Source organism: Leuciscus leuciscus (genome assembly GCF_965113295.1).
Source record: "Leuciscus leuciscus genome assembly, chromosome: 4".
Taxonomy (NCBI): Eukaryota; Metazoa; Chordata; class Actinopteri; order Cypriniformes; family Leuciscidae; genus Leuciscus; species Leuciscus leuciscus.
This window is the reverse complement of record NC_138728.1, coordinates 30,128,472-30,200,560: the sequence shown is the minus strand read 5'-3', so window position 1 is coordinate 30,200,560 and position 72,089 is coordinate 30,128,472. Positions and strand designations below refer to the sequence as shown.

Sequence of the window (72,089 nt, the reverse complement as noted above, 5' to 3'; positions counted from 1 at the left end):
TGCAAATAATCTTCACAAACTAAATAGCTGCAGATTTTGATGACGCAATCACCGGCACTACGGAGCCACTGGATGACCAATAGAGACACCCGTGATAACACAGGAAAGCTGAGAATCTCATCTTTACGGTGCATTTTAAAGCATACAGATTGGATTAGCGACTCAAAAGTTATCAAACATTTTAGAACGATAGTTATTTTATGCCGCGGGCGGCCGTATCGGTCTTTAAGGGTTAAGTGCAATAAAACTGCAATAATTTTCACAAGCTGCTGTTAAAGTCGAAACGTGTCTAAATACAATAAAATTAAAAAGGTAGAAATTAAAAATGGGCAGCGAATCGAAGATAGGCTTACCTCGAGTCAAATAGAACACTGAATAACGGGAGAACTGGGTATTTCAGAGGAAACTACTAGAAAACTGTTTGAAATTGTACCTAGTCTTGTGAAAAAGAAGTGTACTTAATTGTATTGAAAGCGTACTTTTTGTGTGCTTCAAATAATAAAAGTACACTTTTTAAAAAGTGCACTTGCAGATAATATAATATAATTAAAATTAAAGACCACTTAAGTGTACTTAAATGGAATAAACTTTAATGACAATATTTCTTAACACACTTAAGTGCACTTTTTAAGAATGCACTTTGTAATATCTAATTAAGCTTAACTTAAAGTAAGTACACTTTCATGACAATATTTCTAAACACACTTAGGGCGCTTTCACACTGGCAGTTTAGTGCGGACCGGGGCACGGTTCGCATGAAAAATCGCTAATGTGAACGCTGTCATCGGACCCGGGTGCGCACTAGAGTACCGAACCCGAGACTACCTGGAGGAGGTGGTCTGAGCTCGGTTGCTCCCGAACCGTGGCGCGGTTCGCGTTAATGTGCAAGCAACACGGACTCGGGTGCGCGCTTGTTCAGGAAGTATAGTATCCCGCGCATGCGTATCACTGTCGATATCATTGTTTCCTCACACACGACAACCATGAGTGGCAGGGGAACGTTGTGGGACACTGAAGAGGTGATGTCTCTCACTATGTTGTGCATAATAGCACCACAAAAACAGACAAATTACAGCTATGCTCAGTCGAGTTGTATTATCCATGCATTTTCCGTGTGCGTTTGCGATGACGTAAGATCACTGCAAACGCACCTGGGTTCGATACAACTAATTGAGTGTGAAACCAGACCAACGCTGCGGGGGGCGCCGGGAACTAGCGCACTCGGGTTCGGACCGCAGCAAACGAACCCAGTGGAAAAACGCCCTTAAAGGTGCATTGCGCAAGTCTCTGAGTTTTTGCAGAACTATGCCCCCTCTGGCGGCAAGGCGAAACTGCAGCCAGAAGTGTGCACGCTCACGGACAAAAGTTTTCTTTTTTTTTATCTTACGTGGAGTTTGCATTGGTGTTTGAAATGAACCACAAGCCGGTCTCTTAGAATCCATCTTCTACGGAGAATGGCGGCGAATACACAAACCTGCCAGACAGCCAGGTGAGCGTGCCGTGAACGCGCATGACGTCACGCCCAGTCTAAAAATCCGGGCCGAATCCCTCTTATTTATTTTACTTTACAGGATTATAGAGACAATCTCAGTGATCAGAGAAGGGCTCATTCAGCCCATCAGGCAATTGTTTAAGCATGTATGGGTTAGAAAACGGGTATTTTTAACATGAAAAGTTGCTTAATGCACCTTTAAGTGTACTTTTTAAAAATGCACTTTGTAATAATGTCTAATTAAGTTTCACTTGAAGACAGGGACGTGCACAGACATTTTGAGGGGCAGGGGCTCAAGTGAAATAAAGGGCACTTCTCATAATTACGTATTTTTTTTATTTATTTAAACAAAAAATATATATATATTAACGCAACTCTGACTTCCTTTTTAAAAAAATCATTTAAAAAGTTAATTAATTTTATCTTCCTCAAACTCACGCAATTGTTTCATTTTCAAAAGATGTCTACAAAATAATCAGTTCACACAGAAACCATGGTCTCCTTCACTAGGTTTATAGAGAAGCAAAGGAAACCATTCCACAATGTGCAAGTATATATTTAGAATAACCTAAATAACTGCATCAAGCAGAGGGGCGTGTTTTACTAATAATTTGTTTATTTTTGCACAAGGCACTACATCATTTTAATTATTTTGGTGTTATCAGAATACATAACACTTTAAAATCATCACAAATATTCACTCTAAACTGAAGAGGGCTGTTGCTGCTATTTTTTACTGAAAAATAGGGGGAGGGGGGGAGTGAGCGCTTCAGAACTCCTGACCTGATATTTAGATATACTATTCTTCAATAAATATATTTGTTTGACAGGGAAGCTGTGCGCAAACAGGAATATATATATATATATATTTTTTTTTAAAGCACCCCAGAAAAAAGAGCACTTTCTCTCCAGGAATAAAAAGGGCAGGTGCTCAAGCCCCCTTTGATGTCTATGTGTGCACGTGCCTGCTTGAAGATAGTACACTTTCTTCACAATATTTCTAAACACACTTAAGTGTACTTTTTAAAAATGCACATTATTATAATGTCTAAATAGCTAAACAGCTTTCCTGTAGCTCAGTGGTAAGAGCATTGCGTTAACAACGCAAGGTTGTGGGTTCGATCCCAGGGGATTGCACATGCCTATGTATAAATGTATAGGATAACGCAATGTAAGTCGCTTTGGATAAAAGCGTCTGCCAAATGCATAAATGTAAATACATTTATTTAAAGAAAGTACACTTTCATGATAATATTTCTAAACTCACTTAAGTGCATGTTTTAAAAAATTCACTTTTTAATAATATCTACTTAATGTATAATAGGGTGACCAAACGTCCTGTTTTCCCAGGACATATCCTGTTTTCACGTCCTGGCTGTTTTTTATAAAGTGATGAAAATGTCCTGGTTTTCATTATTTTTCATTGGGCCATTAAGCGTGTACTTTAAATACATGCTTGCCTTTGCATACAAAACATATGAAACCGGCTTCGGCTTCGTCCCGTGTTATAATCAGCGCGTTCCTCAACTTGTGTTTGAGTGTGATCCTGTGTGTGTGTGTGTTCATCTCAGCCTCATTGGTCTGTCACTGCTTGTCAATGTCAGAATATTTGAAATTACCAATAAAATCAAAGTAGGCGGACTTTACGTTCACAGAATTTTAACAGTGTGACTCGACGCTTCAGTTTACGGTCAAGTGCGAGATAAGATGTAAGTTAATATTATATTAACTTCTTCCTACCCCTTTGCACATGACTGTTATTTGGATCATCTGCTAATGATCTTTTTTTTGTTGATTGTTTGTTCTTGTTTAGTATTTATTTTATTTTTTTACATGTAAAAAAAAAAAAAAAAAAGTAGCTAACAGCAAAAAAAAAAAGCCCAAATGTAAATTCACTGATGAGTTACAGAGAAAATTCCCGTGTTTACGTTTCGGTCGGGATCCGTGTAAAGCAGAATGCACGACCTGCAAAGCTGGCACGTACGTGTCAGTGTCAAATAAAGGTGCTAGCGAGTAGCGACCTAGAAGCCCATATGTGACCCTGGACCACAAAACCAGTCACATGGGTAAATTTTTTGAAATTGAGATTTATACATAATCTGAAAACTGAATAAATAAGCTTTACATGGATGCATGGTTTATAGGATAGGACAATATTTGGTCGAGATACAACTATTTGAATATCTGAAATCTGAAGGTGCAAAAAAATCAAAACATTGAGAAAATCGCTTTCAAATTTGTCCATTTATGTTTACGGTTGTGCTGCATTCACGTACGGTAGGAAATGTACAAAATATCTTGATGGAACATGATCCTTACTTAATATCCTAATGATTTTTGCCATAAAAGAAAAATCGATAATTTTGACCCATACAATGTATTGTTGGCTATTGCCACAAATATACCCGTGCAACTTGTGACTGGTTTTGTGATCCAGGGTCACATATAAGGAAAGTATAGGCTACAAGAGAACATCAGGAGGATTGAAACTGTTTTTTTACTGAAATAGTGTAGTAGATTTTTTATTTTAGTAGTAGATTTTTAACCTATGCTATGGCCATGAAAAGAAATAGTGTCATGTAAAAGGTGTTAAAAGCTAAACTTAAAAAAAAAATAGTAGGCCTATTCTATTGTTGCGGGCCAAACATTGAATGGAAAGGATGTATTACTTTATGTATTAAAGTACAATAACATAGTTGCAAGGTTGTGAATGCATTTGTCAAGTATTTTTTGACGCATTCACCCCCAAACCACGCCCCCACCCCTTAACCACACCTCCCAAAACCATGCCCCGCCCATCAACCACGCCCCCGTCCTGTTTTCTGAAAACTAAAATATGGTCACCCTAATGTATAACAACTTTACACAAAATGTGCACATACTTTGGGGTGTCACAAAAGCATCAAGATATACTTACTTGACTGATTATTTGCAGTATAACGTCTCATCTGCAAACACCCAAACGTGGCGCTCCTTTTGTTCTCTTCTTGTTTGGGTTGGGAAGGGAAGCTTCCGTTTCCGAATTAGCATCAGTTTTTCATGAGTGTCTACTAATAGCCAACAGTTTTACAGCCTGTTCACTGACAACACCTGCTCAGAACAAGTAGTCTAGGACTAGTCATATTTTCTTTAACACATGATGACTGACATATTGTCACATTATAAACATATCTCTCTCCAAATAGGCTTAATAATTTTATTAGCACTAAATAAATTAAAGTGTATTGCATAGTCGATGTTATAGGTCACTTTTAAAATCATGTCAAATTTTGTAATTATATCCTGGCCATGGATGTCACTCTTGCCTGTCTTCAAAACTTGAGAGCCCTGTGGTTAAATGTTATTTCCATAGACAGTATATAAAAGGGTTATTTCAGCTTTCACAAAAAGTTCACAAAACTTTACTCTTTCTCCTAACTAAAAGTCAATATTTTTGTTCAGTGTAGTGTAGTCTGATTACAATTAAATGTGTGTTTAATTGACTTAGAACAACATAATGATATTGAAAGTATTATGTTCATAGTTGTAAAGTACAACACATTACTATTATGCTAAGACTCCTCTCATAAATTACATTTTATTGTCAAATATTATGTAGAAAACGGACAAAAATGTCAACAATAAGTTGTACTGGATTATACTGTACAGGGCGTGCAGAATTATTAGGCACGTTGAATTTCTGATCACATTTTATTCCCAGGCACATTTTGCCAATTCCAAACCATATTAATCTTAATAACTACTATTCATTTTGTATTTAATCATTTATAAGTGATATATAATTGTTCATGAAGGCTGGAAATGAAAAACGCCTTTAATTCAGGTGTGCAGAATTATTAGGCACGTTTTCTTTTAATAATAATAATAATAATAAGCTTTATTTTATAAAGCGCCTTTAAATGAGGCTTCTCAAAGCGCTGAACATAAAATCACAATCCACCAAAAAGCGGGAATTAATAATAACATAAACAGCATAAATTAATAATGAAAACTACAATACACCAACCGCAAAGGCATCAGCAATCAAATGCATGCTTAAAAAAATAAGTTTTGAGAAGAACTTTAAAAATACCCAAAGTCTGTGCTTCCCTGAGTTCACGCGGTAAAGAGTTCCAAAGGTTTGGAGCATAAACAGAAAAGGCCCTGTCTCCCATAGATTTTAAGTGCGTTTGTGGAACAGTTAATAAGTGACACTGTGAAGAGCGTAGTCTACGTGTTGGAGTGTAACTGTTTAGTAAACCAGACAAGTATTGCGGTGCTAAGCCATGTAAAGCCTTATATGTTAACATCATGACCTTAAAGTCAACGCGGAACTTAACCGGTAACCAGTGTAAAGACTTCAAGACTGGAGTAATATGTTCGAATTTTCCGGTTCCCGTCAGAATCCGGGCTGCTGAATTCTGGACATATTGCAATTTGTTAATTGTAGATTTGGAAACTCCAGCTAGAACTGCATTACAATAATCCATTCTCATGACCACAAATGAATTAATCAGTTTCTCGGCAACAGATAGATTTAGGATGGGACGCAGTCTGGCTATATTTCTAAGGTGGAAAAAAGATGCCTTCACAGTGTTCTGCACAAAATAATCAAAAGTGAGGCTGGTGTCAAAAATTACACCAAGGTTCCTCATCTTATTCTGGGTCTCTAAGACAGAGCCATCGACAGACAGGGATAGTGGAACTGCTTTGCGAATTTGATAACGGGAACCTATAAGCATGACCTCAGTTTTCCCACTGTTCAGGCAAAGAAAGTTATTATTCATCCATGCCTTAATCTCAGAAATACAGCCAGAAAGATAAAGAGCATCAATGTCTTCGCCAGGTTTAGAATGGATGTATATTTGAGTGTCGTCTGCATATAAGTGGTAATTAAGACCGAGAGATTGCAACAGATGTCCAAGCGGAGACAGATAAATATTAAAAAGTAGTGGGCCCAGAACTGATCCCTGAGGAACACCTGTGAACACCGGACGAGTGTCAGACCTAAAGCCACCCATCGAGACAAAATGGGTACGGTCGGTAAAATAGGATTTAAACCATTCCAAAACTGTACCAGATACACCAAAGGCAGTTTTTAAACGGGAAAGTAAAAGACCGTGATCCACAGTATCGAAGGCAGCTTTAAGGTCAAGAAGAATGAGAAGTGAGGTAGAACCAGAATCCGAGGCCATTAACAAGTCATTGGTAACTTTGACCAACGCTGTTTCAGTGCTATGAAATTTACGAAAACCTGACTGAAGGGGTTCAAAGAGGTTATTGGTTGTAAGATGATTACAAAGTTGAGAGGCAACAACACGCTCAAGTATTTTTGCCAAACAGGGAAGATTAGAAATGGGACGAAAGTTGTTAAAATCATCCCTAGAAACATTTTCTTTCTTTGGTACTGGCGTAACAGCAGCAGTCTTTAACACTGGATCCCAGTTTCCAATGATTCATTTATAATTCTAAGGATAATTTGGCACCACACAGGGAAGCAAGATTTTAATAAATCCGTAGGAATTGGGTCCAGCAAGCAAGTAGTTGATTTCATGCTGGACACCTCCCTTGAAAGAACCTCAGAATCCAGTAATGTAAAGTCAGTGAAAGGAACACCAGTGAACCCAGGTGCACAAAAGGGTGGAGTGGCACAGTCAAAGTTAGCATGAATGTCTTTGCGGACATTGTCAATTTTTGAACAGAGCTGTTGGGAAGCGGGCGTGGCAGACTGATTAACTTGAAGCAGTCTGTTTATGGTTTGGAACAAGTGTCTGGGGTTATTTTGATTATTTTCAATAGTCTGAGAGAAAAAAGAGGATCTTTCAATCTCCAAAAGAACTCGATATTCCTGCAGAAGATCTTTCCACTCTTGATAGTAGACACTCTGCCCAGTAAGACGCCATTTGCGTTCCTTTTTCCGACAAGCAGCCTTTTTAGAACGTAGATTGTCATTGTACCAAGGGGCAGATCGGACATATGTGACTTTTCGTGACATTAGAGGAGCATAAATGTCAAGATTAGTAGCAAGAGTGGAATTTAGATGCAAAACTCTCTCCTCCAGTGATGAGGGATGAAGGTCACTTAAGATGGAAACCACCGAATTGGAGAAAGCTGCCTGGTCGATAGACTTCCACTTCCGGTAGGTTACTGTTCGGGTGGTAAGCTCATTTGTATGATACAGTTCAAGGTTAAAAAAGACAGCTGAGTGGTCAGACAAACCAATGTCAATAGATGAAAACTGTGATACAAACGAGCCATTAGCTAGCACAAGATCTAGAATATGACCCTTGTTGTGAGTTGGGTCCGTTACAAACTGTGTGAGGCTGAAACAGTCAATTAGTGACAGAAATTCCTTGGCCGCCCCTGAGTCACTCTGGTCAACATGTATATTGAAATCGCCCACAATTAGAATTCTGTCAAACTTCATAGTCAACATCGACAGGAGGTCTGCGAGCTCTAATAAGAAAGCTGCGTGTGTCTTGGCCTTAGGTGGTTTATAGATTGTAGCGATGATGGTGGAGACAGGAGCAGAGATACTCAAGACCAGACATTCAAATGATGAAAACTGGGGGATAGTCACAGAGCTTATGCGGAACTTCAAGTTATATAGCACAATAATGCCTCCACCTCTGCCAGTTATCCTCGGGAGATCTAGTACTCCAAAGCCCGCTGGAGTGATCTGATTAAACAGGAGCCCATCATTTTCTTTATGCCAAGTTTCAGTTAAAAACAACAGGTCTAGCTTTTTATTTTACAGATAAAATAAGCCAAAAAAGAGATTTAACTAAGACTGAAAAGTCAAAAATTATTAAATGCCCATGAGAAGGATACAATACTAATGCAATACTAGAAATTGCAGTTAAGGCATGACCATTGGACAGTGAAATGTTCATTGGGTCAGCAGGGTCAGACAAAAACAGGTGGAGAAGAAAAGACACATGTTAACTGCAAAAGAATTAAGAATTAAGGTGAAGAATTAAGTGTGAAACCATCAGGAACCCTTAAGTCTCCAGCGCCACCATTTTCCAGAACTGAAACCAACCTGGAGTCTCCAGAAGAGCAAGGTGTCAGGATTTCAGAGACTTAGGTTCATTCATTCTTCATCTCATTCATCTTCCAGAATCTGACAGTAAGTTTTTGGAGTTCATTTTTAGTCCATCTCCTACCCTGAAGTCCGTTTTGCAGAGATGGACTAAAAATGAACTCCCAAAACTTACTATCAGATTCTAGAAGATGAATTCTTCAAACAGTGGTACAAGAGGATGTGGTGCTGGTCCTTCAAGAGTCACTCTCAATCTGTCTGTCTATAAAGCCTATAAAAAATCAGTCTTCATGTATTTTACTACACTTCAGCTTGTGAGTCTTATTAAGTGGGGGTACATTTTTAGGATTCTTTACCTAACCTAAGTCTCTGAGATCCTGACAGCTTGCTCTTCTGGAGACTCCAGGTTGGTTGCAGTTCTGGAAAATGGTGGCGCTGGAGACTTAAGGGTTCCTGATGGTTTTACACTTAATTCTTCACCTTAATTCCTAATTCTTTTGCAGTTAACATGTGTCTTTTCTTCTCCACCTGTTTTTGTCTGACCCTGCTGACCCAATGAGAATTTCACTGTCCAATGGTCATGCCTTAACTGCAATTTCTAGTATTGCATCCTTCTCATGGGCATTTAATAATTTTTGACTTTTAAGTCTTAGTTAAATCTCTTTTTTGGCTTATTTTATCTGTAAAAGAAAACGTGCCTAATAATTCTGCACACCTGAATATAAGGCGTTTTTCATTTCCAGCCTTCATGAACAATTATATATCACTTATAAATGATTAAATACAAAAGTAATAGTAGTTATTAAGATTAATATGGTTTGGAATTGGCAAAATGTGCCTGGGAATAAAATGTGATCAGAAAATCAAAGTGCCTAATAATTCTGCACGCACTGTACAAGCAAATGTATTGGAAAAATACATTTCAAGTGCATTAATGCACACAGTATATGGGTAATTCTTCAACTATGGTACTCTTTGAGCTAGACAGTTTCAGAAAATAAAAACATTTCTACAAACAGTTTTTTAGTATCAGTTGGTTTCTCAATCTGTCTAGAAACCTTCCCTTAAGTTGGCTGTGATGATTTGTATTGAATAATATATATATTTTGCCATTTTTATCTGACAGTCCAAGAAAACCGTCATTTCCATCACATAGCAAAACATGTGTTTTGAAGAGAAAATAATTAAATATCTTCTGTTATAAATATATTTTATTAAATAGCACACACATCTCTGAGAAAATTTGTAATTTATTTATTTTTTAGAAATGTAACTGTAACGGGTCCCAGCCAGGGGTCCGCTAGCAGATGTATAGATACTTCTGGTCGAAGTGCTCTGGAAATATATTAAATATTAAAGAGAAATCAGTGACGCAGGAACACAGTTGCTCATTCTCCATTAACTTGGATTATCATTTATTCTCAACTTCAATTTAACTTTGTATCTGCAATCATGAGTTGTTTCCTGTTATTTTTGTCTGTTTTGCATTTAAGCACAAGTTATATCCACATTTGGATAACATAAAGCAATATATTCTTGAAAGGTCTGTTTTCACATAAATGTATACTCACATATTTTACAAACATTAGCTTATCAAAATTTGTATGAAACCAAAAATAAACATTTTCCATTTAAATCACATTTTTGGTCTATCATCAATCATATCCGCACTTTTCTCTTTAACATCTGTCATCTTTGTTCTCTTATCAAAAGAGTATTTTTGTAATAAATGTACATTTTATAAGTGTTCACTTTATACAACAGGATATTTCTCATTTGCAGTTAAGTTTTGTTACATTTACTCTATAAGAACTCACACTTCAAAAATAAACATCTCTGCCTCATAACTTTGGCACTCAGTGTTATGAACTTACTCAGTATTATTGTAATATTAACACACGTGCGCCCTTAAACATGGTTGCATCCGTAACTGGTCTTATGCTATACATTCACATTAACTTTTTACCCTTTTAACACATATAGCTGTTTTCCACGCACGCTGAAATAACCCACAAATGCCCTGAAGCCATAATAAATAAATAAATAAAAGACAATCTGCGGGCATCGGCCGCCATTTTCTCAACTGCGTACTGTCAATTTTAACTGTTTACACATTTGACATGTTTTTAATTTACGGAGCACACTTCACTGGGGATTTATATAAGCTTATAAACATCTGGAGTCACATAAAAGGTGTGTAACTGACCTGGAAATATATTAAATATTAAAGAGAAATCAGTGACGCAGGAACACAGTTGCTCATTCTCCATTAACTTGGATTATGAGCTCATCTTGCTCTGCGCATCGCTAAATGTCCCCGTGTGACGCTACTCGCGATTACTGCCACCCTGTGTCCATTTTAGGAAATACATGTTGTGTGCTTTTTCCGTACTCTCTCATTAATATTCAATTATATAAATCAGAATAAAATAAAATACTATTGCAATAGAAGGAAAGGAAACAAAAGTAAAATCTCAACAAAACTTATTTTGTGAGTGTCACATAACTGTAAAGATTTTACAATGTTTACACTAAAAAACACCTAAAACTAGATCACTGGAACATTTAATTTACTTATCAAAGCTCAAAATCATGTATTTCTCAAAGTGTACACCTATCTTACCCCTAACTGCACAATTATCAACAACACCACTGAATATAGTTGGTTTGATTGTATGTTTTTTATATGTTTTACTTTAAAATATGTGTTGTGGTGGAAATGACATGGCGTGGCGGAAAAGACAGTGTGTGGTGGAAATGACATAGATAGGCAACTTCCAATTAAAAACTATTTTTCTACTGCTCTATGGTGAACCAGAGCAAATCAATAAGCAACAGCATTAGTGAACAAAAATATTTAATCAATATTTTTGAATGAAAAACAATCCAAAAAATGAAAAAACATGAATATGTGTTAAATCAAAAATAATTTCTTCACTGCTTTCTACATGCTGAACTAGTACAAACTAGAGCAAACCCTTTATGTCATCATTACCTTAATATAACATAACCAGTTGAATATAAATGTTGAATAACAGATCAAATAGGCAATATTTTGAAACAGAAAACTTTTATATGCCTATATGCTGAACCAGAGCAAACACTCTGTGCTTAAACGTTACTGTCATGTGTGTTATGTCATAAATGTATTGTCAAACGTAATAATGTGGAATAACAACTTAAATCTGACTAAATAGACATTGTATTTGCAAAATACTGTATCTGTCAAACTTGCATATGGGCCTGAGGTTCAGTTATGTGTCATGGTCAAGAACAGAGCATATTTCCTTCCAAACTGTTGGCTCCAACATCACATGCCTCTTTGTTACTGGTAGAGGCTCTGGGACCAGCCTGATCACATCTTCTGGCCGGTACCAAATTACATCGTCTCTCATAGGCCAGAAGAACTTGTTTTTGCCAATATGACTCATGGTTCTCACCAGAGCACAACCCTCAGGGTCCACATCCTGTATAATGCCAGGGTAAGGATCCCCATCATACCGTACCACACACCAACTTCCAATCAGTCTCTTTTTGGCATTTCTGTCACAGATTTAACAACACCTTGTTGCTTTTTCTTCAGGTATCTTTCTCTGTCCTTCTTGAGGAACTCTGCATATTTAAGTGGATCTGATTTTATTCTTTATCTATATGATCTTGACCTCTGTGCTGTGGTATTGCTTGCCATCTTAAAGAAAGAGCCAATACATCATGTCAAACTTACTATTGTTCTCTTATTTACCAAAAATATTGTAACAATAATAAATAATAAAATATTTCCTTACTACCTTAACTTAATTAATTATATGTTTTTTTGTTTTTTTTTTTACATTAAAGTTTTAGTATTATAGCCCAAATAATTTGCTGTTTAGCACGAACAATGTCATTTCCACCACAACATGTCTTTACCACCCCAATGAACACCGTGGTGGAAATGACATTTCCCCCCTTTCCCTCTAAAATATCATGCTATGTTAGCCTGCTAATATTAGTTTTAGAGTTAGCATTAAATATACACAAATTACACATTATTAAATAAAATGTATCCAGTTATTTTTACATTTATGTGAAGTATGAGCCGTTTGGAAATGACGACCAATAAACATACTCTCAGTTTTAGTCATATTTACCTTGATTTCTCTTCTTTTCATTACCCCCTAAAGAGGTCACCCTTTCACCCAGCCATGTGTTCCACTGTGGGGGTTTCTGTTGCTATGGTTACTATATATACAAACCTAAAACAATGATCCCAGGACTCTATTTTGTACAGTGTGGTGGAAATGACAGTGAACCCAAGGGACAAGGGTTTTACTTATGAAAAATATAGTAAAATGTGAATAAATATTGCAATATATAATATGTATAATTGAAATAGACATTATTTTATAATTTGTACTTAAAATCTACATTATTTAAATATATAATTTAGAATTAAGCGAAGTTGAAGGTAAAAAGTCTGGCTTAGGGACAGAGGCAAAACAGTAAAAAACATGTATAAAAGGCCTCATATTATATAATAAAAAGAATGATTGAGCCATGATAAATTTTTTATAAGTTCCCCTTAGGGTGAAGTAAGTGTGACAAAAACAAAAAAGAAGAAATGTTTTTTAGATTTTATTATTTCATCCAGGGACAAGAAAAGTACCATAGTTAAAGAATCACCCATATATTATAGACTAAACACATTTAAAATACATTAACAAATTATTTTTGGACAACACACCTGAGTTGAAATTAAAATAAATTATTTCCCATGTTTTTCCATTAAAATTCTTATTTTATTTATTAGTCAATACATCAAAATAAATTTCCTTTAATAACTTTAACTTTAATAACTTTATAACACTATAAAATCATAATTATTTAAAATGTATGTTTAAGTAAAACTTAAGCAGACATTTATTTTTATTTATGTGAATTGTAAGAGATGTGGGACTTGAAAGTAAATCATTACAGGATTAGTGTAAGAATATAGTCTGTTGTTATGAGAAACCGGGACTCTTATTATGAAAACTGAAAGGAGGACTCTTATATAGGAGCTGTGTGCGCCTGCGCCCTCACATCTGCTCTCTGCTGAGAATTTGGTGCGACGTGACGCAGTGGCTCCTGTCTCATCAATTTTTCCTGTTATTTTGCAGGTGTTATTGTTACAACAATTTGATAATATGCACACGGATTTATGTAATGCAAATGTTCATGCCGCAGATATTTCGAGTAATGACGTTCGGGGTTGTGAATATGTTGATAATTATGCAGACTGTCCGCCATTTCGTGAACGCTGTAACACGAGGTGATTGTGAAATGCGTTTAATTCGATTCAAGTTGTCTCCAGTTACAAGGTTATAATGTTCATTATGAGTTTACTTTAAAATTGTGTTTGATTTATTAAGTTATGTATACATACAAAGATCGGATGCACTTTCTCAGTCAAATGTTTCAGACATACATTCAGCTGATGTAATTTCCTGCCGCTGCAGAAAGAAAAAATAATGTTAATGTTAAATATGTATGGTTTACATATGTTTATCAGGATCTTAGGCCTTACATGTTAAGTCATTTGTAATTGTGGTATGTATAAAATATTCTTTTGACTCATTTGAGTATATACAAGATCGAGTCTTGTGGAAAGCTAAAATGTGTAGGCCTATTAGTTTTCTGGGGGAAAAAGTGTAAATGTGAAATTTGTGTTTCTTTTGAATAATACGGACAAAAAAGGAAAACTGACACATGGGTCATTCCTGGTATGCGGTGACATTTTGGCTTCATAAGTGTTGGGGGGAAAAGTACATGATTTTCATGTTTTTAGCATTCTACCAAAATAGTGACGTTTAACTATAAGGAATACATATTGGTCAAGCTCAGGGACTCAAAAAATAATTATTATGGGTAGATTGTTCAGACACTGTCCATGAAAATATTCCACCCTGTTAGGGACATATACATAGTTATCACAACATGTTAATAATGTAGGCTAAATGTTAAACAATAATCAACTTTTCTTGGGTAGTATATATCCCTTATGCCATCTTAGATTTTTTTTTTTTTTCTTGAAACAAGCAAAACTATTTTTGATGAATAGTATATGTCTTGATTATTAAAAACAGGTACTTTTTGTGCCCATTTTTGCAAATAGTATAAAAAAATAAAAAAAATTGGCTCAAAAACATATAGGCCTATAGCCTATGCTGTTCGTGCTCCTCACCTCACAAAATAAGACAAAAGTATACCAAACATTTAACGTTGCTGTCAAATTATTATTTAAAATGATTTGTCTAACAGGGTGGAAAGGAGCATAACAGGGTGGAACGGAATATAACAGGGTGGAACACCAGTGTTAAAAGGTTCAGTGGATGAGCTTTTTGTCATTGTCCTGCATGGTTTGCCATCAGTAATGTGTGGAACTGCACCTATATAATACTGTTTCAAAACAATAAAATAAAAATCTAATTTCCTTTGGGGGAGGGACACAAAAAATATCCTTATCACAATCAATCATGGTGGCAAAACAATTCTCTCTTCAGATGGCTAGAGAAATATTTACAAATTAGAGAAGACAGACATAATAAATTAATTTTTTATGTATTTATATTTGATTAAAAATAAAGATACTATAATTCATCTGAATTAACTAGATTAAGAAACGTATACAAAATTATATTAGAATTTCCACCCTGTTAGTTTCACATTCCACCCTGTTAGGTTTATAGACCTAACAGGGTGGAAAATTCTGAGCTAAGTTAGTCATATCTCTTGGAGTGATCAACATTTAGCCAGCTAACCTTCTACAGATGAACAGAACTTTTATAACTATGTCAGATTTGTTTTTACATTTTTTTTGATAGGACAAACATTCTCAATAACATAGCCTAACAGGGTGGAACTTTAAGGGTGGGACAAGCAGGATAACATTTCAAAAACTATAAAAAAAAGTTAGGAGTGAGAGTTGAAGCTTATCTCAGTTTGTACAGTTGAATTCCAGCGGGAAAAAGAAATGATGTCACTTCTTGAAAATGGTCTCAATGAAATTGCAGTCGGATTTGGAAGGCAGAAAAGTACATACTAATAGGGTGGGAGATGACTTCAGGGACACAGTAATTGAAGAAAATTTTAAGAAAAATACCTATATTTTCAAATGATTTATATGTATGATTAGAGGCAGTTTAGCCTAGTCAATAACATAATTAAAAAATATTTTGAGGTTTTTGTCATTTCATGGTTTATATTTCTTGCAGAAGTTGATTACTGTGCACTGAGGACATGATAAAATTGAATGCATACATCAATTAAAATTGTGTAAAATACAAGATAGTATTTTTAATGTCTATTATCTCTGTTTAAATGGTAAAGAATATTTAAATCTACAATTTAAGCCATTTATTATAAATATGTGACTCATTTTAGAGAAAATATGAGTAAATAAATCATTGGGACAGGAAAGTCACCGCATACCAGGAATGACCCACTTGTATAATAAGGGTGTACTCACACTAGCCAGTTTGAACCGTGCCCGAGTGCGTTTGACCACCAAAGCGCGGTTCGTTTGACTAGTGTGAGTGCTCCGAACCGTGCCCGGGCGCGGCTCGATTAGCCGGCCCTGGCCCGCTTGGAAGAGGTGGGCCAGAGCACGGTTCAGTTGGACTCGGGCGCGGTTCGCATGCAGTGTGAGCGCTAACCGTGCTGGACTCCATTGTGTTCAGTGAGAGCGCCGCTCTTCCTGTTTATCCCGAAACCGTCGCACCATAATGAAGTAAGCGTGCTCCGGCACGAATGATGAAACCCTATGTGAGTGCAGGCCAGAGGGGGAGTGGGGAGGGGGGACAATCGTACTCGGGCCCGATTCATGGCAACCGTGCCTAGTGTGAGTACACCCTAAGAATAAGAGAAAAAAATGCTTTATTAGAAACAATGTGAAAAAAAAACCCCATTGAATAGGCTAAACACATCTGCTGAGGATTTGGTGTGACGTGACAGTGGCTCCTGTCTCATCAATTTTTCCTGTTATTTTGCAGAACTTTCTTATAGTTGGCCTTCTGCGGGGCCTGTAACACTTTATTTATTAAAAAAAATTTCACCGTAACATGGCAGTTGATATTGCTTTTATATACGCAATATACTCGGGAGGTATACAATAATTTATCTATGATTGCATTCTAATAATGTATTACATAGTAATGTGCTCGCGTGTGTGGGCGTGTTCGAGGAATTTGGCTGCGGAATTTTTAATATTTTTTATTAAACCGACTTATTAAATAATTTTAAACAAACTAAATGTCTTAAAGTTAAATTTGCATGCTGAATGCTGATCCAATATTAGACATTTATATACATTTAATATTAATCAATCTTGTAACCACCATACATATTTAATATATCACAAACCTCTAGAAATAATGCTTGTAATGTATTTAATTTCGTTTTGCATTTAAAGAGTGAGTTGTTCAGTTACTATTTGTTTTGGAATATGTAATATTTTTGTGCTTATCTGGATTTAAACATTAATTTTGCAGGATCAGTTCATATTTGTTATTGGATATACAGTGCAAGCAGTGTGGAATCACAGACCTGTATTGATGAGGTGATGTTACAAGATTTATCATGAATTGTTGCCAAGACGGCACACCTTGATCAAGCTAAAACACTACTATCAAGTCACTAACTATCCCTATAGCTTGTAAATGCTTTGAGTCTTTTCCACCTGTGCATTTACATATGCTCCTATAATCATCATATATTTTACAGGTAACAAGCCAAAGGAAGAAGGCTGCAGCATTGCTGTGTCAACCGTGGTAAATAGCCTAGAGGAACATCCTTCATGAAGATAGCTATGTGCTAGAGATGCGTGGATGGGCTATTATTTCATCAGCAGCCGCATCACAAAACTCATCATCTGTCCGCCATCCATCCGCACCAACGTTTTTGACCAATTTTCAAAACCGCACCCGCCCGCCATCCGCTGATTGGGCGATGCAAGGCGCTGCTGATGACAGCCGCGAGACTAGAAAGCTCTTACCTCAGAATATCAGCAGTGAACTCCGTCTCCGATCGGCGCACAGGGACAAAAATAAATAAATAGCCTAAATTAAACACACTTCGGCAAACCTGACCTTATCTGATAGGCTACTGTACAATATTTTCATTGTAGCCTAATAGAAAACGCATTTTGGCACATCATTTCAACATGCTGCTATTTAGCCTACTACTAATGAATGCCTATTTCACTTTATTTTTTAGCAAATAGGTAGAAAGCTCGAATAAAATAACAAGTCATTTACATTATAGGCTAATTAACTCTACGCACTGTCATGTCAGGGTGACGACTATAGGACGAGCCTGTTCTGAAGACTCCCGTTAATTTTGAATGCACAGGAAGAGAGCGCGTCTTTTTCAGGCACAGTGCAATTCATTTTATACCAACAACAGGCCTAATCATATAATAAACTATAGAGCCTTGATATTAAAGAAACGCTGACTCTATTCATTCCGAAATTCGATGAAATTCCACCGCACAACAGTGCATGTTCACATTTGTAATTGTCCATAACAACCCCAAAAACGCACCTGCTTGCCTTGCACATCTAATTAATGGGCACAGTTTTCCGACTATTTTCTCCTTTTTTTTTGCTGTGGATGTTATTGAGCTTGTAGAAATCGGAAACAACACCAATTCTGCGACACAGATGAACCTTTACCAAATAACTAACACACAATATGTCTAGAATAGAATAGGCTAAACCAATATGAACGTAAAATGATCAGCTTACTGAACTCAAAAGTTTAGGTTAAACATGGGTTATTATGTGTAGCCTAGGTAACATAGGCTAATTGGCTTAATATGCCTGACCTTAGATCTAGTTTGAATTTTTCTTGGCACTTTGCAGGAATAAAATAGCATCTACAGTGTCAGGATTCAGACGAGAGCGCCTGGCCTCTATAACGCGCCCTGCTGCACTGAAGGAGCGCTCGCTCGCAGCACTTGTTGCTGGAATGCATAGAACTCTCTTGGCAAGGTGCTGTAGTCGTGGGAATGACTGGCCTTGTTTCTCCCAAAAGGAAAGTAGATTTTCCTCTGCTGATCCGTCTATACGGAAGTTTTTAGAGGAATACTCCTGTACTTCATCCAGAATTATTGTATCTGATTCCTCCTCCCATTCTGTGAAGTCAGTCCTAGGCTTTTTCGTTGGTGCGCCATCAGCTATGCCTACAAAAGACGGATGAAATCTAATATTAATAATTGATCAATGTCGGTATACACAGCCTAATATTTTACACTTATAATGAAAAATAGCCTACACAATCAAGATAGCCTATTAACATTTGATTTATTAAATCCAGGAAACTGGTTAATGAAACATGGATTAAAATTAAGATACAAATAATACAAACGAAATTCGCTTTAAAAAGAAAGGCTTTGTGCTTTGTTTGAGGTCTCTGAAAGTTTGAAAGTCTTTTAGTGCCGCTTTCAGAGTGGTCGCGTCCGTAATGGAGAACTGTCACGTAACATTGTGTTTTCCTCATAAATGCAAACACGAAAAATAAATGACAAAATACTTTTTAAAAAAGACAAACCATCAATTTTTGGAAAAAATGTATGGATTTATAGCGTTTGGGGGGAAAAAATTGATGGATTTATAGCGTTTTGAAAAGAAAAAAAATTTACTTTGAATTTATCATCAACTATGATAGTTTTTTGTTGTTTGATTTAATAATCATTGTTCAACATGTTCAGACTGAGCCAAAAAAAAAATAATTAACAGGATAAATTGAATATTCACAAAATGTGTGGGTCTAGGTAAAAAATGTCATTTTCCTGAAAACTATTGAAATGGATTTATCGCGTTTTGGAAAAGAGCTCCTCAATTATAAATGATTATTAATAAATTATAATACAATTAATAAAACAAGTTATAATACGTATTTATGGGTTGTGGCACAGTGATGAATTTGGAAACTTAAAATGGCACTTTATAATGAAAAGGTTGCCGACCCCTGGCCTATAATAGGCAAAGTATCGACCCACCTTGCTCTGTTGCTGGCATGGGCTCGGTGACAGGGACCCTTTGTACTGAACGTATGTCTCAGCACCGTGTTAAGGATGTGTGCGGAGCACGGAATCCAGTGGTATGACCGGAGTGCGGCCTTTATGTTCGCGCCCTGGTCACTGACAAAAACTATTTAGTCTGTCTGTATTCCATAGGACGTTAACACACTGGTTATCTGCTCATTAAGGTTTTCGCTGTTTTTTTCAGGGTAGGGTCAAATTCCACCGTTGCCAAAATACGATTTTCCAGCTTCCACTGACTGATGTAGTGACACGTCAGGACTGTGTATATGCCCTCTTTTTAAATTCATCTGTCCACATATCTGTGGTTACGGCAATACCACCGTTGCTGGTTAAAGCTTTCTGGATGGCCTCTGAAAGTTTCTGCTTATCAATGGAAGCCTGCTTCTTTGCCCGATCGCACACTGTTTGCCGATGGGGTAAGATGGCACCAGCGTCAACAGCACCGAACTTAGCTCCTATGTCAATCAACGTCTGGGCCACTTGGTGGAATCCTTTACCAGAAACAATATCGAACGGGCGCATATCAAGAGAGCACAGGTTCACACATGCATCCGTCAGCTTTGATTTTACATCCTGTGGTACTCTATTGGGATCTCGACGGACGAAACTTGTCAAGGTGTTCGTGGAGGTTTGAGGTTTAGCAGCACACTTGTGATGCACCATGTTAGATGTACCCGTCTTGTGGCTGTCATGAACATAAACTGCTTCGCAGGTTTTGCAAATTACATAGCCTGCACTGGTGTCATCCTGATTTACCACTTTGTAAAACTTACTCCAGGCAACACTTTTCTGACCTTTTATTTCCTTTGTTTTTAATTCTCCTTTTTTGAGTTTGTCACGTACCTCCTTCGCCGGCGTTGCCATCTCTGATAATAACAAGCAGTCTGCATAGACGCGACTAGGCCATATTACTGCCCGATGAAAATTTGACTATTTTCTATTGACTATTTATATGGGGGGGGGGGGATGTAGGTATAGTCAGATAACAATATTTAACAATGTAAACATATATTTTTCATTTAATTGGTTCAACCGCCCGCCACCCGCCCGAATTTAATTAAAATATTATTTTTCGTCACATCATCCGCCCGATCCGCGGTTTATCCACGGAGTCCGCGGCTGTAACCGCCAACCGCGCATCTCTACTATGTGCGGCAAGCTTAAAATTCAAGATTACCTTTCTCAGTTTGCATGGGTAATTGACTGGATTTGTTTTATAAACAAATGTTTTCCTTCTGTTTTTTTTTTTGGTTGTTTTTTCTCAAGGTATTTTTTCTGACTTTCCTGCCTCTTTGGAACATTTCCATTCACATTTACTTTGGAGAGCACCTGGGACATTGACATAAACAGCACTTTCCAACAACTTCAAAAAAAATTGGTGACAAATGCTGGAGTAAGCATTTTGTCCTGTTTAATGTTGGTGCTATGTAAAGGTTTAAGAGCTAAAATTAACAAGGTTCGGTAACACTTTAATTAGGTCTCATTTGTTAATATTAGTTTATGTATTAGCCAACATGATCTAACAATGAGCATTTTTTTACAGTATTTATTAATCTTTGTTAATATTAGTTAATTAAAATATAGTTTGTTAAAGTTAGTTAATACAATTTATAGTCATTGTTCATGTGAGGTCACAGTGCATTAACTAATTTTAATACACAACTTTTGAATATAATAATGCATTATTAAATGTTGAAATTAACATTAACTAAGACTAATAAATGCTTAAAGTATTATTCATTCCTAGTTCATGTAAACTGAAGTAGTTAACTAAATAATACCTTTTTGTAAAGCATTACCCGTTTGAATCTTAGTGTTGTACATGGAATGATACTTTTCTTCACATTTTGTTTGTATGCATTCATGGGTTGTGTGTTTGAGGTACTGTGTGTTTGCTTCTAAAATGATGTGTGTACTGGTAATCCCTAGATTATGGGGACCAAATTACTCCAAAAGTATAATAATACCAGTAAATTACATGGAAACAATCTTATAAATCATACAGAATGATGTTTTCTGAAAATGTAAAAACTCAAAATGTTTGCTGTGATGGATAGGTTTAGGTACCTTTGTATGAGGGAGAAAATTATTGTGCATATAAGCATCATTGTCCTCCAGACTCTTTCTAAATGAGAGTTAAAAGGATAGTTCACTTTAAAATGAAAATTCTGTTATCATATACTAAGGAAGATATTTTGAAAAATGTCAGTAACCATACAGTGGTTGGTTACTGACATTCTTCGAAAAATCTTCCTTTGTGTTCAGCAGAAGAAATAAATTCATACAGGTTTGAAACAACTTGAGGGCGAGTAAATGATGACAGAATTTTCATTTTAAAGTGAACTATTCCTTTAAAGTGTTGTAACTGTTTGTTTATGTATAGTGTTTCTTTGGTTTTTCTTGTGCATCAACAGAAAGGTTTTTATGTATTTATTTTAGAGATTTTGTCAGTAAATGTAGAGGGTTTTAAATGGAATTTGTGTTGATTGTGACTAGGTTATTAAGATTTTTTGTTTTACTCAAATTTGAAATAAATTGCAACTATTATACATTTTTTTAATTACAAATGTATTTAATTATATAATAGTGTACATGTATATTACATTAAAGTATATTTTAGTTAACATTAATTGCTTGTCAGTATATTTGGAAGTACACTTTTATTTCAAAGTTCATGTAAAAATGTATTAAAGTCCTACTTTAGTTGTTCCAAAAAATCACTCTTAATTTCAACTAATTGCATTTAATTTGAGCTTAATCTTTGATACATTTGAAATCAATTACATGTAATATGCAATTCGTTTGTCAAAAACATTATACTTAATTCACATTTAAGTGTATTGTTAACTGACATTAAAGTACATTTTAGTTCACATTAATTGCTTGTCAGTGCATTGAGCAGTGCACTTTAAATCAATTTTAAAGACACTAGAAAAAATTATGAAAGTAAATATACAGTTGTATTAAAGTCCCACTTAAGTGGTACCAAAAAAATCACTCTTAATGACAACTTATTGCATTTTTTTTTTCAGCTTAATATGTGATATATTTGAAATCAATTACACTTAATGTGCATTCAGTGCACCGAAAACATTGCATTTAAGTCACACTTAAGTGTATACATTTAAAGTATATCATTTGTATAATAAGTACACTTTATAAAAGTACACTAAAGTGCACTTTTTTTTCACAAGGATATCTAAGAGGAGATATTATTGTAACTCCCCTAATGCCAAACTTGACTTTTCTTAAAAAGATATTTTAAAATAAGTATATTTTTCTGTTGTTTTATGTTTGTCATACCATAGGACAAAACGTCACACCAAAGGACAAAGATAGTCATTGCATAAAAAGAGTCGGAATATATAGTGTTTATTGTAACAATTATAAAGGAGGACATTTGTTTTTATCAACAATATAAACTGTGCAAAACATAGCACACCATAAGTAACTTCCATCAATAATGTAGTCTCCAAAAAACAGCAATAAACATTAAAATGTAAGTCATTATTGAATTTAAAATCATCAAAACTGGTCAAAAAAAGAATGAAATGTATGTTAACAAACTTTATCTATTTGTTTTAATAGCTTAAGGAGGTCTTGTCCTATTTTGTGACATCTGTGTCCTATGGTGTGACAGGCCAAAATGTCACACCAAAGGACATTTCCTGTGACATTTCCTGTCACACCAAAGGACATTTGCACTTTTGTGGCAGTTAATAACCATGCTAATACTAGCTGAACTGTCATTAGCAATTGGCATGATACATTTGCATAATATCACATACTCCTGCTATTAAAAATACAAATTTGAATTAAAAAAATGAAATTTAGGGGTGTCACACCAAAGGCCAAAAAAAAAAAAAAAAACTTCAGTGGTCTGAAAACATAGTTAAATATTTGAATAATTCTTAGAGAAATACTTACCATGTGCACTGCTCATGGGCTTCATAATGGGGTCTTTCAACTAAATGTATGTGTCCATGATATTGCCCAACTTAATATCAGGTTATTGCATAAAACCAAAGGACATTTTTTTTCTGTGACAAACTTTTATGAAATTTCTACACTTTTAGAAATGTATGTATAGGAAAAGTGATGGCCACTTAGTGAAATAGACACTTGCACAATTATGCCAGGAGTGTTCATTAAGATTTTTAAACATTATTTTCTTTATTTATAAAAGTTAATATTTATGAAATAATTTTGTCTACCGTCACACCATAGGACAATTTTGAGATTTGGCTCAAAGTTGTAAAAAAATAACTCTGGTATTAAAACAACAAATTCATGTAAAACAAGAAAATGTTTAACCATTTACAGTATTCTAAATGATGAAAATGTGAAATAAATTATTTTTTATATTCTGTGACGGTGAAAAAGCCACGTCACAACAACTACCCATATACTATTCATTTATTTTATACATTCTTCCCTTTTTGTTTTAATAAATCCTATTGTTAACTTCTTTAAACTTAGAAGCTTAAACTTAGAAACCGTTTGTGTTGATTGAGGGCTTTTTTTTCTCTGTTGGGTTAATTTCCATTCAGAATAAGCACATACGGTAGGCGTGGAGGACGTGTGGCTCGGCCACTATCAGGGTCTTCACCACCATCTCTGATACATCGCCCCAGAATTTGGCCACATCGTAATCGTTTCTTCGAAGGAACTCTGTGAACCACCCAATAGACCGCTTGCTGCCTTTGTACACCGTTTCGTCTCGCTCAAAGTTCTCATTGTGTTTGTTTACCGAGTAGTTGGTCAAGTGCATGTACAGCTGGTTCAAGTTGGACTCGTTTGGCGTGTGGTACTTCTCTGTACCCATTCGAACCAGGCCGTTGTTGTAGAGGAAGACACGCAGTGGATCAAAGGAAGTAACAAGAATGTAGAATCTCAGGTCACACTTGTTGCACTCCATGAGGAAAGGCTTGTCCAAGTATTCCTGCACAATGAAGTGGTCCTGGACCGGGATCTTTTCACAGTTTTGAGTCAGAGATATACCATGGCCCATGGCTCCATTTGCAGGCTTAACGATAAATGTTTTCTGCTTGCGTTTTCTTTCCAACTTCTTTACATAGTTCTGGAACTGTGTGCACTCGGCTGGGAATATCCAGGTTTTGGGGATGAAGCTATATTCCTGAGGCTGACTTTTAATCATTTCGGCCATGTTCCTTGCCAAGCAGTCTTTCCGACAGGTCTCACCCATTCCAGGGAAATGGTTTATCCTCTGGTAGTTCCTGAGCTCAGCGATTTTCTCATGTTGCACGGCAGAGTCATTCCAGATGAGATTGGCCATCTCTGGCTTTACGAAAGGTCATCTCCTCAATGACGATACGAACGATCTCATATTTTGTTCCTGCAACGTTGGCTGTGATGAAACCCTTCTTCTTCTTCTTGGTGTGGACCTTCCTCTTTACTCCATTCTGATTGGATAGTGCCGGTGGTATGTTCATGGGGGACGTTCCTTGATCGTCTCCATCATTGGGGGGTGAGGGCATATCTCCAACAGCTGATCTCTTACTGCCTCAGAGACTTTTGAGGCACAGTTTGGCACCAATCTACTTCCTCTTCGCTGTCTTTGTGACAACAGTTTTAGGAGGTGGCAATAGATCATGAGGCAGGGGACGGGTTGAAGGTTGGTTGTAGACCGGATATCTGGAGCGCGGACAGGACATGGAGCGGCGGATGAGCCCAGAAAGATTGGGGGAGCATGAAGGACCTCGTATTGGTTTAGGGGCAGGTTTCCAATGAACGTGACTGGAGCGTTCAGGGCGATTGAGTTTCTCCTGCGTGATGCTGCTACTCTCATCTTCTCCATCAGCGTCAGAACCAGAGCTGCTGTCGCTGCAGCTGGGAGAGGCGTCAGGGTCTCTTTGCCCTCTGGGTGTCGGGCTGCTCTCAGGCATCGATGACAGGACCTTAGAACCTTTCTGTTTAGAGGTTTTTCCCAACAGTTTCTCATCCAGTTCACACTGCTCCAGCAGGTCTAGGATATCTTCCTCCTTCATTCGTTTCAGTGGATTATTCATTTCCTTTTGAAGTGAAGCTGCTCGCCCAGCGAGGAATGTCTGAAAGGCAGCTGAAAGGAGACTCTCATATTTCTCCAAGAGCAGCTTGTCATCTGGGGGGTAAATACATCTGTAGTTCCCCAGGTGGCGCTTTTCGTGCTCGTTCCTGGAGACCGGCTTGCGTACTTGGGCCAGTCTTTCTTTCAGTTCCTCTCTCCTGCGCTCGAGTAGGTGTCGTTTCTCCCAGTCCGATGATCCGGCTGTCAGTTTCCGCGTGGATCCCTGTCCATACAGCCGTCGTTGGGCTTCCGCTTTCTACTGGGCCAGATTCCGTCGTTTATCACTCGCTCTGATGTTGAGCAGTTTCAGGGCATCGAGTAAAGCCCCCTTCTTCACATCGTAATCAATCTTTTGATCTGTCCCAAATCTCAGAGCACGATTGATCTCTAGCAGCCAGGGCTTGAGCTTGCGGTCGAGGATTATGTCAAAACCCAGCACCTCGAAGCAGACGCTGGCGCTCCCTGGTGGCTGTCCGGGATCATACAATAGGTTGGTGGATCAGTTGGGTGCTACTCCAGAAGTCATTCCCTCTGTGTATGTTTGTCCTGTACAGTTGGAAATGGGACACAAAGAGCAGTTGTCCAACTCTGAATTGAGACTAGCACAAGAGCAAGACCCCACCATCGGACAGGTGAAGCAGGAAGTGGAGAACGGGCATATACTTACCTCAACGAAAAGTTCTAACCCCATTGAGACACTCTTACGGCAACAGAGTTTGAAGTTGAACATTCGCCACAACCTCTTGTACCGAATTACAACAAGTAGACAAGGAGAGAGACAGCAGCTAGTTTTACCAGAAAGATACCGGGCACAGGTGCTACAGTCTCTTCATGACGAGTCAGGTCACCTTGGAATTGAGAGAACCTCATAACTTTGCAAAGATCGTTTCTACTGGCCACGCATGAACAAAGACGTGGAGAAGTATGTGAAGGAATGTGGACGATGTATCACTAGGAAGACTTTACCTCAAAGATCGGCTTACATGAATAGCATAACGAGCAGTGGCCCACTAGATCTTGTCTGCATCGATTTCCTGTCTATTGAACCTGACTCGAAGGGAATCTCCAACATGCAGGTCATCACAGATCATTTCACCCGCTATGCTCAGGCATATCCTGCAAGAGACCAGAAAGCATTAACATTGGCCAAGATCCTTGTTGAAAAGTTTTTCATACATTATGGTTTGCCTGCACGCATTCACTCAGACCAGGGGCGTGATTTTGAAAGTAAGCTCATCAAAGAACTCCTTGGAATCTTGGGAATTCGCAAGTCTCGGACATCACCTTACCACCCTCAAGGAGACCAGCAGCCGGAGCGTTTAAATCGAACTCTTCTTGCCATGCTGGGTACCCTGGATCCTGCCCAGAAGAACAGGTGGAGCCAAAGCATTAGTCAGTTGGTGCATGCGTACAACTGTACTAAAAATGAAGCAACTGGTTACTCACCTTATTACCTGTTGTTCGGGAGAGAGGCTCGTCTTCCGGTGGATGTAAGCTTTGGGACTTCGGCGGCTGGTGAGAGTGGGATAAAACATCAGCAGTATGTCGAGAGAATTTAAAAAGAGCTGCAGAATGCCTACCACTTAGCCTCTGAGAGTTCTCTAAAGACACAGCAAAGGAACAAGAGACTGTACGACCATAAAGTGAAACATCAGACTTTGGAGAAAGGAGATCGGGTGCTTATTAAGAACCTGGCCATAACCGGAAAGCATAAGTTACAGGATCGCTGGAACTCCTTACTGTTGTACCTCGTTATGGAGAAACTGTCAAACTTACCTGTATACAGGGTAAAGCCAGAGACCGGCACAGGGAGTGTCAGGACCTTGCATCGAGACCATTTGTTACCTATTGGAGATAGAGTGAGGTTGTACTTACCTGATGAGAGGAAAGAGGTCCAGCGTCCAGTGGTGACCAGGGCAAAAGCTGTGGAGATAACACAAAGAGAGCAATCAGCACAAGATCGTTGTGATTCAATAGATCACTCTGATAGTGATGAAAATAGCCTGTGTGATTACTTCCCAGTTCAACAAAAGAGACCGGGCAGACAGATACACACTCATTAAATACAGAAAACTTAGAGGTTCATAACAGCCATGAAAGAGTTCCTAATCAAATGGAAGTGATGAGAGATCTACCAGAGTGTGAAGCTGAATGTATCTCTCTGCCGACCCCTGATCGGATAGAGGATCTGGAATCAGAAGGGGGAGACGGGCAGTTCATGAATCCCCCAAAAGAAGCAGAAACTGAAAGAGTTGAACCTCGTCCAAAGAGACAAGTAAAACCAGTGAAAAAAACTGAGTTATGATGAACTGGGGCAATCTACGGACAGACCCTTAACCCTAGTATATAGGGGTATGGTGGTGCAAATTGAAGATTTCCCAAGAAAGAAAAATGTTTAATGTTTGCAAAACATTGTGGTGCCACCCTATGGCCCTGTGCTCTCAATGTTTTAGACTGAGTAAAAACTTAAAATCTAGAGCCCTGGTACTAATGTAGATGGCTAGTCTCATGGGGACATGAGTCATAAAGAAGGTTGAGAGTGTAACCCAGTGAGGGTTATTATTAAGTACATTAACAGCTATTTACTAATTAAATAGTATTTATAAGATTTATGATTCAGATAGTATCTTAATAGTGTCTGTGTGTTCAGTTGATATGTTGTTAGGGGTTAACAGTTTAGGACCCAAGGACCAGATGTTTGAAAGAAGACCCGGAGTCAGAATTATAAAAAAACTGAAGAAAAGTTTTACTGAACATAGTTTGCAGTTTCATCAGCAGAAGTCAGCTTCAAGACTCACATAGGAGTTCGTAGGCCGCCCCGCTTACAGTTACAAAGATCACAGCAGTTATACCCTACTCCAAGGTCTAAGCTACGTCATTGCTTACAGGTTGAATGATTCTCATTGGCTAAGAAATAAATAAACATAGTAATTTTCCACACATATACAGACAGACTGAATCATATCTCCATAGATTATGCAGCTGACACTCGGACCCTGAAGTCAGGCACGTCGTGACCTTCCAGGTCGCAGATTTGGGTTGCTGGGTGCCAGCATGTCTCGAACAACAACTCAGTCAATCTCCAACAATGCCAGTGGTTCCTTAACCTGTAAGCAAGAAGACTAACACACACACCGACATACATCTTTTCCAAGGTTGGATTTGGCCAGGCTCTAACTATAAATAGGAGTCTCGTCTCAAAACATCAAGATAACAAGTTCTTTCTCTCAGGATAGGACACTTTAGTCTAAATGTAAAATATAGGCTTTAACTGAGAAATGGTCCCTTAAACTATAGACTTCAATGACCCCTATGTGTTTTAACATGTTGAAGACCTTTCTCAAACACAAAACAAGTCCCTATTTCATTTCTGGAAATATCAAATACATGATAAAAGAATACATGAAAAGACCATTTCAGTAATCACACTGGTAACTTTAATAACAAAATAAAAATCTTCAGAGAAGTAATTCAACTCATGTGATATTTAGAAGGAAAAATATTGATTAATACCTTGATTATAGTCACTCATTACATATACACTGAAGCAGCAGTGGATTTCAATCCACCCCCTTCAATATCTATGTACTGCCCCTTTAAGAGTTACGCTAAACTATAAAGTTTGATTGGGATGTACATGTTAAAAGGTGTCTTTGCCCAGCATGTCTGTTCATTTATTGGTGATTGGTTAATTTTTGACTTATTCCCGCCTCTGTGAAGAGAAGTGAACTTCTGATTGGAGAGAGGGGGAGAGGGAGATTTGGCGATCATGAGAGAAAGAGTTCCGTGAGTTGTGAGATTAAGACGCTCCCCAGCAACGTTACAGGCCTGCAACTGGGTGGGTTTGTTTTGACTGGTGTGTGTGTGTGGGCCCACGCTTTTATTATTGACTGTTATTTTGTTGTTTTATTCTGTTGGTTTTGGTTTTATATACCATCTAAGTGTGGTGTGGGGGTACTGATTTTCCCCATCTCATTCATACAGTGTGTACGGATATGTCTATGGGTAATTGAATAATATTTACAGTGTACTGTATTTATTTCGGGGTATTAAATGTCGTTTTCTATACTGGAAAGCACTTAAAGGGTATTGTTAAGAGGTATTTATCAAAAGTAATATATACTTCTGACTTTTGATAATTCATTCCAGTGTTTATATTAATTTATTTTATTATTTCTTCCATTCAGTACAAGCATATTAATAAAAGAGTATAGATATAATGAATCGAGTTTACAGCAGTCAACTAGGATAATAGGAGGGACATTATTATAAAGTCGAGAGACAATTTTAGAACCTGGGTAGGGGGCGCTACACAGTATAGGATGGTTCCTTGTGTCAGGTCTTAAAGTGACATCAGGTATATTGGATAATATTAGATAAATGATGAGATAATATTAAAAGATAATATTAGCATCTATAGAATAGGATTTTTTTAAATTATAAACTTCCATGGTGATGATGAGATTTACCGGTCCATGATCTTATCTACACATACCACAGCTAACTGAAATCAACATGGTAATTAAACAATAAGTGCTATCTAGCACTTAATTTTTTTCTTACCACATGAGAATAACCAAACAGTATAGATCATTTACAAAATCATACACAAAGAAATGTGTATGATTGGCCAAAATCTTACTGTTCTCAACAAAAATATGATCTTATGAGTTTCGTAATTTGTAGAATAGGATTTGTGCACCTGCAATGAAGAATTTAAAAAGGTGTAACTGATGTGTTTGTGTTTGTGAGAGAGAAAGGAAAAAAACGACAAGATTGCAACTTCTAAAACATTTTCTCGAAGACTTAAAATTGCACTGTTATAGGGACTTCAATATTACTAGATATAATACAGTGTGTGCATAATTTGAGACGATATTCTGATCATGTTTTTTCAAGCACATTCTATCAATGCCAAACTACATCAATCTTAGTAACTACTATTTATTTTGTATATAATCAATATACAGTACCGGTCAAAAGTTTGGAAACATTACTATTTTTTATATTTTTTGAAAGAAGTCTCTTCTGCTCATTTATTTGATAATAAATACAGACAAAAAACTGTAATATTGTGAAATATTATTATAATGTAAAACAGCTGTTTTCTATGTGAATATATAGTAATAAATTGTATTTTTATTCCTGTGTATAATATTATATCATGTGACTCTGAAGACTGGAGTAATGATGATGAAAATTCAGCTTTGCATCACAGGATTAAATTATATTTATTAAAATATTTATTAAAATATATATTTTAATTAGAAAATTATTAAAATAGAAAACCGTTATTAAGTTGGCTTGAGAGAGCCAACTTACTGAAATCCTATTTAGGGCCCGAGCACCGATGGTGAGAGGACCCTATTGTTTTTGCTCTGTTTCTTCTTCTTCTTCTTCTCCAAAGTGAATCGCTTTTTATAGGGCCTAAACATGCTTGAAAACGTATGAAACTTTGCACACGCTTCAGAAGTGGTGAAAATTTACGTGTGATATGGGTTTCAGAATTGGGTGGGGCAAAATGGCTCAACAGCGCCCTCTACATTATTGCCCCGGCTCTACGTTTCACGTACAGGTATGAAATTAGGTACATACGTCTAATGACCCAATACCTACAAAAAAGTCTCTTGGAGCATAGCCCTAAACACAACAGGAAGTCAGCTATTTTGAACTTCCTCTCAGATTTTTTGCAGTTTTTGTAATTTCCAGACGTTGTACTTTAACAAACTCCTCCTACAGTTTTGATCTGATCCTCTTCAATTTTGGTGAGTGTAATATTAAGGCCTTTGCAACGTTAATTTAAAATGTATGCAATTTTAATATAAGTACCTACATGGTTCAATTTTTTACCACTTGCTTGATCAACTTAATATATAATCTATATGCATTGAATAATACGTTGTTTAAATTGTGTTAAAACGTGAATACATCTATTAAAGAGTGTATATGTGTACAAAGAGAATCCCAATGCTGACCAAACTTTTTTAAATAAAAGTTGATGATAACTTCTGGATTTTAAATAAAAATAGTGAGTAGGCTATATGTGTTTGTGGTATAGCCGTGGATCAGTTACCACTGCAAACGCAGCATATGTGAAAGCACTATAGGGCGTGCTGCTCCTGCACCGCAACACGGACCGCACACAGAGTATGTGTGAAACGGGCGTTAGTCTTTCTATGACATTATATGCGACATATCTAAAAATATGTAAAATATCTTGCAAAAAAGACTGCTTTGCTTACAATTTAAAACTTGTAGGATTGCATAGTTATTTTCTACAAAACAATATCTGAACTTACATAAAATATCCTGTCCAAAAATATTCATACCCTGGTTATTACAGGGATAGCCCACCCAAAAATGAAAATTCTTTAGTCCTTTACTCACCCTCGTGTCATCCCAGATTTGTAGGGAAATAGACCAACTCTGAGTCCATGTAATGCAAGTGAAAGGCAATTAGATAGTTTATGATTCAAGAACCACACACAGAAATGGTTACGTGCATCACGCTTCCCAACGTCTATCTCATGAGTGTGCATATGACAGTTGGCCAGAAGTGATATAGTTTGTTGTTGTTTTTTTGTTTAAATTATTAGCATTTACTTTGATGCACCTATTGTTCAGCCTCGGAAGACATTGATTCATCCAGGGTCACATAGATTACGGTCATATTCACTGTGTGATTTTTGAATTGTCAACTTTCAATCCCCATTAACTTGCATTTTATGGACTCACAGAGATGGATTAGTTTCCCAAAATTTTTTGTTTATCTGAAGAAATAAAAGTCATATACACCTGGGATAGCATGAGGGTGAGTAAATGAGATAATTTTCATTTTGGGGAGGACTATATACAGTATATTGTCGTACAGAATAAGGCATTAAAATGTGCTTTATAAATTAGAAGTATTAATAAACAGCCAATATCCTAGTAATAAGGTAATAACTAGTTAATAGTGAGAACTGGACCCTAAACTAAAGTGTTACCTAAATTTTTTACAACATGACTATTTATTGTGCTGCAGACACACACACATACACGTGCGCACAGAACAGCTTCTCATATTAGGCTAGATTATTGTAATGCTATTATGGGTGGTTGCCTTGCACGCTTAATAAATAAACTACAGCTGGTCCAATATATTGTGAAATATATTTGTTGCTTATTTGATCTGCTATTGTCATTTGTGGAATACTAAATACATACATGTTTCTATAACTGTGCCTGATGCCTGGACAGAAATCTCATCTGAAGAGCTGAGTGGAGATGGAGGATGGTCAGGAGGAGGAGACGTAGCTTTGGAGCTGAGTGGAGATGGAGGATGGCCAGGAGGAGGAGACGTAGCTTTGGAGCTGAGTGGAGAGGGAGGATGGCCAGGAGGAGGAGACGTAGCTGTGGAGCTGAGTGGAGATGGAGGATGGCCAGGAGGAGGAGACGTAGCTTTGGAGCTGAGTGGAGATGGAGGATGGCCAGGAGGAGGAGACGTAGCTTTGGAGCTGAGTGCAGATGGAGGATGGCCAGGAGGAGGAGACGTAGCTTTGGAGCTGAGTGGAGATGGAGGATGGCCAGGAGGAGGAGACGTAGCTTTGGAGCTGAGTGGAGATGGAGGATGGCCAGGAGGAGGAGACGTAGCTTTGGAGCTGAGTGGAGATGGAGGATGGCCAGGAGGAGGAGACGTAGCTTTGGAGCTGAGTGCAGATGGAGGATGGCCAGGAGGAGGAGACGTAGCTTTGGAGCTGAGTGCAGATGGAGGATGACCATGAGGAGGAGATGTAGCTTTGGAGCTGAGTGGAGAGGCAAAATGGATTTTCATGTTTTTGCAGGGTTTCTGGAGCTTGTGAGGGACTTTTGGGGTCTCTTCACTATGGGGCCTCAAATGGTCTGTTAATTTTTAGTACCTTGACACCCCTCTCATCCCTAAAGGTCAGCGCTCTTTCTCACAAGTGCTGTAATAGTGAAGGGACCCAGGTAGTTTGCCTCCAATTTCCCACCTTTTCGCTGCTGACTTCTTACATTTTGTCTCCACACTTTGTCTCCTACTTTAAAGTGGTTGGTGGATGGACACAATTTTTGTTGTCCACAATCACCGTTTCTTCCACACTTTGTTCGATCTAAAAACAATTTCATCACTCAGATTTTATTCAAAATATCTTCATCTGATAAACATGAAAAAATTAAGGAGTTTTTTAACATTAAATTATCATTTTGATGAATAATTACTTTAATTTTCAGTTACCTTGTATTGCTCTGGAATCTTACAAGAGTAACGGGCTTCTCTCCCAAACATAAAAAAAGTGTGAATTTGGTAGTCATTTGTTTTTTGTTCGAAGTCCGAACATGACAGCATCAAGATGTTTGTCCCAGTCCATTGGTCGGTCCTGGCAAAGCTTGCAAAGAGCTCTGTTGACATAAAATCATTGATTATAATATAGCTTTTTAAATTTTTTTAACTATCACACCCTCCAATTAGATATAAATTTTCGCCTTCCCCCTTGTTACACAGACAGTAGAGTATGGCGATAGAAATAACTGTCAAGGAATGCATACATTTATAAAATGTATACTTGGAATGCAATGTTTGTTTGGGAACATTTTGGCTAAAGATATCTGCCAAATATAAATGCAATATCATATATAAACCGGCACCTTTGAATTGTGGCATTCATCCTTTCCACAAGCCCAATTGTTTGTGGATGATAGAGTGCACATAAGGAGTGCTTGATATTAAGTATTCTGCACACATGTTTATTCAGCTAGAAATGTGAAAGAAACGTATTAACATTTACAGGCATAAGCACATTGTAGTTGTTATAGGTGATAAAAAGCCATGTTCTATGGACATGTCATGTTTACATAAAACTTACCTCATTCACAAACTCTTTCCCCTGGTCAGTTAGGACCCTTTTAGGGGCTTCAAACTGATGCACAAATTTTATCAAGCATTCAGTGACCTCTTTGGCAGTTTTGGACCGCAAAGGGTAAACTTGGGGCCACTTTGTGAAGTAATCGATGGTAACACAAATACACTGATTACCGTCACCTGGGCTGTTTAACCTAGAGTTAATTAAAAAAAATATTTACCTGTCTTGTTTTGTTCCTCAGTTGGCGTGTTTATTTATTGCCCCCAGTTTCAGTTATATTTGTACATCCTCGTTTCAATATCTGTTTTATAAAATAATTTGTACCTCAATAGGTTTGTAGTAAGTCCTCTGTTTCAGAGAGGATCTATTGGCTTGGCATTGTTCACACTGGGCCACCTTTTCAAAGCAGATTGAAGTGTTAGCCTAACAAAAATGGTGAATTTGTTGAATTTGAAATTATTAAAATGATTTAATTATCAATTGGCTTATAAATAGAGTATTAAAATAAACACACAAAAACTGTAGTAAAAGAAAAAAAGTGTTAGTTAACATAAAAAAAAAAATCCACTGAATCAGCAAATGTGTTACTACCCATTTGTTAATGTCCTGTGACATGCCAGGCCTATAAAATCTTCTGGACACTGCATCTCTTGTTTTATTTTGCCCAGTATGTGCTCCCATACTGCTGGCATGGAACTCCGCGAATATGTTGTTCGCTTCTTCAGCCCCTTTGACAACCTTGGCTTTTTTTTTCTTTTGCAGTGTTTGGGTTCCGTACATAGTATAATTGGCCATCTATGACAGAAGAAAGAATTGTTCATATATGTTATTTTGTAAATATGTTACAAAATAGAATAGGTGTTATTATACTGTATATAACATTGTTTACAGTTTTTGATTTTGATTGATAGTGGAATGTAAAAAAAATTATCACCTTGTGTGTGGTAATTTTTGACAGGATAATTTTTTTTAAGAAGGCTAGTCATAAAATTATAGATTTCTTTTGGAATGAATGTTTGTTAGACCTTGAGAATGAATGTAATCAGAAACAAATCAACAAAATATGCTGTGTGTGTGTGTGTGTGTGTGTGTGTGTGTGTGTGTGTGTGTGTGTGTGTGTGTGTGTGTGTGTGTGTGTGTGTGTGTGTGTGTGTGTGAAAAGCCTAGGACGGTCATCATTGTACTTTAACTTGTCGTCACGGTACTTTACCTCAATGAATGGATTCAAATAATTTGAATGGATTCAAATAATTTAGCTAATAAATATGAACATGGATATTTAAAACTTGGAACTTTTAACACAACTGCAGTGCAGAATTTTACACAAAATATAATTATTTATACCATACGGCCAATAAAAAATCTATACTGTACATATTTTTTGTGTGTATTAGAAGAAAAACTAGTAAAATTTGGTATTCTTTATTATAGCTTTATTCAGTTATTCTGTTCTATTAAATCATTTAACTAAATCCTGATAACGCGTTGTGCATGAGCTGTATGAAGTGTACGGTAGGCCTATATTGAATTGGTGAAGCCAATGTAAATTTATATGAAACATTTTATGATATATCAATTAAAATAAATATACAAATCACATCACATTACAAGTTAAAATTTAAATTTAAAAAATAATAAATTACCTTCAATCTCAAAGTTGTGCGCTTTTTTTGTAATGTGTTTTTCTATGTCTTACTCAAGCCATCAGGGTATGTCCCATCATGGCACTTGTAGGAAAAACAATTTATTTGTAAATCCCAGGATCCATTGGAAAAAAAACAACGCGATAATTAAAAGTGTGCAAACAGGTTAAATCAGGATGCTGATGAGTCTCTGACCGACGCACTGCAAAACTTGCATAAGAGAACTGCTTCCTGGTGTTACGTAGTCTCTTCTGTTTACAAACTGCATCTATGTTCAGTTCCTCACAGAGATCTTTTGTAGTTGCTTGTGCTGCTGCAAAGCCAGAGGCCATATACTGTGAGAGTGCTGCTTTGGCGGAAGTAATCAGGTTTGAAGCAACATCCAATTGCATATAGGATGACTGGAAAAGCTTATTGACCAGGGCCCGTATGTATAAAACTTCTAAGAAATGCTCTTAAGAGTAGTCTTAAGCAGTAGCGGAGTGGCAATCGGGAGAGTCGGGACTTTTCCCGGTGGGCCGGTAGTGTTTTGAGGCCGCGAGGGCCGGTCTGATAATAGTTATACTTTGCGAGTTATATTAGCAACACCATCTGGCGGCCTGATATGCGGCCGCTTCCCGCTGGTCAAACTGTGCAGCCTCACAGTATATAAAAGTGCTCAACCCGTTCAGCAGGTCCAACCATGTCTAGGATTTTCAAAAACATAGGGAGATCAGTGAGCGGCCCCTCCCCAAATTGCATAGCCTGTCGGGCCAGCCTTTGATTTAAAAAAACGCCGAACACCTCTTTTTCCTCGTCACATTTTGGAAGTCTAACATCCGTGTGAGTGAGTTAAATGATGGAAAGGCAAAAAAGAAAACTGAAAGGTGGCGCTGAGAAGGTCAGACTCAAAAGGAAAAAAATTATGGAGGAGGAGGCAGTGACATGCTCCAAAATAACAGACACGTTCCGGGCATCAACGAGCAAAGATACTACAGGTGAAATAAACTGAAGCACATGTCGTCAAAGCTAGGCACTGATGGGAATTAGCACCAGCTACCAGCCAGCCAGCCAAAAGCTTGTGAAATTTGAAAGTAGCTGTGGTAAATATGAGACAAATGAATAGTTTTGTCACGGTTCATCGATCCATGTGTTCATTTTGTGTATCTGTTGGTTGTTGTGGGTGTGGGGTCTGAGTGTGTAGTGCTTGTTTGTTGCTTAGTAACCAGCTGATCACTTAATCAGTCCGCAGCTGCAGCTGGTTACTTCTGCTCTGCCTATATCTAGCGGGAGTGATTATTGCTTGGTGTCGGTTCGTCACTCTTGTTTGTGCTCTCTTACCCAGTTCCAGTGCCTGAGTTCCTTACGGAGTTATTTCCTCGATCTCGTCTGTGTTTCCAGACTTCTGGAGATCGTTTGGAGTTCTCTTCATCCAGTTCCAGTTTGGCATCTGTGCTGGGTTTATTCATATCACTCATTCTCTCCTGTGTATTTGTATCCTGGTCGCTTGCCTGCTATACGTGTTGTTTTGAGTATAATCACTGTTTCAACCTGTCTTCAATAAACTGCTTGCTTGCATTTGGATCTACGACTCTCATTCTGACAAGTTTACTATTGAGTGACTCTTGAATTTGTCCTTCAGTGGTTGGCAGATTTCCTAGTTTTAAAACGAGTAACTTCCCTTGGCTTCTGCTGCTATGTTAAGTGTATATGGATTATGTTAACACTAGCAGAAGCTAACGAGCAAGGTGTCGTGTCACCGTGAAAATTGACCCTTTTCAACAGGGTGATGATGACGCGTTTTAACGGTCATCATCAGCATAAATCCTGGAAAGTTTTTTATATTTTCAATTTTAAAGCCACACTGCGGAACTTTTGCGGGCGCTAGACCTGTAATTTTCACGTCTAGCGCCCCTAGAGGCCACAAGCGCCGCAGCACTGTCGCAAAAGCCTAGAAGACATCCACTTAATAAATTAATTGCACAAAAAGTGAACAGAAAATAATGTCTGATTAGGTAAGTCGCATAGACCAGGGGTGCACAACCCTGCTCCTGCCGATCGTCTGTCCTGCACAGTTCATCTCCAATCAAACACACATGTCTTTAATTTTCAAGCGATCCTGAATACGTTAATTGGTTGCTTCAGGTGTGTTTGATTAGGGTTGGAGATAAACTGTGCAGGTCAGGACAGTCGATCGGCAGGAGCAGGTTATAGACGTTTTGTACCTAAAACTAAGTTGTTATTGTGCTTGTTTTGGAGTCATTTTATCTTTAGATCGGACTTACATCGTTTTATTTGTGTTTTTCCTGTAGTAACCTATGAATTTGAATCTAAAATCATATAAGCCTCTAATAATACATACACGTTTGTATCTAAAATCATATAAGCCACTAATAATAATACACACATATATGAATGTGTAAAAGGACAAAGAAACTGAAGCCTACAAATAACGGCAGTAGGCTATGTTGTGACTTATATCAGTTTTGTTACACGATTTCCAGACTTCGCAGTAAATATTACATTATATATCCACATTTATGCCGATGTTCGTTTTATTGTCAGTCATTTTCTTCATCGCTTGAAGAATCTTCAGAGTCCTCTCCCGAAACAGGGAGAGGACGAGGAGGACGCGGAGGACTCTTGTTTTCCCTCGAGCACGATCCTTCTCTCGTTTTCTCTTTTTTGCCTCCTCAGAAGCGGTTTAAAAAAATTGTATTGCCTCAGCCATGTCCGCGAGCCGAGCAGGCGGGAAAATAGTAGCAAATGCCTTAGCTCCATGAGTATATCAGAGCCTATGGTCACGTGACGGCCGTAAAGCGATATAGACTAGGCAGAATTTCTGAAAATGTGCTTATTTAAAGTGCTGGAGGCATTTTGTGATTATTTATATTATACAACATTTCTAGGGGTATTAAGGGGTGCTGAATCCAAATCTGCTGTATATGAAGCTCAAAAATTTCCCAAAATGCCTCAAAATTGAGAAATTAAAAATGGCCGCCACCGCCAGGCTGAAATCTATTTTTCAGTATATCTTTTTGACTAAACAAGGTACAAACAAGAAATAAATGTGCTTTTGTAAGTTTTCCTACATGGGCAATTCAATGCCATATTCAGATTTGAGATGTAATGTGAAGAAACTGCTTAGATATTGCAAAAATAGTTGTTTTTAACTATGAACTATTATTAACTAATTAATAAGGTATTATTATTAATATTATCAGGCTACTTTTACTTAGTTTGTATTTTGTTTTGAGGTAAAATGTGTCAAATGTGCTGTAATACACTCCCCAACCTTTGTCCTCCCCAATATCACCCTGCCTATCCCCCGAGCTTAGCTTTTCTCACACTTCTCAGAACGGCTGATCGGAAACATAAGACAAGCTAACAGGTAAAGTCATGTCCAGTGTATATTTTCATAATGTGACATATTTTCATAAACATCCCAAGGGGATCAATAACGTTTCTATCTATCTATCTATCTATCTATCTATCTATGTAGTTTAAATAATTGTAGTATATACACTCACCTAAAGGATTATTAGGAACACCATACTAATACTGTGTTTGACCCCCTTTCGCCTTCAGAACTGCCTTAATTCTACGTGGCATTGATTCAACAAGGTGCTGAAAGCATTCTTTAGAAATGTTGGCCCATATTGATAGGATAGCATCTTGCAGTTGATGGAGATTTGTGGGATGCACATCCAGGGCACAAAGCTCCCGTTCCACCACATCCCAAAGATGCTCTATTGGGTTGAGATCTGGTGACTGTGGGGGTATGGCAAGCCGTTTTAGCTTAAATTGTACCCAGCGTTACTCGTCGTAATTGCATTTTTACTAGTAAGAATTCAATTAGAGAGCTCTACAATTCAATTCTTACTAGTAGCAATTACAATTAGAGAGCTCTCCAATTCAATTATTACTAGTAAGAATTACAATTATAGAGCTCTCTAATTCAATTATTACTAGTAAGAATTACAATTACAGAGCTCTCTAATTCAATTCTTACTAGTAACAATTACAATTAGAGAGCTCTACAAATGAATTTTTACTAGTCGTAAGTCTCCATTGACTTCCATTCATTTTTAATTACGGAGCTCTACAATTGAATTGTTACTAGTAAGAATTACAATTAGAGAGCTCTACAATTGAATTGTTACTAGTAAGAATTACAATTAGAGAGCTCTCTAATTCAATTATTACTAGTAACAATTACAATTAGAGAGCTCTCTAATTAAATTCTTACTAGTAAGAATGCAATTACAGAGCTCTCTAATTGAATTTTTACTAGTAAAAATATGAATTAAAGATATGTATAATTGCAGAGCTCTGTAATTGAATTAAAGAGCTCTGCAATTACATTCTTACTAGTAACAACTGAATTAGAGAGCTCTCTAATTGGAATTGTTACTAGTAATAATTGGATTAGAGAGCTCTCTATTTAAATTGTTACTAGTAAGAATTGAATTAAAGAGCTCTGCAATTGCATTCTTACTAGTAACAATTCAATTGTAGAGCTCTCTAATTGTAATTCTTACTAGTAACAATTCCATTGTACAGCTCCGTAATTAAAAATGAATGGAAGTCAATGGAGACATATGACTTGTAAAAAATCATTTGTAGAGCTCTCTAATTGGAATTGTTACTAGTAAGAACTGAATTAGAGAGCTCTGTAATTGTAATTCTTACTAGTAATAATTGAATTAGAGAGCTCTGTAATTGTAATTCTTACTAGTAGTAATTGAATTGGAGAGCTCTCTAATTGTAATTGCTACTAGTAAGAATTGAATTGTAGAGCTCTCTAATTGAATTCTTACTAGTAAAAATGCAATTACGACGAGTAACGCTGGGTACAATTTAAGCTAAAACGGCTTGCCATATTATGGGGGCCATTTTAGGACATGCAGTGAACTCATTGTCATGTTCAAGAAACCAATTTGAAATGATTCGAGCTTTGTGACATGGTGCATTATCCTGCTGGAAGTAGCCATCAGAGGATGGGTACATGGTGGTCACACACAGCAACTAAATTTCAACTTTATGCAAATGAGAAGCGATTTTCGCGAGCGACAACCAATAGGAAAGAAGCCTTTCAGTGGAGCTCAGCTCCCGTCACCGTCTGGAGTGCAGTGCAGGCAAGACAGAAGGAGTTCGAAGGCGATTTCACTGTTTTATATGATTTACTGTAACTAACCACAAACATGGATATAATAAAATGATGCATAGAAAAGAAACTGTCGACAGTCTCAGTGAGTTTATGCTGGATTTAGTGCGTAAATCATTTTGTTTACAAATTAGACGCTTTGCAGTTCTTATATACATGTTAAAGATTTTATTTTGGATGTGTTTAATTGTGATTATATTGGCCGGGTTTATAAAAGTTTATAAAATTGAAAGGATCATTGCTTGGTACATTTGGAAACAAAGCTTGTCTATTTCTAAATGTAATCGCGTGCATCGCTGACGATACTGTCCGTGTGTTTAAAAAAACTTAGATTAAACACACTTGCAACAGACACAGCCCAAAGCGGAGACGTTACAGCGTTGCCAGCGGCACTGAGCGGACTTTTGCCGCTGTAGTGGACACGCACCGTAAACGTGCAAGCGCCTCATTCGCGCCGCGGGACCTCTAGACGTGCGTAAACGCGTCTTTGCATTGACTTAACATTGAAATCACTCGCGCCTGACGCGCTATTCGCGTTTGGTGTGAACGCACCATAACAATAACATTAGAGCAACAGCACTACCAACGTCCACAAGCGACTAGCGACATACAGCGACAAAATCTGACAATATGACCATTTCAGCTCATCATGAACCTGAACATGGGAGGCCCCTGAACTTGGGAGGCCCCTGGGCTTCAGCCCAGGTAAGCCCGTGCATTAATGCGGCCTTGATGGTGGTCATAAAGGGATGGACATGGTCAGAAACAATGCACAGGTAGGCCGTGGCATTTAAACGATGCCCAATTGGCACTAAGGGGCCTAAAGTGTGCCAAGAAAACATCCCCCACACCATTACACCACCACCACCAGCCTGCACAGTGGTAACAAGCCATGATGGATCCATGTTCTCATTCTGTTTACGCCAAATTCTGACTCTACCATCTGAATGTCTCAACAGAAATCGAGACTCATCAGACCAGGCAACATTTTTCCAGTCTTTAACTGTCCAATTCTGGTGAGCTTGTGCAAATTGTAGCCTCTTTTTCCTATTTGTAGTGGAGATGAGTGGTACCCGGTGGGGTCTTCTGCTGTTGTAGCCCATCCGCCTCAAGGTTGTGCGTGTTGTGGCTTCACAAATGCTTTGCTCTTCTATCAGCTTGAATCAGTCGGCCCATTCTCCTCTGACCTCTAGCATTGTTACGTTGTTTAATTTAATGATTTTGATGAATGATGTTATTTTTTTTTCTTGTGTTTGTGCATGTGGTTTTGTTGTTGTTGTGGTTCTCTCTCTCTCTTTCTCTCCTAGCGGCGCTTGTTAGAGCACGTACAGGTGCACGGCATTACGATGACGTCAGAAGTGGCATGGCGGCTTTGATTTAAGCGTGTTTGGATGTTTCCTCCACGAGCTCTCCTCTCTCCCGACTTAGTGGTTTACCTTGTTGTACCATCGACGTTATTCGAAACCTTGCTTGTATTCATAATGTGAAAACTTGTTGAATCAGCCGTGTAACAAAAGGAGACGTATGTAGGGAGGTGAGTGCCTTTTTTTGTTTTTCCTCCGTTTTCTCCTGTTTTGAGGTTAGCAGGGAGATAAGACTATGTTGTTTAGTTTATTCTTTATTTTGAGAAGGAAAGAGGTGTACTGCGGTAGATAGTTTGAGTTTGGTTTATTATTTTGGCTTTTCCCCCTCCTGAGGTAATCAGCTTATTTCTTTTTTTGTCTCCTAAGTTTATGTAATTAATAAATACTTTTCTTATTATACTTCCTGGTTTCGATGGCTTATTATATCATTTAATTAATGAAGCGGGAGATGAGACTCCGGGAATCTTATTATGGCGGGGTTAAGGTGCTCTATGATTGAAATAAATCCCCGGGTGTTTAGTTAAATTGTGCGGGTCGAAAATTGGTTGTGGTGGTGCAACTTTTGTCGGACCTCGTAACAAGCATCAACAAGGCATTTTCGCCCACAGGACTGCCGCATACTGGATGTTTTTCCCTTTTCACACCATTCTTTGTAAACCCTAGAAATGGTTGTGCGTGAAAATCCCAGTAACTGAGCAGATTGTGAAATACTCAGACCGGCCCGTCTGGCACCAACAACCATGCCACGCTCAAAATTGCTTAAATCACCTTTCTTTCCCATTCTGACATTCAGTTTGGAGTTCAGGAGATTGTCTTGACCAGGACCACACCCCTAAATGCATTGAAGCAACTGGCATGTGATTGGTTGATTAGATAATTGCATTAATGAGAAATTGAACAGGTGTTCCTAATAATCCTTTAGGTGAGTGTATTTTAGCATTTTTTATCACTAAAAGAAGCCTATTAGCACGATTAGCTAATGACATCAATGTCAGTAAACTTAACACACTTGCTTTTACACTGACTGATTGGAGGAAAGACTTTAAATTTATTTCATTTAACCCTTTCGCACGTATGATCACACCGGTGTGATCAGTCTAGGCTGGTCCCTGGAGCGTACGATCATACCGGTGTGATTAGAACGGTCAGTGCATCATGTGATCAACTGCTAAATTCAAATGTGCTTTCGCACATTGGCTGGCGCTAAGCCAGAGACAGGCGCGCTCAGAGCTGTCATATATCAAAACTTTTCAGTGTTTTCAACCACATAATGTTTATTTTAGGTTTCAGACATATAAATTCACATAAGAACTAAAAAAAAACAATACATTCAGAGTATGTAAAATACACACTGATGTCTATGGAAGAGGCAATAATAATCCTTTCCATTATAATTAGACACGTTTTATTCATATCAGATACACATTGTGTAAGTAACTTCAAAGTTTACTCTATTCTTCTCCCAGTTCACCTGGCACTTACTTTTATGTATTTCGGGAGAAGTGGATGAATTCACGTGTTGTAAATCCAACAGATCTGATTCTCTGAACTGCGTCTACGGCACAAACTAACATGGCGGCCGTAGTGGTTGTAGTATCAGGTGGGTTTGCTGAAGCGACCACTGTCAAGTCATCAGATCCAGAACTTGAAATCTCCTCTCTGAGTGCTGACCATGAGGAGGCTGATACACAACTGATTTTGCACTGCATCCATGCTCCTATGGACACAATAGTCCTGTCCGCTCGTGACACAGATGTGCTTCTTCTACTTCTAGCACATCATGACAGAATTGGATGTACCCATCTCTACATGAAAGCCGGGACATCAAAGGATCCAAAGTATTTTCCAGTACATGACATTCGCAAGTTACTCTCTGATGATCAAGTGGACACACTTCTTGCCTTCCATGCCATCACTGGCTGTGATAGTGTGTCTCAGTTCAGCGGTCACGGAAAGAAAACAGCCTGGCAGGTGTTCGAGCAACATCACACCGATCTTACTGGCCTTGGGAAGGGCCCTCTCACAGAAGATATTGTGAATTCAACAGAGAAATTCATCTGTAAGATGTATGGTGTGCCCGAGGTTGATACATGCAACAAAGCAAGAGTGAAGTTGTTTTGCAAAGGTCGTCCACAAGAGACTCTGCCTCCAACCTCAGATGCAGTAAAGTTTCATATCATGCGTTCACACTATCAAGCGACAATCTGGAACCAAGCTCACCTGCCACATCCTGATCTTCCTCCAGTGGATGAAATGGGATGGATGCACAAGGAAGGTCAATTAGTGCCACGGCTAATGTCTCTGCCACCTATGCCTAAAGCCTGCAGGGAGTTCACTTCATGTGGGTGTACCAAGGGATGCCTCAGCCAATGCTGCAGCTGCAGGTATGTGTATAGGGAATTAGCTGATGTTGATCATTGTGTACAAGAATGTACAAATATGATAGACTGGTAGAGTATTCCAATGTACCTGTACTTGTACTGGTTGTAATCTATCTATTCTATTCTTCTATTATTCAGAAAGAGTCGCATGGAATGTATAGATGCATGCAACTGCAGGAAACTTGACAACACTTGCCAGAACATTGAAGAGGACTGCGAATAAGCTGTCACTGTAACTTACTGGCATATAGTTCAATAAATATCACCATGACCCATGGATCTTCCTGCTTTTGGATCTTATTTGATTGACAACCTCTTTATCACTAATGACCACATTTTTCTCTATACTTGTGTGATGTTCAAGCTGATTATTGACACTTGATCTAAATCAGGACAGGATGTTAAATTCCCCATGTGTGAAAACCTGTGAACATTTATTTAAAGTTTGTAACTTTTTGTATTTGTTTGTACATTTGACCTCAAAACAAAATACAAAGTAAGTAAATGTAGCCTGATAATATCAACAATAATAGTAATAATAATATTAATAATAATAATAACTTAATTATTAATTAGTTAATAATAGTTCATAGTTAAAAACAACTATTTTTGCAATATCTAAGCAGTTTCTTCACATTACATCTCAAATCTGAATATGGCATTGAATTGCCCATGTAGGAAAACTTACAAAAGCACATTTATTTCTTGTTTGTACCTTGTTTAGTCAAAAAGATATACTGAAAAATAGATTTCAGCCTGGTGGCGGCCATTTTTAATTTCTCAATTTTGAGGCATTTTGGGACATTTTTGAGCTTCATATACAGCAGATTTGGATTCAGCACCCCTTAATACCCCTAGAAATGTTGTACAATATAAATAATCACAAAATGCCTTCGGGGTTCTGATTTTGTGAAAATTGACCCTGTCTAATACGTTCTCCAGGTCACATGACCTGGCCAACGACGGTCCGTCTTCTCCAAACTTACATAGGCGGTATTTCAAGAGGGCAGCCCCGATCGGAGCATTAATAGTGTCAAACGCTGTATATTGGCCTGAGGAATCATTTAAAATAACTCGTATGCGTCAACTCTTTAGGTCACAAAGTCCACGGTGTGGCTTTAAAAAAGATGTATTTACATTTATAACACTATACTTTATATTGTATAACCTTTTTATAAAATTACAAAAAAACTAGTTAATGCTGCTGTGAGGGTTTCTAATACAGCATCTGTGGGAGTGATGACAAATTGACATATTTCTCTCTTCTGAGTTCCGACTGCCGTTATCCATCTCTCGCAATTTTTTTCCTCTTTTTGAAAGTTGTGAAAAAACTATAGAGGAGTTTTTCTTTTGCTATTTGAGCAAATGAGAACAAAAAATATATATTTAATATATTCTCTCATTCACCGCTATAGAATTTAACCCAACTTTAACGACTTCCGCTTCAGAGAAACCCGGAAATGTGAAAATGGTCTATTCACGACATGTCCGTTGCATGTGGAATTCTATCACACAAGCTTATGTCCTGTCCCTGTTCTTTTTACCTCCCACAGTATCAGAGGAACTCAGTCAGACTGTGATAAAACTGGTGACGACGAGACAGGGCTAGGAGGAGAAACGACACTCGGTTACTAATGTAACCTCGGTTCTCTCTAGATAGGGAACGAGTGTTGTGTAAGTTTAGCTTACGCTACGGGAAAACTCCTTTTCTCGAGAATACTGAAGCAAAAAATGATCCTTAATTTTTAGAATGTAAAACGCATTTGCTGCGGCAAGCAGACCTAGGCGAGACAACTTGCGCGCCAATTGGCTGCTCTGCAGCAACTGCTGCAAACTATCAATGCATTGGACGTGACGTCAGCGCCAATGAGAGGCTCGCCTCGCACTACGTCATGGCCCGCCAAGATGAGTGTGGCCTCAGCCTATAAATACCCATCGCTCAGGTTGCACTATGATTTCAGTCGACTGGAAGCGAAACCATAGCGCAGCACAAGCACGGCAGGCTACGCAACACTCGTTCGAACCCTATGTAAAGCACCGTGCGTGCTGAGGTTCCAACACTTATGTCCCATGGGCAGAAGCCCGGGGCTCATTTATAAGTGGAACGGTCGAAACGGCAAAACAGGGCGGGACAACTCGGCAATGTGAGATAGGTGCACACACATATATACAGTTAAGGCAGTATATCAACCTTGAAACTGCATAAGCCCACAGGACGTTGCAGCATATCAACAGTCTAATCAAACTGAGTTGGGTAGACAATGTTAATATGGTATAATCAGACTGAGAACGGCCTGGCCTGTAAGGTGGGCACTTCTAGGTTATAAAACCTTACAAATGTAGACAGTGAGGCCCAGCCTGCTGCCATACAAATGTCATGAAGTGAGACCCCACTTGTCCATACCCACGACGAGGCCATGCCTCTAGTCGAATGGGCCCTAACCCCCAAGGAGCAATCCGACGCGATAGCATCTACTATCCATCTGGACAGGGTCTGTTTCGAGATGGCTAGCCCTTTGACGCGGCCACCGAACGAAACGAAAAGCTGCTCCGTTTGCCTAAAGGCCGCAGAGCGCTCCACATAAATCCTTAAAGCCCTTACTGGGCAAAGGAAGTTAACCCCAACCTCACTGTCGGACGCAGGGAGGGCCGAAAGGGAAATAACTTGCGCTCTAAACGGAGTCGCAAGCACCTTTGGGACGTAACCATGCCTTGGTTTGAGGATGACCTTAGAGTCATTAGGCCCAAATTCCAGGCACGTAGCGCTCACTGAGTGCGCGTGTAGGTCGCCCACCCGTTTTACTGAGGCTAGTACCAGCAGAAAAGCGGTTTTGAAGGACAGGTACTTTAGCTCCACTGCGTGTAATGGTTCGAATGGTCCACCTTTCATGGCCTCTAGGACCGTGGAAAGGTCCCAAGCTGGAACTGAGGGTGGCCGAGAAGGTTTCGGCCTCCTAGCCCCCCTGAGGAAACGGATTATGAGGTCATTCTTTCCCAGCGACTGGCCATTCACAGGCTTCGTAAAAGCCGCTATAGCCGCCACATACACCTTGAGCGTGGATGGAGTTCTCCCGCTGTCCAACAGCTCTTGTAGGAAAGAAAGCACCACCGTTACCTCACAATCTAGCGGGTTTAACCCTCTGGGGTCTGAGCTGTTTTCTGGCCCTGGAGGTGTTCTGACATGCTCTGACATTTGAGCTTATTTCTGTTACTTGTGACATTTTCATGTCTAAAGTCTGATTACACTGTATTTAGCACAAACTCTGCTACAATAATATATCAGCAGGATGCATGTAGAAGTTTGTAGTTTTGAGATAATTACATTTATGCGTGGTTTGTGAAAATACCAAAAAAAATCGTCACTGAAATAAGGCCATGAAACCCATTCTGATTATTTCTTCACAAGACTTTTGAAAATTGTATCACGTAGCCTAGAATATTTGCTCCAAAACAATGTGAAAATCATCCTGACTGCTCATTCAGATAAGACAATATGTTGATTTAAAATTTGTAAGACGTGTTTTCTGTAAGAAAGCTTTATGCGAAGAGGCGTGATCACATCATTAATATGTATGGCTTTCACACCTGAGAAAGACAAAGACCCACCCCTAATGTCATGAACTGCTCCGAGACACGAAGGTTAAGATCCAAGTGCAGCTTTTATTGAAGGGGTAATCCAAAGGCGTAATCCAAAGTACAGGCAAAAGGTCAAAAAACAGATAGGCAGTCCAAACAAACAAATAAATAAAGAAACAAACTAACAAAACAGGCAGGGACCAGAGGCAAGAGAGTAATCCAGGGACCAGGGCGAGATATTCAAAAACCAGACAAGAAACCAGGGAAAATGCTCGGAAATGCAGACTAACAGTACAACAAGACTTCGCAGTGAGTGAATGAATGAACATGGTATAAATAGACAGACTAACAGGATGAGACAGGTGAATGCAATCAGTGAATGAGGTACAGGTGAATGTGATCAGTGATAAGTGATGAGTCCAGGCAGTGAGTTATGGGAACTGTAGTTTGTGAGTGAATAGGAGAGTCTTATGTGGAGTGCCCTCTGGTGGCTCTCAAGGGCACTCCAGCTGGTGATCGTTACATAGCCCCCCCTTTAAGGAGCGGATTCCAGACGCTCCTAAACTGTCCAGGAGGGAGGTGGAGCGGAGGCGGACCCGGGGGCGGGATGGAGGGCCAGGCCCGTGGAGCGGCAGAGGACCTGGATACTGCAGCAGGATGGGAGGCCAGGGCGGATCAGGCTGTGCAGGTGACCAGGGCGGATCAGGCTGTGCAGGCGACCAGGGCGGATCAGGCTGTGCAGGCGACCAGGGCGGATCAGGCTGTGCAGGCGACCAGGGCGGATCAGGCTGTGCAGGCGACCAGGGCGAAGCAGGCTGTGCAGGCGACCAGGGCGGAGCAGGCTGTGCAGGCGACCAGGGCGGAGCAGGCTGTGCAGGCGACCAGGGCGGAGCAGGCTGTGCAGGCGACCAGGGCGGAGCAGGCTGTGCAGGCGACCAGGGCGGAGCAGGCTGTGCAGGCGACCAGGGCGAAGACCCTTCGGGCAGCCACGGCGGTGAAGACCCCTCGGGCGGCCAGGGTGGAGACGACCACTTGGGAGGCGACGACCCTTCGGGCAGCCACGGCGGTGAAGACCCCTCGGGCGGCCAGGGTGGAGACGACCACTTGGGAGGCGACGACCCTTCAGGAGGCGACGACCCTTCGGGCAGCCACTGTGGTGAAGACCCCTCGGGCGGCCAGGGTGGAGACGACCACTTGGGAGGCGACGACCCTTCAGGAGGCCAGGGAGGTGACCATGGCACAGGAACAGACATTGGTTCAGGAACAGGAACAGACACCGGCTCAGGGACAGACACCGGCTCAGCGGCGGCCATCTTGTCCGAAGACACTGGCTCGTTGGAGACCATCTTGTCCTGAGACACTGGCTCGGTGGAGACCATCTTGTCCTGAGACACTGGCTCGGTGGTGGCCATCTTGTCCGAAAACACAGGCGTGGAGTCGGCCATCTTGTCCGAAGACACAGGCGTGGAGTCGGCCATCTTGTCCGAAGACACAGGCGTGGAGTCGGCCATCTTGTCCGAAGACACAGGCGTGGAGTCGGCCATCTTGTCCGAAGACACAGGCGTGGAGTCGGCCATCTTGTCCGAAGACACAGGCGTGGAGTCGGCCATCTTGTCCGAAGACACAGGCGTGGAGTCGGCCATCTTGTCCGAAGACACAGGCGTGGAGTCGGCCATCTTGTCCGAAGACACAGGCGTGGAAAGAGGAAGAACAGATTCAGGCTCAGGATCAGTATCAGGCTCAGGAACAGATTCAGTCTCGGCGGGACGAGACTCTGGACGGGCGGACGTGACGTGAAGCTCTGGCTCTGGCTCGGCAGGACTGACGTGAAGCTCTGGCTCGGCAGGACTGACGTGAAGCTCTGGCTCTGGCTCGGCAGGACTGACGTGAAGCTCTGGCTCGGCAGGACTGACGTGAAGCTCTGGCTCTGGCTCGGCAGGACTGACGTGAAGCTCTGGCTCTGGCTCGGCAGGACTGACGTGAAGCTCTGGCTCTGGCTCGGCAGGACTGACGTGAAGCTCTGGCTCTGGCTCGGCAGGACTGACGTGAAGCTCTGGCTCAGGATCAGTGCGCTCTGAGCTTGACGGGACCAGCGGCGAAGAGGGCTCTGAGCTGGGCAGGACCAGCGGCGAAGAGGGCTCTGAGCTGGGCAGGACCAGCGGCAAAGAGGGCTCTGAGCTGGGCAGGACCAGCGGCAAGGAGGGCTCTGAGCTGGGCAGGACCAGCGGCAAGGAGGGCTCTGAGCTGGGCAGGACCAGCGGCAAAGAGGGCTCTGAGCTGGGCGGCAGGACCAGCGGTGAAGGCTTTGTGCTGGGCAGGACCAGCGGTGAAGGCTTTGTGCTGGGCAGGAACAGCGGTGAAGGCTTTGTGCTGGGCAGGAACAGCGGTGAAGGCTTTGTGCTGGGCAGGAACAGCGGTGAAGGCTTTGTGCTGGGCAGGACCAGCGGTGAAGGCTTTGTGCTGGGCAGGACCAGCGGTGAAGGCTTTGTGCTGGGCAGGAACAGCGGTGAAGGCTTTGTGCTGGGCAGGAACAGCGGTGAGGGCTTTGTGCTGGGCAGGACCTGCGATGAACACAGCTCTGGACTGGCGTGAAGTGCAGGCTCGACTGGACTGGCGTGAAGTGCAGGCTCAGCTGGACTGGCGTGAAGTGCAGGCTCGGCAGGAAGATACTCAGGCAGGAAGGTCTCGGTGAAACATGATTTATGCAGGATAGTCTCAGCGGGACGAGACTCCTGCACGATGGCCCTTATGGCAACACGTACTGACCTCAGCGGGGAATCGGCCACACTGGATACCAGTCCTGGACGATAATAGACCGATCCGGTGACTAGCTTGATGGCTGGCGTGACGGGAACAGTCTCTGGAAACGCCCCCTCAACAGTAGAAGGCTCGGGGAATTCTGCTAAGACGTAACGAGGCTCTGGGCGGTCTGCTGAGACGTGATGGGGCTCTGGAAAATCTGCTGAGAAGTGACGGGGCTCTGGAAGATCTGCTGAGAAGTGACGGGGCTCTGGAAGATCTGCTGAGAAGTGACGGGGCTCTGGAAGATCTGCTGAGAAGTGACGGGGCTCTGGAAGATCTGCTGAGAAGTGACGGGGCTCTGGAAGATCTGCTGAGAAGTGACGGGGCTCTGGAAGATCTGCTGGGAAGCGACAGGGCTCTGGAAATTCTGCTAAGACATAACGAGAGTACGGGGAGGTATAGCAGAATTCCGGTTCAATGGGTGTGGTAAGTTCATGGGAACCCTCATCCACAGGGCCCACAGAAGAGGATGAGCCGCTTATCCTCAGGGCGAATTCAATATATTGACCTAAAGTCCATTGAGGGGTGTTGTCAGGCATGAGATAATTTAACATGTCCTCAAGCCCATATCGGAAACTATCCTTTAAGACTGCATCGTCCAAGTCTACCCCATGGCAGAGCTCACAAAATTCGTCAACATATTCCTCAATGGATCGGTTACCTTGGCTGAGGCGGAAGAGACTGATTAGTGGGTCCATGGTGGGTCTCGGTTCTTTCTCGGCTGCTGGATCTGAAGTGGCGAAGTCTTCTGTCATGAACTGCTCCGAGACACGAAGGTTAAGATCCAAGTGCAGCTTTTATTGAAGGGGTAATCCAAAGGCGTAATCCAAAGTACAGGCAAAAGGTCAAAAAACAGATAGGCAGTCCAAACAAACAAATAAATAAAGAAACAAACTAACAAAACAGGCAGGGACCAGAGGCAAGAGAGTAATCCAGGGACCAGGGCGAGATATTCAAAAACCAGACAAGAAACCAGGGAAAATGCTCGGAAATGCAGACTAACAGTACAACAAGACTTCGCAGTGAGTGAATGAATGAACATGGTATAAATAGACAGACTAACAGGATGAGACAGGTGAATGCAATCAGTGAATGAGGTACAGGTGAATGTGATCAGTGATAAGTGATGAGTCCAGGCAGTGAGTTATGGGAACTGTAGTTTGTGAGTGAATAGGAGAGTCTTATGTGGAGTGCCCTCTGGTGGCTCTCAAGGGCACTCCAGCTGGTGATCGTTACACCTAATGCCCTATTAGGAGCTATCAGGCCCTATCATTCTGAGCAACCTTGCACAAAGAATGAGGAGATTATAAAATATTAAAAATAATGGCTTTTAGATTGTTTGGATTTATTTACAACACAACATAATCCAAAGATACACAACAAATGACAAAAAAGCACATTATTGAAAACAATGATCCAAAGACAGAAACCTTTGTGCCATTCCTAAAAACATTGTACATACCTTTCATTTCCAAGGTGATTGATTTTCACTTTACCATGTTCATATACAGAGACTCATGTGAATGTTGAAGTCAGCAGGACTCATCCGTGGGGCATCTGGTCCCTGTAAAAAAAACCCCAAAAAACCTGTGACCATACTGATATCAAGAGAAACTATAGGGCTGCACGATTTTGGGAATAGATTTTAGATTTTTCTGGTTAAAATTGCTTTTTAAAAATCACAGAATACACACACAAATGTTTCCAACAATATATAATGAACAGGTTTGTTGTGCCTTGTAGGCACAGGCTACGCGCAGTGCTGCATAAAATAATAATAACAATAGCCTATAGCAGCCTATAAATCTTCCAAAAGATTTCAGTAACAACTACGTTAGAGAAAAATATATTGATTATCATGTTACTCAGTGACGTGCGGTCTGGGTAGGCAAACTAGGCACTGCCTACCCTGCCAAAATTCAAAAATAAAAATGTTTATTAAATAATAAACTTGTATTTGTATTTTTACTGTTTATTCTTGTTATTTATATATGCAATATGTGTGATATTCCAATTGTTTAGACGTTATGATGACAAATGTAGCGGTTACGCATAATCAAATTTATAGAATAAGCAGTGCTTTTACTGTCCATTCATTGCAGACGACAAGCGAAAAACCCATGTTGCGCATGCGCACTTCGATCCTGTATTCTTCAACATGTACGGCAAAAAGCACAAATCTGCTGTGCCTTTGGACGTAAATGTGCTATGCCCGTAAACATCTCCGTTACATATCAGACGTGGACCAATTAAAATCGAGATATTACTGGACATTTGCGCAGCTAACGTCATTGACGTTACACCACAGCTAGCCGCCAAACTCGCTCAAAGTCAAAATGACAGCATCAAAATCACAGAGTTAAAAAAAAATTCCAAGCTCGATTTTAATTCAAAATCAGAGACTTTGCAAACTAAAGGCCCGTAAAGACGAGTTTTACAAAGCTGTGATCGACGTCTTCACGAGGAAAGAGCGGCAGATGGATTTTATGTAGGCTACAAATACATATACATATAAATAGTGTACACGATATACATCCTGATTTGTACATTTCTTGATATGCCGCGCTTGTGCGTAACGTTTAGTGTTATTACATATTATTAGCCTGAACAATAAATCAGGTAATCTGGCTTTCATAACTCAGTGCCTAGCCTCTTTAAGACATCACCGCACGTCACTGATGTTACTTCAAATGTTTCCATTCATTATGATGATATGAAATGAGATTAGAGTAAAAACATGAAGCCTTTGTTTGGTGCGTTTTGCTTTTCAAACCCACAGCGCGCTCCAAAATATGCTACATTCAAAAAGGGTTCTCAAGTCTCACGCATTGGCCGTGAGACACATGCAATTCAACCAGTTCACACGCTCACACGCCACACCGTGTATTTCTCACGCTGAAAAGGCAATGCCAACCAAGTTGTCCTGCAAGCTTTATATATAACGTTGTATACGAGGCGCAGGCACACAGAGTGAAGTTTCCTGCCGCCAGCACGTATCTCGGCCAGATTGCGTTCGTTAGGCAACATAGATGCACAAACACACGGAAGTTGACGGAACATTCTCGGCCACAGTACGTTCGTTACTAGGTAACCAACAACATCGCGCGAACACGTCGTGATGGAGAAGGTATTAAGTTTGAAGAAAGCTCGTCTAACATTTTTAGGCTAGAACATTTAATATATAGCCCATCGTATACATTATTATTGATGCAGTCAAAAACTCTACAACTACTTTGCAACCAGGCCAGAAGCTTTGGCTCAGTTTGGCTAGCTTACGTTATCTGAAACTAAGGGAAATGTTAGTGGGTATGGGAAGGAATGAAGATGTATTTCTTCATTTTATTTTAAATGATATATTATACTGTATTAATAGTCTTTCTAGTTACATTAAGGCCACATCCACACGAAGCCAGAGCTTTCCCTATCCGATATTTTTTTCCCCGTTCAAAAAAAAAATTCCGTAAATACGGCGTCGTCTCAAGAAATATCTGCGTACACACGAAACCAATGAAACCGACTCAAAACGATGTAGTATACATGCCAGACCAGTATGTGGCGCTGTAATTCTGCCACAGACATACACAAAAAACGGAGAAGAAGACTTAAAGCATGAGCATAAACCTTGCGCGCTGTATAGGCTACTATGGCTGTATACAACAATAATATTAGGCACAGTAGCTTCTTTTTTTCTTTTTTCTTTTTTAAACAAGAACTTTGTTGAACAATATGAAAAACCATAAATGTAGTTGCTGTGACTTAACGGTGTCTGACTAGTTGACACTTGGTGTGATGACATCATCGTTTAACAAAATGTACGGATTGGCCGTACACACGAAAACGCAAGGGCGGCGTTTTCAGATTTATCCACCTTGGGACCCGGTTTAAAAAAATAGCGGTTTCAGTCTCCGAAAACGCCGGATCCGTGTGGACGAAACGCCAATACGATAAAAAATGTATACGTATACAGCGAAATGCGTCTCCGTGTGGACAGGGCCTAAGGTTACATGTATTAAAGCAGAGTGCTATGGGTAATATTTTATATCCTGTCAAAACATACATTAATCATTGCCATTGCATTTGTATTTTTCAAAGATGTCAGGGAAAAAGCAAAAAGATATTTTATCATTCTGGGCACCAAAGGGTAAGCCCCCTAAAAAGGTTGCCAGATTAGAGGAGACAGTGGAAGTGGGAGCCCCCTACCCCTGTTATCAAGGCATCAAAATGTACAACAAACACTTACAACACAAAACACATTTCATAAGCTGGAGTGTGTACTCTTGTGTACACAAACACACACACACACACACACACACACACACACACACCTTAATACTCTAATATGTAATTTGTTCACTTTGTCCCACCACACAATAAATCATTATACCATTTTGACTAGACACATTCAAAATGCAAAAAGATTTGTTTTTCCAAACTGTTTGGAGCAATTTGTTATATTTTTGTAATTTTTGTATATTTGTAATTTTGAAATATAACATTAAAGAGTATATTTGATGTGATGAATTGCTCTGTCATTTATCAGATTTACCAATTGTTATAATTTCAATTTGTGCTGGTTAATTATGAACAATGGGTAAAATTGGGGGGCGGGGACAGGCGGGGCTCTATTAGGGCTCCTCCCCTAACCGCATGTGATCTCACTCCAAGCTTTTGATAAAACTTGAGAACCCTGATTCAAATGCAGAGCGCGCTCCAAAATATGATACATTCAATCGCAGAGCGTGCTCCAAAATATGATACATGAAATGCACGGCGCGCTCCAAAATATGAAACATTATGGTTACCATATTATACATATCTACGTTTGAGCAGATATCCACAAACACAGTATAGTAAACACGGGTCTAAATATTATAATATTCACCTTATATCTAGCAACAGTTCAACTGCAATGTGAAGTTTATGCAACAATAACATAAACTAATAATTAAGAATTTCTTACCTTACATCTTTCTTGTCTTCAAATCGCGTTCTTCTTCTTCTGAGGTAAATCCAATGTAAGCTCACGGCGTGTCCAAACTCGACGAAAAACAGAGACTTGTGAAGTTTTTTGGTGCTTTGTTTTTGAGGTAACGAGGGCGTTCGCGTTCCATGTGGACGATTTGCATGTCAATCTCTTTTGCGCGCGTGGGCGTGGTCGAATTAAAAATAATGATAATTTATCTTTTATTAAAAGTACACACTTAAATGTTTATAAAGGTATATGGCTCATAAATGTGTGACAAGTATTCGCTGAGTTTTGTTTCAGTTTATAGACGTGCTCAAGAAAAAAAAGTTCACCGCGACGGAGAGGCAGAAAGCACACCCTGTTTATTTTCTTTATTTTACAAAAGCACAATGTTTTGATTTGATTGTAAGTGGACACATACAAAAGTAGAAATATCACAGATTCTTTTTTCATATTTCTTTTTTCTGTATGACCATAAAAGACAGAGTAATTTAAGTTTATTGTGCCACTATGTGAAAAAAACCCAGCAAAACGCACCGGCGCGTTTGCCGACCTCAGAGGGTTATGTCATGAGCTGAGCACCATTCAGCGAACACTGACCATTTAGACGCATAGACCCATCTAGTAGACGGAGCTCTAGCCTCTGTGATCATGTTCACCTTCAGGAGGTGAAATGATGATAATTGATCGCCCACACATGTAGGGCCCACAGCTCGGGGTATGGGTGCCAAATTGCGCCCTGGGCCTGGGACAACAGTTCCTTTCTCAGCGGAATCGGCCATGGTGCTGTGTTCCCCAGTTCCATCAGTTCTTGATTCTCCCATAGCGGGGCTACCAGGAGTATCGAGCATTTGCTCTCCCTGACTCGCTTGATTACCTGTGGTAACAAGGCGACCGGGTGAAACGCATAGAGAGGGCACCTGGGCCAGTTTAGGGCCAGCGCGTCCCTTTCTTTTGAAAAGAACATCGAGCAGTGAGCGTTGGTTTGCGACGCGAACAGGTCTACCTCTGCTCTGCCGAAGATGTCCCAGATGTTTTGCACCGTCAGGGGATGCAGAGACCACTCCCCTGGGGAAAGCTTGGCCCTGGATAGCATATCTGGGCCCACGTTCAGGACGCCCGGCACATGAGCCGCTTTCAGCGAGCACAAATTGTGCTGGCCCCATATGAGGAGACGTTTTGCTATTGCAAAAAGGCTCCGGGACCTGAGGCCGCCCTGGCGATTTATATAGGACACCACTGACGTGTTGTCTGTTCTGACCAGATCGTGGTGGTTCCTTAATACGGGGAGGAAAAACTGAAGGGCGTATTCGACCGCTTTCATCTCTAGACAGTTTATGTGTAGACGCTTCTCCGCGTCTGACCACAGGCCCATAGAAGGTCTCCCCTCGTAAAGGGCGCCCCAACCCATGTTGGAAGCATCTGTTCAGACTACTTTGATTTGTGAGGCGATGCCCAGGTTCACGCCGGACTGGTACCAGCCGGTTCTCATCCACGGTTTCAGAGCTGCTGCGCATGTCTGATTCACCGTGAGACGAAGCAAACCTGATGTCCACGCTCGCGCTGGCACACGCCGTCTCAGCCACAGCTGAAAGGGGCGCATGTGTAGCAGACCCAGCTGCAGCACCGTCGAGGCTGAGGCCATTAGACCCATCATCCTCTGAAACACTCTGAGGGGAAGATTCTTCCCTACAGTGAATGTCACTGCAAGGCGCTGGATCGCTGCCGCGCGTTCTCGCGTCAGGCGCGCCACCATAGACCAGGGCCCGTATTCATAAAGATTCTAAGAATCCTCTAAGAAAACTCTTAATTTAGCTTAAAAACTTTTACGTAGGAGTCTTAGCTTAAAAGCGATTCGGGACCGATCTGAGAGCAACTCTGAGTAAGGAAAAGACAAAAACTTTCATCTTAGTAAGGAGGCGGGGTTGACCCCGTTGCTATGTATGACACAATCTTTTGAAGACTGTGATTGGATGGTTGTCCAAGAAGAAAAAAAAAAAAGTGATTTTAAGTATAGGGTCTATTCTAAGCCTTCACTTTGAAATTACATGCGTAATTTTTCCTATTTGACCGTTCTCACACACACACACACATTATATATGTGTATATAAATCCTTTTTTTTTTTTTTTTACCATGCTGTTCATTTCCTATAAGGTATTTGATTGGCTTAGAATGATAAAAATTGTTCCACTCTTTCCAATTACACTGATTGCTGGCATGTCTATTTAAGTGGTGGTTTGAATGTTGGTTTTAATGTATCAAACATGGAATTTTCCCAGTTGTCAAATATCGTAATGTAGTGATTACTTTCATTTCTGGCGCTATGGCATTTCTGTGCTGTGTCGGAGATGTTAGCGCGTCTCTAATAAGATCAGTCACAAACATGATCCCTGCACGATCTAATCTATAGCGTCTTATTAACTCACTGTTATTCATTGTCTGCAACACATTTCTTCTCCCTCTTCGTCTTTCTGCCATTTTCTCCTCTGCTAAAGAAACTCTTAAGCCTCTTAAAAGTCCTCGTCCGTGCTCCTAACAATTTTGAGCGTAAGACCTCTTTTAAGGGTTAAGATTTAACGGGTAAACGCCCACATTTCTAAGAATTTTCTTAGAATTTTGTCACTAGGAGCTACTCTTTGCATTAAGATTCTTTATGAATACGGGCCCTGGAGTCCAACTCTATCCCCAGAAAGGATTTTTCCTGGCTGGGGGATTGAACACTTTTGGCCCAGTGTACTCTGAGACCCAGCTGTTCCAGATGGGCCAACAGTAATGCTTTGTGTAACACCAGTTCCTCCTTCGACTGAGCTATAATTAGCCAGTCGTCCAGATAGTTCAGGACTCTCACGCCCCGTCGTCTGAGGGGCGTGAGCGCCGTGTCCATGCACTTCGTAAATGTACGAGGTGCTAAAGACAGGCCGAACGGAAGGACGGTGTACTGATAAGCCTGGCCCTCGAAGGCGAATCTCAAGAATGGCCTGTGACGGGCTGCTATTTGGATCTGAAAATAGGCGTCTTTCAGATCCACTGATATAAAGCAGTCCCCCGGTCGAATTCGAGCGAGGATTTGTCTGGTTGTGATCATTTTGAACGAGCGTATCATCAGCGCTTTGTTCAAACATCTGAGATCTAGTATAGGGCCCACCATCCTTCTTTGGTACTAAGAAGTAACGGCTGTAGAACCCCGACTCGCTCTCGGCCAAGGGGACGATTTCCACCGCCCCTTTTCTCAGCAAATTCGCTATCTCGGTGCGAAGTAGGTGTGCTACTTCCTGATTCACAGAGGTTTCGACCCGGGCTGTGAAGCGCGGCAGTCTGCGAGCGAATTGTAGCGAGTAGCCCTGTTTCACTATCTTTAGCTCCCATTTTGAAACCTGGTAGAATGAAATCTGGGCTCCGGTCGCTCGTATTATGGGACCCGGAGACCTAGCCATGATGACGTACTTTGTTCACCATGTTCATTTTGAATGGGGCAGTCGGCACTTCGTGCGGTGGCTCTGTAACTGGCATCCCGGCCGTAGAAACGGGGAGATGTTGTATTACAGACACAGCTGTGTGGGCTCGCGGCGTGAGGCACAGAGTGCTTTCCACAAAGTGTGTGCGCTGAGAGGCAGACACGTGATCTGCACTCGAAACACTGCCAGCTCGAGCTGGGTTCATACGCTGAGGCGTTATGTGTGTGCGTAGGCAGACTCGACTTGGCCCGCCATCCCGCAGAGGGCGGACACAAGTGCGTCGCTACGGCTTCCTCCACCGGAGGAACAGAGAGATATCCCCTGTCTTTCGCGCCGTCGACCGCGGAGAGCGTCGATGAGACAGAGGACCTCAGCCTGGCCAAGTACGGGGCTCCCCACGACCTGGAGAGCTCATCGTGCAGCTCGGGGAGGAAGGGAGTGGGCCTCAAAACAGGTGCAGAGCGGCGTCCTGGCAGAAAACAGCCATCCAACCTGTTGGGCGTGGGCTCCACGGGCATAGTCCAGTCAAGGCTGAGGTCCTCCACGGCCTTCGTGAGGAGGCGGAGAAGCTCAGCGTCGACAAAAGCCCTCACGCTGGACTCCTGTGTCGACGGGGTGGGGTCAGGGATTGAACCCGACCATTCCTCGCTCCCGGACGCGAGGAGAGAGCAGCTGTCGTCCTCCACAACATCCCCCTCCATCCCCTCCTGGCCGTCAAGGAAGGAGACGGGGGACTCAGAGAAGGAGGCTCACGGGGACGCCGCCGGCGAGTTCTCCTTCACTGAAGCTTCTGGTGGTCTTTGTGAGCAGCGCTTCTTATGGCGCGGCCCAACAGAAGGCATGGGAGAGGCGGACTTGATGGCGAACAAAGCCTGTCGAGCCCGCAGGGTCGAGAGAGGCAAAGACTCGCATTCACGGCAGCCGCCGTCGGCGAGCGCGTGGTCCGCATGTTCTTCATTGCAACTATTGGACTCTGGTTGGGCATTAAGACGATATATTTCATGATTGCTAAAACACCCTTCACTCCTATATATTCTTGCTTTATCAATGAACTGCAGCACATCAGGAAAATGCTCTTCAATACGAACTTTTCTCGCATTCTTAGTTGCCTTCAAAAAAGATTTAATGTCATCTGAACTATAATTCCTATTCGAAAAACCACTTAGCGGAAAACTGCACTCCACACTGCATTCCGAAAAATCACTTTCACTTTCTGTGTCCGTTTGACTTAAATCGCGACCCAATCCTTTTTTTGCTTGCTGATCTGAAGGATGCTGTTCTAGCCTTCGCTTCAGTGGTGTTTTAAAAGCACAATCATCTAACTCAGTCTCCATCACACTTTCAAGATTAACAGAAGGTTTGTCTACCGTGTCCACAACACAGTCTCTATTCTCCACCTCATTATCTTCACCCACAGTAACCATCATACCTTCATCTTCCTCAGAACGATCTGCCCGCTCTACATCCACTGTCACTGTGACAGCCGCCGGCACCGCTATCTGCACTGAACTCGGCCCAGGCACCTCATCATCTGCGACTATCGCAGCGACATTCCGATTTACATTTTCATTTACAATGTTTCCATCCTTTAAAACCTGTAAAGGTCTCTCATTTTACTTATCCTGTATACAGAGGTGTAGTGGTAAAAAAAGAGGTGTTTTTTTTTTTTTCTCCTGCCAGTTGGTGAAACAGTCTTCTGTGAAGTGCTGACCGCAGACCGATGTGTGGTTTTTAACATTGCCGTGACCAAGGAACGTAATCCATTCATCTCTCACAGCAACATGTTTTGGTAAAGCATGAAAGCTAATACCAATATCTCTCCTCTTAGCATTGCAACCCGCTACCGCACATAGGTGTTGATCCGCCATCGTCTTCTCTACTCCTCAGAACCTGAGCGGGCGGGGCGGAGGGGAGTATGAGCTTGTGGCCCCGCCCAGTGGAGTTACTAGGTCACAACTCCAGTCTATTTTAGCCGGCATTTTAGCGTCTGCTACTGATTCACAGCCATTTGAATGCAGAAATACTCAGAAATACAACTTTGAGATTATTTTTCTCAAGATATGTCCTCTAACATCAGAAAAATGCCACAAGAACATGTTAACACCTAGAAAAACATGATTTTCATCGGAGTGGGTCTTTAAATGTATTTAAATACAAATTACATTTGATTTTTTTCCCAAAGCCTTTTTTAAATACATGTATCTGAAATACTGCCCATCCCTGAGGTCACACAATCACTATTCAATTCATACATTAATCTAAATTCTTGTTAAAGAGACTTTACTAAATGACAAAACAGTGAGAACAAAAATATTTAAAGCCACACTAAGTAGAAATTGTGTTTTAGTCAAACAGCGACCCCTAGAGTCGCTGTGGAATACTTGCACTGTCGTAAATATATTAGCCTATATTATAACGTTTTTACATGATTGCAGCTAAATCACAAGTAAATAGTCTATAGTCTAGGCCTACTGTATAATTTAATTTGTGTTGTTTTTATTGGAATGTAAACATTACAAAATGCCAGATAACATCAATTAAGTTCAATGTACGTCGCATTATTTCATAACATTGGCCGTTATGATGTCATTAGACATGATTATTGCAATTTATCATAATAGTTTGCAAATTGTGCTCGTTTACACTATTTACAACCTCTACGTTAGGCTTATTTATGATAATTATGTGAGATATTGAAAGCTGTTCTCATGATAATCGCAGGAATCAATCAACAGCGTCGTCTGATATCCCTCAGGAGGACTACGTGATAAATACACCTCACAACACCTGAGTTCAGCTGGCAAACTAATTCGTGAGGCATAGCTATCTGATTTATCAAAACGATTCCATTTACACCTGGTCACATAAATGTATTTTTGCGAAACGGATTTAAATTCGATCTTCAATTCTCGCGCTATATGCAGATTTAATGGAGTGCACGTCACCGCAATAAGAGAGAGCAGTAACAGCCCTGGTAAGATAATTTCGTTTCTTTACTTTTAATGATGAAGATTGTGTGTTAAGCGTCTGCGACTTACTTTCACTTTGATTTGCGATAGTTTGCACGTTGGCTTGATGCAGTTGCTCATCTGCGGTGATGCGTGTTCCAGCGCGTCGTCATATCTGGATATAACATATAACCTATAACACGCTCTCACACTTTTTTTTATTTATTTATTTTTAGCATTTTTGGGAGGAGTACAATTTAAATATGTGGTTTCAACAACCATATGCATTTACACTTGTCCAGTTTCGTCTGGAATGCGTCTCAGATCTCCTCCTGAAGTGGTTTGAGGGATCGGATTCAAATCCGTCTCAAATGCGTTTCGGAGGGCATTTAAACCTGGACTTTTCACGATCGGATAGCTATCCGATCTGAGAAAACGCATAAAGTGGCCAGGTGTAAACAGCCCCCATGACAAAAACATACGCACGAAAGCGGAAAACAAACGCTGGTTGGCCTCTCACGTCCAAATTTGACGAAGTGGTGGGGGAAGTGACGAATGCCGTAAAGCAGTCGAATTTTGTAGTTCTTTTTGTGCTCTGGTTACTACCCGAACCCCGAAGTTACATAGTGCCAGTAAAAGTGATACAGACCCTGTCAGGCTATGGCAGACGTGTCATTCAACCTATTGTAAGTCGATGTACCATCACAAGGATCTTGGAAATATATTATGAAGGTTGAAAAGTTACATAGTGTCGCTTTAAGAGAGATAGAGAGGGAGAATTATATCCAGGGCTTCCAATGCAATGCACTTGTACATAATGATTAGGGATTTGGGATTATTTTCATAGTCGATTAATCTGTTGAATATTTTCTCGATTAATCAATTAGTTGTTTGGTCTATAATATGTCAGAAAAATGTGGATCAGTGTTTCCCTGTAGAGGGAAAAGTATTTAACCTGGTGCAGGCTTGATTCCCTCTGAATCTCTTGTACAGTTGGGTTTCGACATGCTCCCTACATTAAACCAGCTGCCTGTAATGCCTCGTTTTAATGATTTCCTGTTGCGGCTGCTATTGAAAAGGCCGAAAATATGCCGTCCCCCCTCCGTGTTCGGCGATCAGGTTTCATTCTCGCGCAGCTTGTTTAGTAAGTTCACAAGCGTGTATTTTCCGCTCCGTGTGTGCGCCGTTCTCTTTGTTCCGTGTGTGTGTGTGTGTTGGCGCGCTGCGCTCTCTGCTCAATGTTCCGCTCCGTGTTTGCGCTGCGCGTTCTGCTCTGTCGTTAACGGCCCAAATGCTCGAATCATGTACCAATCGGCGATACAAAGTCCGCTCAAATAACATGAAATTTAGAGGTGGATAAATGCACTTTGGAGGTGGGTAAACGCTATTTCCGAATTTTGGGAGGTGCGCAAACGGCGTTTAGGTGCGTTTAGCCTCCACTACATCCCTGCCTGTAATACCTGCACGCACGGATCATATGCCCCAATTCGCCACAATTAAAACACTTCATGTTGTTTGTAGTGGCAAAAATTACGTAATTAAATTCCTCATGTCGAAAATTTAAGGACAAATCCAGTTCATCAATGTTATCTTGCAGGATTATATAAACATAACGCCTAAAAGACACTACATGTTTCAAGAAAGGAGACTTGGTGCCAATCGGAATCATCTTTATAGGTGAAACTGTTTTACCATAACGGGCAAGCAATCCGATCAACACTTCATTTGGGATAAATGGTGGCACATTTGATAACGTCACCTTTTTAGAAGGTGTAGACAAGGGAAGCACTGGTGTAAAAATCCCGTTAATCACTATGCCGCTTTGTACTAACTGATTTGCTAAATCCACTGTTTTCACAAATACAACAACAGCGCTGTTCATACGGGACGCTGATACAATATTCTCGTGTCCGACCGCTTCTCCCACCGCTAAACTGCATCCCTCCACACAGGGGCGGAGTGGCAATCGGGACGATCAGGACTTTTTATTCATAATCGGCCCATAAATTATTCATAACGGACGTGAGTGGCCGGAGCAGGAGGTCGCCGGCCAGCACTGTATATCTCAGTCATGGTTACCCCCCTGCACACTCATCTCATCTCCTGTCATATTCTTCATACAGAACTTTCATGGTCACAAATAAAAAAAAACGAGTATTTAATTCATTTGTTTGTTCTTAAATTAACGTAGAATGGAGCAAAACCTCCTGGGAATGGGGAATGCGTTTATCCAATGAACCGATTGCAGGTCAAGTCTATTTACAGAAATGTAGGGAGATAATGAGCGCCCCCTGCCCCCTCGTCTAATGGCATGACCCAAAAATGGCACTCACCAGAGAGAGAGAAAGCAAGCAAGTTCGAGGAAAATAAAAAAAATTGACAGTCAGGAAGGATTAGCGTGGTTACATTATTTTGTATGTTTTGCCCACAAAAGGTGCACAGTGAGTGGTTAAAGACTCCATGTGTTTCAGAGAAGACAGCTGTCTATACCCTCACCAGTCAGCACTTACACTGCAGTGCACACTACAGTGTTCAACACCTGTGTAAACTATTCATCACTTGTAAATGTATGTGTTCGTAGATTACCACATCAAGAATCAATAAGGCACAAGATCTACAAATCTTATCTACGAATGATGTGTAACACATTTACAAGTGATAGTTTACACTTACGATTATTAGGGGATGCAGAAAGTGTTGTAAATGATTTATTAATGCGTTTACACATCATCTATAACAGGTGTTGAACACTTACTTACCTGTTACAAATGATCTGTACGTGTATTCAAGGCATTTACAACACTTAGGTTATGCACCCTCTAATTGCTACATACAAATTTTATTTTATTTAAACATAATTTATTTAACATTTATGAAATGCATATTCATGTTTTGTAAATGATTAGATAATCATTAACTAATCAATTGTAAATGACTTACTGAATCTACAAAACATACATAAAATAACATATCACTTATCATATATGAACGCATAGGCATGTTTCGTAAATAATTAGTTAATCATTTACTAATCACTTGCAAATGACTTGTAATGGAATTAACAAAAAATACATAAAATGTTAGTATAACACTTGCTAATCATTGACAAATTGCGAATTTTTTTTAATCTAACGAGTTGTATTTTTTGGAAAATATTATAATACATTAACAATGTATTGGAACACATTCCTTTTCTTCACACAGATAGTGCATCCAAAAATGTTAGTGTTAACATTGAAATTCATGTGCAGCATAGCCAGACCTTTCAAAGAAAGTTTTTTTTTTTTTGGGAGGTGGGTGAATTGTTTACCCCCTAACACGCAGCCTATATACTATCAGGGGAAAACGCAATTATCGTTATGCTGTAAAAAAATTAATTTGTATGTGCGCCTGTTATGTTTTTTCCACACGATGATGTTCATCAGACAATGCTAGGAAAAGTCACGACAACAAGTACAGGTGTGCACACATTGCACAATGTTATAGGTACAACAGAGGATAGAATGCAGTGAATAGGCTAAACAAAATGCAGATGTTCATTAAGTCAAGTCAAGTCAAGTTTATTTGTATAGCGCTTTTCACAATACAGATTGTATCAAAGCAGCTTCACAGTATTAAATTTAAATAATACAACAAAGTTTGTTTCAAGAGGAATTTATTGATTGATAAAATTAAATTAAATATCCCCAAAATATCCCCAACTGAGCAAGCCAAAGGCAACAGTGGCAAGGAACCGAAAAACTCCATCAAGTGACCTAATGGTGTCCTAAAACTCCTCATTAGTGAAATATGATAGGGAAATGTAATGATTGCAACATATGGAGAATGAGACATTATACTGGAAAGACATACTGTCTTAGGGCGCTTTCACACTGGCAGTTTAGTGCGGACCGGGGCACGGTTCGCATGAAAAATCGCTAATGTGAACGCTGTCATCGGACCCGGGTGCGCACTAGAGTACCGAACCCGAGACTACCTGGAGGAGGTGGTCTGAGCTCGGTTGCTCCCGAACCGTGGCGCGGTTCGCGTTAATGTGCAAGCAACACGGACTCGGGTGCGCGCTTGTTCAGGAAGTATAGTATCCCGCGCATGCGTATCACTGTCGATATCATTGTTTCCTCACACACGACAACCATGAGTGGCAGGGGAACGTTGTGGGACACTGAAGAGGTGAGGTGCCTCATTCAAATTTGGGGAGAACAAACCATACAGGAGCAGTTAAATACAACACACAAGAATGCAGACGTTTTTGCATTACTCAGCGCCAAATTAAAACAGTTGGGTTTTCATAGAACTACCGAGCAATGCTGTGAACATAAACGTAGTTGTCTCTCACTATGTTGTGCATAATAGCACCAAAAAAAAACAGACAAATTACAGCTATGCTCAGTCGAGTTGTATTCTCCATGCGTTTTCCGTGTGCGTTTGCGATGACGTAAGATCACTGCAAACGCACCTGGGTTCGATACAACTAATTGAGTGTGAAACCAGACCAACGCTGCGGGGGGCGCCGGGAACTAGCGCACTCGGGTTCGGACCGCAGCAAACGAACCCAGTGGAAAAACGCCCTAAGTGTAACATAAGTGTGGATTATTCATATGCAACTAATTTGTATATATCATTTATGCAATTGTGTTGCATTGAACCATGTAGTGGTAATACTAATACTAATAATAGCTGTTTTTATTTTACGTCATCTTAACCAGACATAGGGGAAGATGCTTTGTCAGTCAGTGCAAGGGAGAGTGAAGCCTCAGGGTCCAGGATAGAAACAGAAACAGATAAGGAGAGGGATGTGGAGAGTACAGAGGCTGGACCAGCTGAGAAGGAGATTGAAAGTGTAGAAGTTGGACCAACTGAGGTGGAAATTGAGAGTATAGAGGCTGGACCTGCTGAGGAGGAGATTCAAAGTAGAGAGGCTGGACCAGCTGAGGAGCAGATTCAAATTGTCAATTATTTTTGCCTGTCCCAAGTCTAAAGATCTGTCTTTATTTTTTCAATATCACCCCCAACACACCCCAAAAAGAACCTTGCCTAATATTTTTCATAGTAGGGATGGGATCAACCGCAAGTGGTTTATTTACTGTGAAGAAAGCCAGGCTCTCTGCTTTTGACGCCGCTTTTGTTAGAGGAGGCATGCAATCCTGGAAGCATGTACATCAAAGAATTGAGGAGCATGAAAGAAGTCGTATCCATCAAGACTGTGCAGAGGCTTACTTCTTGAGGGCACATAAGGGGGACATTGAGAGTAGATTAAGAGGAAACCAGCTCTCCCTCCATCAAGAGCAAGTCAGAAGAAAACGGCAGGTGATGGATCGTGTGGTCAATGTTGTCAAGGTAATCAGAAAACAGGGTCTAAGCTACCGGGGCTCCTAATTTGAAGCTGCCTACACTTTTGAAGACCGAAGTGTAGACCACGGTAACTTCCTTGAAATGATCATGCTCCTGAGTATGTATGACCCCTGCCTGCAACAACATTTGACTGAATGTATCGAAAAAAGTAAAAAATAGCATGAAGCTGGGGCAAGAGGCAGAGGTTCATTGGTCACTCTGCTTTCAAAAGATACAATCAACAAGGTTGTCAAAGTCATCAGTGGGCTGAAAAGGGAGACAATTGCCACTGAGGTCAGAGAAGCTAAAATGTTTTCTGTCCAGATTGACACCACTCAAGACATCACATCCAAAGACCAGTGCTCTGTGATTCTCAGGTATGTCACAGATGTGGTCCATGAGAAGTTGGTCGCTCTGGTCGATTGTGAGGCTTCTACTGGGCAGTATTTTCTCGATCCCCTGAAAGAAACACTCACAAGACTTAATCTTGATGTGCCATGTTGTGTAGGGAGCACTACAGATGGGGCAGCCAATACGCTGATTTCACGCAGCCGCCATTTTGAAATCGAAAGTGAGGCTCCGGTGGGAAGAACCCCGGAAGTAAAGATAAACAACAATGCCTTGGATTACCAACCTGAAGCTGCTGCCGCGATTTACACTATTGGATGTTACTATTCAATATAGGATATGTATATAGTTCATTCCTGATTCTTTTTTTACAATCTGAATTATATATAAAAAAATATTTTATTTATAAATGAATTTCACTGTATATAGTCTAAAGTATGAAAGAAATGTATGTACATTTTTAGAATTGACACACCATCATTAAACACAACAATACGCCATCGCATTCACGACTCTCCTGTGATTAAAGGCGACACTTCCGGTTTTCTTCCCACCGGAGCCTCGCTTTCGATTTCAAAATAACGGCTGCGTGAAATCAGCGTATATGCAGGGCAGTTACAAAGGCTTCACTTCCTTTCTATCAGAGGAGGCCCCTAACCAAATCCACGTCTGGTGCTATGCACATGTCCTAAATCTAGTATTAGCAGACACAACAGGCAGTGTTATTCAGAGTGCATCGCTTTTCACTCTCCTGAACGACATTGCTGTTTTTATAAGGGAATCTTACAAACGCATGAAGAAGTGGGAAGAAACCAGCACAGACAAGCGACACAGAATTCTCTCTCCAATAGGACAGCCCCGGTGGTGGGCAAAAGATGCTGCTCTCACAAAGGTGTTTGGGTCTTTTGGAAGGCCTGACAGTGCCATGTATGTAGATCTAGTCTTGACTTTAACAGCAATTCAACTAGAGAGAACCATGAAGCCTACTGCTAGAGCAAAGGCCAAAGGATACATTGAGGGTCTCCTAAAATTTGAGACAATTCTCACAGCCCAAATCTTCCTACGGATTTTTGAGCACACGTCACCCCTTTCCAAATACCTCCAGACAAGCGGAATGGATCTCCTGACCGCACACCGCCTGGTAGTGGGAACAGAGGATGGGCTGAAGAAGTGTGTACGAGACTTCAGTTGCGTAAAAGAAGCTGCAGATAAGTTTGTGGAGTGGGCTAATGGTGAGCTGCTGGAGAAGGAGGACTGTGAGATAGAGGTGGAAGTAGCACTACCTGAAAAACGGGTTAAGAAAAAGAAGATCATGCCAGGAGAGCTGGCAGAAGATGATCCCTTAACAGCAGCTGAGAGGGACTTTGAGGTGACCATACATAATGTCATTATGGACACTGTCACTCAAAGTATTCATAAGCGCTTTGGGTAACACTTTATTTTGATGGTCCCTTTTGTATTTTGATGGTCCCTCCAACAGACACTCTACTGACTATAAGTAATTTTGCAACTACATGTCAACTTAATCTAACCCTAACCCTACCAGTCTATTAATACTTAACTAACACTCTAATGAGAGTTAGTAGACATGCATGTGCAGCGTTACTTATAGTCAACAGAACATGTTAAAGGGACCATCAAAATAAAGTGAAACCGCGCTTTTCTATAAGTGGAAAGCTTTGCTCAGATTTTGCCTGCCTTGATCCAAAAAACTTCCCTGAGGTAAGGGATAAGGGACTTCCAGGATCAGCAATGCAAAACCTCAGCAGCTGCTTAATGAAATTTGATTCAAGGGCCACTGCTGGCACTTTGCAGGCTGAGCTGTTAAGCCTTGCCAGACAGTGGGAAAGACTGAAACTGTCCCCTCTGAAAGAATACCAGGTGAGGACATACACAGCGGATGATGCATCTGAAGGCAGTGGTAATGAAGACACACATGATGTGGAAGGGCCAGAGCTGGTTAATATGAATGTCTGTATGTGTAAAAACTGTGCCATTTATGTGTATCTTGTCCTGGCACAATACAATCTGTTGACAGATGCATACCATGTCATTGGACTGGCCTACAAATTTCTGTTGACGTTATCGACCACTCAAGTGGCCTGCGAGAGGATCTTTTCCACCCTTAAGTTTGTTAAAAACTTAGAACTTAGAAGCACTCTAACACAAGAGCACTTGGAAGCCTTTATGCTTATGTCAACAGAGAAAGACATTCTGATGTCCTTGGACTCTGATGGGGTTATAAACAAGGTTGCAGACCAGTGACCTACTGCGACGGCAACTCATGTTTTGAGGGAGTCTGTGTGTGTGTGTGTGTGTGTGTGTGTGTGTGTGTGTGTGTGTGTGTGTGTGTGTGTGTGTGTATGTGTGTGTGTGTGTGTGTGTGTGTGTGAGAGAGAGAGAGAGAGACAACAGTGATGAGAGAAACAACAGCACATGATGAGAGAGACAACAGCAAGTGATGAGAGAGAGAGAGAGAGAGAGAGAGAGAGAGAGAGAGAGAGAGAGACAACAGCAAGTGATGAGAGAGAGACAACAGCAAGTGATGAGAGAGAGACAACAGCAAGTGATGAGAGAGAGAGACAACAGCAAGTGATGAAAGAGAGACAACAGCAATTGATGAGAGAGAGAGACAACAGCAAGTGGTGAGAGAGAGACAACAGAAAGTGGTGAGAGAGAGACAACAGCAAGTGATGAGCGAGAGAGACAACAGCAAGTGATGAGAGAGACAACAGCAAGTGATGAGCGAGAGAGACAACAGCAAGTGATGAGAGAGACAACAGCAAGTGATGAGAGAGAGAGACAACAGCAAGTGATGAGAGAGACAACAGCAAGTGATGAGAGAGAGAGACAACAGCAAGTGGTGAGAGAGAGACAACAGCAATTGATGAGAGAGACAACAGCAAGTGGTGAGAGAGAGACAACAGCAAGTGGTGAGAGAGAGACAACAGCAAGTGATGAGAGAGAGAGACAACAGCAAGTGGTGAGAGAGAGAGACAACAACAACAGCAAGTGATGAGAGAGAGACAACAGCAAGTGATGAGCGAGAGAGACAACAGCAAGTGGTGAGAGAGAGAGACAACAACAACAGCAAGTGATGAGAGAGAGACAACAGCAAGTGATGAGAGAGAGAGACAACAACAACAGCAAGTGATGAGAGAGAGACAACAGCAAGTGATGAGAGAGAGACAACAACAACAGCAAGTGATGAGAGAGAGACAACAGCAAGTGATGAGAGAGAGAGACAACAGCAAGTGGTGAGAGAGAGACAACAGCAATTGATGAGAGAGAGACAACAGCAAGTGGTGAGAGAGAGACAACAGCAAGTGGTGAGAGAGAGAGACAACAGCAAGTGATGAGAGAGAGAGACAACAGCAAGTGGTGAGAGAGAGAGACAACAGCAAGTGGTGAGAGAGAGAGACAACAGCAAGTGGTGAGTGAGTGAGAGAGAGAGACAACAGCAAGTGGTGAGAGAGAGAGACAACAGCAAGTGGTGAGAGAGAGAGACAACAGCAAGTGATGAGAGAGAGAGACAACAGCAAGTGGTGAGAGAGAGAGACAACAGCAAGTGATGAGGGAGAGAGACAACAGCAAGTGATGAGAGAGAGAGACAACAGCAAGTGGT

The 72,089-nt window shown here is 40.4% G+C and overlaps 2 long non-coding RNA genes across 2 annotated transcripts; both read left to right on the top strand.

The window, feature by feature from the left end:
• Positions 1-36,624: 36,624 nt before the first annotated feature.
• On the top strand, positions 36,625-71,521 carry LOC309497714. Its single transcript, XR_014205674.1, has 3 exons — positions 36,625-37,250; positions 70,951-71,109; positions 71,226-71,521. It is a non-coding gene; the product is annotated as an uncharacterized lncRNA (long non-coding RNA).
• Positions 44,446-45,317, top strand: LOC309497725. Its single transcript, XR_014205685.1, has 2 exons — positions 44,446-45,040; positions 45,176-45,317. It is a non-coding gene; the product is annotated as an uncharacterized lncRNA (long non-coding RNA).
• Positions 71,522-72,089: the final 568 nt, after the last annotated feature.